The sequence below is a fragment of the Castor canadensis genome, chromosome 15 (assembly GCF_047511655.1).
Source record: "Castor canadensis chromosome 15, mCasCan1.hap1v2, whole genome shotgun sequence".
Classification (NCBI taxonomy): Eukaryota; Metazoa; Chordata; class Mammalia; order Rodentia; family Castoridae; genus Castor; species Castor canadensis.
This window is the reverse complement of record NC_133400.1, coordinates 74,269,538-74,341,626: the sequence shown is the minus strand read 5'-3', so window position 1 is coordinate 74,341,626 and position 72,089 is coordinate 74,269,538. Positions and strand designations below refer to the sequence as shown.

At 40.9% G+C, this 72,089-nt stretch overlaps 1 protein-coding gene across 1 annotated transcript; it reads left to right on the top strand.

Moving 5' to 3' along the window:
* The first annotated feature begins 26,948 nt into the window (after positions 1 to 26,948).
* Msrb2 (methionine sulfoxide reductase B2) lies at positions 26,949 to 51,466 on the top strand. The gene is made up of 7 exons (XM_074055417.1): positions 26,949 to 27,462; positions 36,162 to 36,241; positions 40,373 to 40,449; positions 47,164 to 47,208; positions 49,752 to 49,899; positions 50,747 to 50,888; positions 51,138 to 51,466. The coding sequence occupies exons 1-6, from the start codon at positions 26,949 to 26,951 to the stop codon at positions 50,849 to 50,851; spliced, it is 969 nt and encodes a 322-aa protein (XP_073911518.1). The 3' UTR covers positions 50,852 to 50,888; positions 51,138 to 51,466.
* Positions 51,467 to 72,089: the final 20,623 nt, after the last annotated feature.

Genomic DNA, 72,089 nt, shown 5'->3' with positions numbered 1-72,089 from the left:
CCAGCCTGGGCAAAAAGTTCACAAGACCCCATCTCAACCAATAGCTGGGCACTGTGGCTCTTGCCTATCATTCCAGCTACAGCTGAAAGAGTAAAGTAGGAGGATCATGGTCCAGTCCAGCCTGGGCAAAAAGTGAGATCCTACATCAAAATAATCAGTGCAAAAAGGGGTGGAGGCATGACTGACGAATGGATTAAGAAAATGTGGTATATATACACAAAGGAGTTTTATTCAGCCATAAAGAAGAATGAAATTATGTTGTTTGCAGGTAAATGGATGAAACTGGAGAACTTCATGTTAAGCGAAGTGAGACATGCTCAAAGATCGCATGTCTTCCCTGAGATGTGGAAGTTAGACCTATAAATTAAATGTATATATAATACATATCTGATCATATATATATATATATACATACATATATATACATATATATATACATACATATATATACATATATGTATGTATATATAGTGAGCGAGAGAAAAAGACTGTATTAGCAGGTGTGTGTGAGGGGACCGTGAGTGGCAGAAGAGGGAAAAAAATGTTAGCAAATGAAAGATATTGAAATAATTCATCTATATATGAATATCATATAATGTAATACACCAGAAGCTGTTGAAATTAGGGGCGCATGGTGATAAAGAAAGAGTAAGTAATGGGGGAGTTAATTTGATTGAAGCATGATATACTCGGGTCTGAAGTTCCAAGGTGAGCCCCCTCAGATTATCAATACCCACTTTTTAAAAAAATGAAGGCTAGGAGGGTAAAACAGGTCTTTTCTGGGACTGGGTACCAGTGTGTGTGGGGGGACAGGGGTGGCCATATAAAAGGGTGAATGGTGAATATGGTGGATGTGTTTTGTATCCATATATGAAAATAGAAGAATGAAACCTGTTGAAATTGTTCTAAGAAGGGGGAAAAGAGGGAAAGGGGAAGAATGATGGAGGAGGTAAATCGAATATATATTGTAAGCACAAATGTAAATATCACAATGTATCCCCCTGTACAAATATTATATGCTAATTTAAAAAGTGGGGTAGGTGGAGGCACAGTTCAAATGGTAGAGCACCTGCCTGGCAAGCTTGGAAGCCCTGAGTTCAAACCCAGTATACCAATAAATTCTACTACTCTATTTCATTATTAAACTTTATGTTGTACAAAACAGTTAACTTACATCGTATATTTTGTATATACATTATGATGAGAGTGGGTTTGGATAGAATAATGGCCATGTTTCCCTTAAGTGTTGAGAGAATATCCAACGAGATCATAGAGCATGGAGTCCTGGCTCTGTGGCATGAGGGAGGAGGGGAATCTCAGGATTCCAGGAAGGAAGCCAATGGAGTGCTGAGCTGGCATTCTCATCTAGCCCACCAGACTGGGTAGGAATTAGACAGAATGTGGAATGGCATGAAAATCCAGAGATGAGACAATTCTACAATTGAAGCATGTCTTCCTCTGAAGTGTGGTTATTTGGAAAATACACACATCTACCTTTTCCAAAGACCATGCTTCCTATCAGACACCTGAGACCCTGTGCCCATCGCTCAGTGCCCACAGTGGCACCAGGCTCAGACACTCCATAAAAAAGCAGCTGTTATTGCAATGAAATGTTTGTGAGGCACTGATGCTTAAAATTCCCTGTGGCTGGCTACTCATCCAAGCACAGGCAAAAAGATGCATCTTCACATGTGGTTTTATAGTACTCAGGATGATAGCTGTCTCCAGAAAGCAAAAGCCATCAAATAGCATGTATTTACTTTTTAAATTATGATATGTATATAATTAGAAGAGGCTGATAGCATGCATGTCACTTTAAAATAAGAAAAATGTAAATAAAAAGTCAAGATGATAAGTAATATTCGTAGAACCGGAAAATATGACCAGAAGGATAGATGTGATTTCCTAAATTGGAGACTAAACCAGAAATTAGGCCCTGGGTTTTCAGGAACCAAAGTAAAATAGGAGAAATGCTGAATTCACATTGTCTATTATTTCATCAGAAGAAAAGTTTTTCCAATTCTCAGGTTGATGCGAGTCTCATGGTCATTTATTCCTATGGAAGACGCCCCAGCCATGCTGGGTTAACCCCATCCTTCCAACTGAGCCTGTCAGGAAATGGATGCTGGAGTGGGCATCAAAAGACCTGGGTTTGAGTGTTAGCTCCAGTTGTGTCATCTTGGTTCAGTCAACCCACTTCATATAAAGTAGCAAAACAGTACTACAAGTGGCACAAGAATTAAGATGAGAAAAACAAAGGTTGCAAGGTATTATTCAAAGGTAAGTCTTTACAAAATCGTGCTTCCTTTGTGATTGCTCTGGTTTTTCTTGACATAAGGCTCATGCCCGCTCGGTTTTCATCGTCCATCAGTACAGTCTAAATACATGGGTTCAAAATCAAGCTACAGCCTGGACAGCTACTGTGCTTTGGGGATCTTGCTCTCAGCCCTCAGTAATTGTGAACAGCCTCTGATTTATTACTGCCCTTCTCAAGTTCAATCTCTTGATCAGCAAGTCAGAGATTAATCTGAAAACCCCCCTCACATTTTCATTTGTCATGATTTCTACTTTTTGCCCAGCCCCTTCCATCCATCCTTTCTTCATCACATAGCCTAACTCAACAACTGCACGAAGGCTTTATGCACACAGCCTGGTCTAAGGCAGAAACTGTCACTGAAGGATCTCATATAATCTTATTTTGTATACTAAGGCCTTAAAAGATCATCACTCTTTGCTATTAAAGCCACATTAATTAATTAATTAATGACTTATTTTATTTTTTACTTATTTATTTGCTTTATTTATTTATTTATAAGTAAAAAATAAATGTAGGTAAGTTTGAAACAAGGTCTTTCTATGTAGTCCAGGCTTGCCTCAAACTCTTGATTCTCCTGCCTCAGCCACCTGAGTGCTTAGATTAATGTCAAGCAAGTGTCATCATACCAAGCTAATGGCTTACTTTTAAAGATCCAGTATATTGTAAGATTGTTTCTGATCCCATATCCTCAAATACTAAAGATAAAAGCCAAGTTATGAAAAAAAAGTATTTCAAAAAATTTTGCCAAATGAACATAAAAGCAGGAGTTCAGACTTGTAAATAATATGCTAACACCCTTAGAATTTGCCTGGTTTTACTTTGGTCATGGTGGTGGTAATGGGATTAAGAAGGTGATAAAATCTTCATGCTAAAACAAAGGAGCATATACAAGACAGAAGAGAAGTGGGTTACCCATTTTGGGTTCTGTAAATTTTCATTGACTCTGCATTTCCTTTTCTCAGACTAATGGGTTTGGATCCTCCAGATGAGAGGGGCTCAATGGCTCAAGTTTGTAGGACTCATGAGTGCATTTCATGTGTGAGGTCACCATTTGTGAAGTTACTGTCACTAGTCACTAACCATTGATGAATGAAAGTGGTGTATTCTTCATGCTTAAAGAGATAAGATGCCTTCTATAAAAGGAATTTCTGTGTACACAATTTCCATCCCAAGTTCTGAAAAATTCCCCATAATAGAAAGTATAATTATACTTTATTTTAAAAAATAAAAAAATTTTATAATTTTTAAAAAATTATAGTTCAGAAATGAATTTTTAGATTAGTTTTGCTCTATGTGTGTGTGCCTGCATGTGTGTGTGTGTGTGTGTGTGTGTGTGTGTGTGTGGTGTGGTGTTGGGCATTGAACCCAGCACCTCACACATGCTAGGCAAGTGTAGTTGTGTCTCTACCACTGAGATACATCTACAGTCCTAATTTTGCTTCTTAAAATACTAAGCTTAGGAAAAAATCAGCCTCCTTGGATGGTTTCTAAAATGAATTATATATGGAACTGATTTATGAAGGAATTTAAAGTCTTTGAGAGTATAAAGACATTATTCTTCCCTTAACACAGCTTTCAGTGGTGCTAGGCCAAATGAGGTCCCCTACCCAGGACATCTTTGTCAGAATCCATAATTTCTGACTAAAAACTATCAGTTATTGAAATAGTGTGCTCAGGTCAAAGCTCCTTCTGTAACGTGGGCCGTGGTTTGCATTTTCATTCTTTCTCTCATGTAGCATGTTGGCTTTGGTGAGCAGGTGGAAGGGATACTAGCCACTCCTGGGTCCGGCTGCTCTACAGGGCGGAGGTGGAAGAAGGACAGGAAAATCCACTACCCCAGCACGGGGCTCAGAGAGCCCGATGAGTAGGGTGGTTTATGATAGTAAAGGGTTTTGCAATAATGTCACTCCAATGGTCCATGTGTTAAGCCTGGTCCCCAAGACGGTGGTGTTAAGGGGAGGAGGACTTTTCAAAGATGTGGTCACATGGGAGGTCATTAGGTCACTAGGAGCACTGCCCTTGGAGAAATTAAGGTTGTTCTCATGGAACCCTGATTAGTTCTCATGAGAGGGTTATTACAGGAAAGCGAGACTGGCCTTTCCAACACTTTGTCTTCCTACCTCACTGTGTGATTTCTCTTTCTCACAATACAACCATGCTGCCTTCCTTCATGATGTGACAGCTACAGGGACCCTCACCAGAGTCAGCACCATACTGTTGGACTTCCAGCCTCCACCACTTTTCAGTATTGGGGTTGAACCCAGGGTTTCATTATTGCTAGGCAAGTACTCTACCACTTGAACTATACCCTAGCCCTTTTGTTTTTATTTTGTTTTTGAGACAGGGTCTCACTAAATTTTCCTGGGCTGACCTCAAACTCTCTAACCATCTGCTTCCACCTCCTGAGTGCTTGGATTATAGGCATGTATCACCATACCCAGCTTAAAACTCTTCTTTATAAGGTTCTTACTTCAGATATTTGGTTATAGCTATAGAAAATGAACTCATATAACTATAGAGAGCTGGACATTCATCCAAGTGCAAGTGAATAGATGGGTTTGATATGTTGCTTTATTGAATTCATAATGAAAGCTGTCTAGTTTGTTTTTGATTTGCTCTAACTCTGGTGATCTAGTTTGATGGGGTAGATTCGACACAGAAAATTTATCCTCTTTCCTTGAGTGGTGTTTGATTTCATTCTAGCCCCTCTACCACTGAAGAGCACTCAGAGAGCAGTAGTCTCTTCTCCCTTTAGCCTCACCAGCAGTCTACACTGCCAACTATTTCTCACAATGGTGCATCCATCATTTGGCTTGGTGGCCTTTGGGGAACCCCTCAAAACTCACCTTTCTCTGAGCTCCACACTCCTTCATGTGGAGCCATGGAAATGACTAGAACACTTTTCCCTTCCCTCCAAAGAACACAGAGAAGTTGTGGGGGACAAGGCTCTATCCCACTTCTTTTAGGCCACTACCATAGTTCAAGACTTGCTGAGGACTCCACTAACCTTCTTTCTTCAGAACATGCTGGACCAAAAGGAGGCAACAACCCCCAAGTGCTGTGTGCCATAAATGCCAAAGAATTTACATCCGGTGTTCTGAAGAATTCTCTCACCACTCATTAGTCTGGCTCTTTAAGCCTCCACTGGGGATCAGAAACTCAACTTCATGAAGGGACACTAATTTCCATACATGATTTTCTTGGAGAAAAGAAGAGAAATAAGTTCAAAGAGCATGCAGCAATGAAATCCATTATTTTGTACAATTCATATATGCTGATAAACAAAACAAAACAAAAAATAAACAAATACAGTGAGATAAGGAAGACAGGGTATGCTTGAGTCACATTCTGGAACACATTTTACCTCATCAGGAAGTTGAGTTGAATAAAAGCCCTCAGGAAATGACCTAGAATATTGTTTCATTTCTCTCAAAGAAGTATGTGCCTCAAAATTCTTAGAATATGAACTTAAACAAGGATTAGATCCTGATTCCCTTCTTAGTGGAGCTTTCAGAAAGATTAGTTCCTAAAAAGTTTACATGAAGAAAAAGAAACACTGGTACCATCCATACTACCCTACTTTATCATGGGAGTGCTGGAATTTTGGTCTTTCATTGTTTGGGAGCCATCTTGTATATATCTCTTAAGAAACCCCCATATGCATTATGTCTTAGAACATAGAAAAATATCACCTCACTGACCAAAGAGAAACGTTGGCTGTCTTGACTTGTCAGGCATCCATGTATTAGGTTTGATGGAGCATCCTCAGGGGAAGTTAATGAATTTCCATGTGTATGAAGCATTTCATTAATGACTTATGTGAGAAGGGGTTACACTTTTTTTACCTATTTAATTCAGTCAATGTCACAAGTCTAATTAGAAAACTAAACTACAGAACTTTCTTCTGAAGAGATGAGTGAGACCTTACTCCCATCTTAGCACAAGTGTAGTTCTCAGTAAATGTTGCACATTATTAATTGACATTGATACCCATGCTCTCTAACAGGTAAGGTCTTCTTACTGGTGAATACAGCAAGTAGAAGAAATTTCAGTTTCATGAATGAATAGCTAAAGTTTTGGTACACTAAAGTATTACTCAATCTGTTGCCTTTCTGAAAGTAATTAAATACTGGGTACTGTGGTAATTTTTTTTGTCAGAAATCTTGTTATCTTCAGATATCTTATCTTAAGGTTGAATATTCTTTGTTAATATTTAATGTGACATGCCTGCAGAAGATAGAAATTCAGATGTGATCATGTCTCAAGTTGTTTTGCTTTGTTGACTTTGTTATAGTGGTGCTGCGGATAGAAGTTAGATCCTCATGCATGCTAGGCAAGTGTTCTACCACTGAGCTGCATCTCCAGCCATGGTTTTGCTTATTTATTTATGACAACACAGGGGTTTGAACTCAAGGCCTACACCCTGAGCCACTCCATCAGCCCTTTCTCTGTGACCATTTTTTTTGTTTTCGGTATAGAGTCTCACAAACTATTTCCCCAGGCTGGCTTCAAGCTTACTGATTGCTGCCTCCCAAGTAGCTAGGATTGCATGCATGAGCCACCTGTGCCTGGCTCTGGTTTTATTCTTTATCAGAGCAGAATAAAGCAGAATAAACTTTTCACGGAGTTCCATGAAAGCCACATCAACAGAAACAATTTTCAGCACATTTCTCACACAGATGCAAACTTGTGCAAAAACCTGGAAATATTTAACAATGAGATATTAACCTACATACCAGCAAAGATTTTTTTTTCAAGCCTCTGGGACTTGCTGAGGTTTTTCTTCCTGTCAAATTGCCCTTCTCTGCTTTCAACTTGACTTTTTCAAGTCTCACCTCCCTTTCAAATGGAAGTTCAGTATTATAAGTTATAATGTCATAATTATGCTGAAATTTTTATTCATGACTAAATGGCAACCTCAAAATAATATGTGTCAGAGACTGCACCCGAGGCTAGGACCTGGAGTGGGCTGTGTTTAAGGAACTCCACTCTGAGCAATACTGGGATACACCACTAAGTCAAATAAGTCTTAACAGCTTTCTAGTTTATAAGGCAGGTGAAAGCATGCAAGGTTAGTTCTGTCTGAAAAATCCTGAATCAGGAGCAACCCCATACATCCACACAGTTGATCAGAAAAAATACAAACATTTTGCCAGGCACCATTGGCTCACAGCTGTAATCCTAGCTACTTGGGAGGCAGCGATCAGAGAGATCACAGTTTGAGGCCAGCTGAGGCGAATAGTTTGAGAGATCCTACCTCAAAAATACCCAACACAAAAACAGAACTGGTGGAGTGGCTCAAATGGGAGAGTTCCTGCCTAACAAGTGTGAAACTCTGTATTTAAAACCCAGCACCACCACCAAAAAAAAAAAAAAGACACCAACACTTGGCTCCTGTCATATCTGACTCCCCTTATAGAAGCATCTTTAGAGCACACTAACACAGGAGTGGAGCCAATTGGACTCTCAAATTCTGAATCAACTATTGACTGAAATTAAGACAAGTCACTTGCTTTTCTGCATTTCAGTTTCTCCACCTGTAAAACAAGGACAGTATGTTAGTCAGTGTCCATCACTGTAACACTTGAGATAACCAACTTAGAAAGAGACAAAGGTTGCTTGGCTCATGGTTCAGAGGTTGCTGTTCATGCTCAATTGTCCCTGTTGCTTTCGGCCTGTGGGGAGGCAGCACGTCATGGCAGAAGAGCCTGGCATAGCACAGCCATTTACCTCATGGCCAGGTTTCAAAGAGCAACAGAGGAAGAGACTGGAGGAAGCTCTTTCAAGGGCAATGACTGGAAGACCTCCCACTAAGCCCCACCAATAATATCAAGCTGGGTACCAAGCCTTTAACTTATCAGACTTTGGGGGACATCCCACCTCCAAGCTCTAGCAGACAGTAATAATGTGTATTTTCTATTGAAGTTGATGACAACCCCTGACTCATCCTTGGGAGTGTAAATAAGACGGAGGTTGTGTGGGGGATAAGTAGAGAGCCTGGAATTCCAGAAATGTTAGAAACTGGTTCTTATCATCTAGCAAAGCTACTACAGATGGCCTACTTTCTCTTCTTATGTCTGTTTGGTTTGCTACTCTTTCTTTGACTGTTTTCCTTCCAGCTTCACAGATTGTCTGGCTCTATTTGTCCTTCCTCAAATTCACTTCTTCTATGAAATTGTCCTTGGTATCTCCAATATATTCACACTTGAGTTCCCTCCATGAATCTACATCTGGACTGCCTAACTTGGTTAGAGACATCATGAGGACAGAAATAATACCAAATGTTTATTTTATGACCTTTCACAAGCACTTAATAAATACTTGTGGTCTTCAGTCCTTAAATGACATAAGCAGTTAATGTGGAGAATTTATAGAGGAGGCCTTTTTAATTCATAATTTGAAAGCATAAAGTTCTATAAAATTATAAATAATAAGGAATCAAGAAGCAAATGACTTTTATTCAAGTGAAGATTCTTTATTTACAAAGGCATGGAAATAGATGGTACCCTGCTTAGATAATTGCTACATCCATGTGAACTTGGCTTGCAGAGAAGTGGTGTGTGATGTTCTGCTTTTCAGTTTGTAAGTCAGTCATCCAAAAGCCCAGGCAGATCTAGGTAAGTAAAGAGGAGCAAGGGAAAATGTAATCAAAACATACTGCCATGGCTTGCTTATTCAGCTGTTAAGCAACACGGATGCTTTTACATAAAATGTGTGCATTCATTATAACATTAAATAAATATTTTAAATTAAAACATAGGCTTTTGGAGCAGTAAGCTGAGCATTAGGAAATAGGATGCATAGATATAATTAAGACGAAATGGGTATGATTCCTTTAGCCATCGCTAGTTTTCTATAGCCCTCCTACAGAGATCTATGCTTCACAGAACTTACTGAATAAACAGATCTGGCTCCAATAAAACAGGGGAAGTAGAGGAGGTGGATCTTTCTTTTGTATAATGAAGCATAAAGAATATGCACTAGGGGGCTGACGGTGTACTTAGTGGTAGAACACCTGCCTGCATGTTCAAATCCCTGGGTTTGAGTTTCATTGAAAGAAAGAGGGAAAGAGAGAGGGAGAGTGAGAGGGAGAGAGGGAAGAAAGAATGGAGAAAGGGCGGGAAGGAGAGAATAAACAATAAATAATTGTAGATCAGAAAACACAAGCCATCAGTCTTCTTCTGATCCTGTAGGGAAATTTGTGAAAAGCATCAGCCTTTATGAGCCTCATTTGATTAAATTATAGATTGAAAGGTTGAATTTTTGGCCTAGCAATTTTTGCATGGCTTTGGAAGGGTAAACTCCTACTATATTGTGTGTTCACTTCTTGATGATGAATGTTAAAATTACTGAATCTTTAAAACATTGCCACTTCACATACCTCTAGCTGGTGGTGGTGTAGATTGGGCTGAAGATGAAGTTTCCCTGTATTCATGACTAAAGTCACAGTATAGACGATGAAAGTCCCACTATGCATTTGGAAACAGCAATTTGCTAGATTACAAAATGAATCAGAAGCTTCAGGGAAGTTAGCAAGCTTGAATAGAAGTTCCTTGGTCTTGTCTGAGAAGGAGACAGGTTTCTAACTCTTGAGTGCAGTGAGAAGACTGTGCTATGGGAGCATAAGGATGGAGCTGGAAAAAAAAAATAAGGCAAGCCGCTTGTATGTAGGCTGTATTTACCTGGGCTTTCTAAACCTAGTCACTTATATGCTTCATATACGTAACTCTCTCTTGCTTCCTGAAAGGTAAGATTTTAATATATGCCGATTTACTGCTGTATAAAACTTTTCTGTGGCTTCTAGAATTCCAGTTTGCAGACAAGCAAGTATACAGTCATTCCTATTAAGGATAATTAGGAAAAGAAGGAGCTGAATACAGAGAAGAGGAAAAGGGAGAAAATTAGAAGAACAGTAGAAATGCTCTCAGTACCACCTTAAAAAAATAAAAACACAATATTCTCCCCACAAAACAGGAAGGCTCATATTACTAAAGAGACCTAAGCTGACTTTTGGTTCTGGTCATGATAAAGCAATAAGTAACAGACTAACCCTCCCAACACAAAAACTACAAAACTGGGCAAAATGTGTGAGCAACTCTCTTCAGACCATAGAAAGCAGACATCACAGGGCTGTGATCTTAGAAAGGAAGGGATTAGAACATGAATCCTGTCATTCTACTTGGAAGCACTTTCTAAGCAGTAGCACAGGACAGTGAAGTCCAAATAGATAGCAGTGATCTCAGTGGGCTGAGGAAAAAGAGATTGTGCTCAAGGCTATTAAAGTAGCCAAATTTGGGAACATTATAGATAAGGGAACTTCTCAGAGAAGAAGCTACTGAAATCTTGGATACTCGGAGTCCCTTAAATCTTTGAGTCTTTGGCTGAAGACTAATCTGTGCATGTGCAAGGTGAGATTGTGAGGCAGAGAACAGCTACTGGCACCTCTGAGCAGAGCAGAGTTTCAGAGGCTATGAGTGCCAAAAAGATGGAGTTCCAGCCTGCCGGAGCAGAAAGAACTTGCTAAAGACCTTAGCTATTCAGCTGAGAGCCACAAGAAAGCCATGACTAGAATAAGGACTATTCAAGCCCTGACCTAAGAAAGCCTAAAATAAATCTGAGAAGAATCAAAGTGATTGACTGGTAAATTAAGTAAGTGCCAGAAGCAAACTCAACACACTTTAGAGAAAAAGATCAAAATTTAGTGCTAGGCAGCATCCTCAAATCTAGCATACAATAAATATTATTACATGTGACAAACAGCAAAAAACTGTGACTCATAACCAGGAGTAAAAACATTTAATAGAAACACACTCATTATGACACATTTGCATTATTAGAACTTTAAAAACAGCTATAATATTTGTTCAAGGATTTAAAGGAAAAGATGAACACAAGGAGTTAACAGATCTCAACCAAGAAATGAAAAAGTATAAAGAACCAAATAGAAATTCTAGAACAAAAAATTAAATATGCAAAATAAGATTCACTCTATTGGTTAACAGCAGATTAAACATTAAACAAGAAAAGCCAGTGAACTTAAATACAGATAATAGAAAGTATCAAAACTGAAGCATACAGAATAAAAGATTTAAAAACATATAGCCTCATTGCCCTGTGGAACAGTTTTAAGTAATCTAATAGACATACAATTAGAACCACCAAAGAGGAGGAAAGGAAAGAGACAGGAAAAAATACTTAAATGATGCCTAAAAATATCCAAACTATTGGAAAAATGTAAGCCTACATCAAGTAGAATAAGCATAGTGATAACCACATTGAGTCACATCATAGTCAAAATGCCGAAAACCAAACATTAAAATCAGGGAGGATCACATCACATGTGGGAGAATAAAAATTATTGCTGACTTCTCTTAAGATACACTGCCAGCCAGAAGCCAATAGAATGACATGTTTAAAGTGCTGAAGGAACAGAGGGTAGAAAAAGGGAACTGTCAACTTAGAACTCTATAAGTAGTAAAAATAGTTGTCATAAATGAAGGTGGAAAGGAACATTTACAAAACACAAAAGCAGAGATACTTCGTTGCCAAAAAATAAAAATAAATGTTAAAGGATGTTCCTTGGAAATAATACCATTTGACAATTCAAATCGACACAATGGAACAAACACCAGATAATGTAAATGTCTTTTAAGATGTTTTTTTTCATGCTGGAGCTTGAACCCAGGGCCTCATTCATGCTAGCATGCCCTCTACCACTGAGCTATACCCCAAACCCAAAAGACCTTCTTGCAAAAGCTCTTTTTTTACTGGAGTTTGAACTCAGGGCCTCATACTTGCTAGGCAGGCACTCATACCACTTGAGCCACTTCACCAGCCCTGTTTTTTTGGATTTTTTTTTTTCTTAGATAGAATCTCTCTGACTATTTGCCCTGGGCTGGCTTCTCACAGTGATCTTCCTTGATCTCTGCCTTCTAAGTAGCTAGGATTACAGGCCACCAGCACCTTGCATTTTCTAAATTTCTTTTCTCTAAATTGGCTGTTTAAAGCAGAAAATAAAACAATATGTTTTGGTGTTTATAGTATATGTTGAAGTCAGGTATTTAACAGTAACACAAAGATGCAGTGTGCTAAGTAAATGTGTGTGGTTTAAAATTTTATGTGCAAGTGGTACAATAGACTGATTTTAAAAAGAGGTCTAACTCAAAAAGTCAACAGAAGGGAAAAAAACAGAATACTAAAATTTAAAAAGCTTAATCCAAAAATATCAGGGAAGGAGATAAACAAAAAACCAGATGGGACAAGTAGAAAACAAATAACAAATAAATCTGAGCTAGGTGTAATGGTTCCTGAGGGGACTGAGCCCTGACATACTGTTATCTTTACTGAATCATATAATCTTGGCAGGACACCAACTCAGTAAGAACATATATGATAATTTATACATATTAAATTAGTTTGAATGGATTACTAATAATTTCCATTTACTATCTTGTCCTCAAGAGAAAATTTTAGGACTTTCTTGCCCAACAAGAGGCTTGGAAATTCTGCCTTATCACAGACAAAAATACAACTTAATACTAAGAATTACTTCCCTAGTGATGGAGGTGTTTCTGATTCAATGGCTGGGATTTTTTTTGTGATTATTGAGTCAAACTCTCTAGGTGTCACCTTCCTATTTATGCTCCTAGCCCAGGGCTTCTGAGTATCAGATGCCCTGGCCTGCAGATAGGCCAGGGAAAGAACTTAGACTTGGAGCCAAACACCTCTTCAGTTAGTGTTGAACAGTCCTCTGCATGAACTCTGAGGGCTCCTGGATAGAAAGACAATGAGCCAGGTGCAAGTGTCCTCACTGGGTGTGGAACAGTGACCTGAAGGTTGACAGATGGCAGGCCTGGGAAGCAGGTCATGGGTATTACGGATGTTAGTAAGAGGATCCTCAAAGCAGGAGATTGTTTGTGGTAGAATGGAAGTTCCAGAGGGGACACTGAGGAAGGGTGAGTCCAGGGTCCTATGGGACAAGGCCAATGAACGGAGGAGGCTTGATTCTCTGTTTATTTCCTTCTTCATTTACTCACATTCTTTAGGAATTGTCAGTCCTCTTGGGTTGTGCTAAGTGAAAAACTGTGAAGGCTTTCATTATTCTTAACAACAGAGTAGGACACTGGTCACCTCACCCCATGGGGATGAATGGAGACCTTCTCCAGTTTCAGAGATGTCCTTCTGGAGCTTGTCTGTCACATATGCACTTGGAGGGCTCCGGGAATCCCATGTGGAGGGAGTCCTCCCTTAGAAACAATGTCCAGATTGAATTCCCTCACTGCTGCTGTAATGTGAGCACCAGCAACCTACCCTCAACATGGTTGGTTTTCTCCATCAAGAAACTGTGGAATAGGATATTTACAATATACCCAGTGGATGGGGAGTCTCATAAAACAAAGTAATTACAAAGACTTTTATGTTGTATGTGTGATAAAATAAAATTGACTCCATTTCTGCAGCTTTAAAACAATGTGTAATGAAGTCAGTGCGCCATTTTACAGTGACTCATGAAATCTCATTTAAATCCTAACTTCAGTAATTTATAAAATTGAAAAGAAAAATACCAAGGACTTACCAAGTTTTCTTTTACTTTAGTCAAAATAAATGAACACTATTTTCTTGTTTTCTAATGACCTGCTGATAGTCATAAAAGCCAAGATATTACCTACATCAAAAATTTGTAAGTCTATTGTAGTTTCTAGAGGTGATTATTTTTACTCCATTATCCTGGTAGTATTTCCAGAAAAGGCATTAAACACAAGGGCCGGGCCGTTTTCTCCCTCATCATCTTGCATGATTTTCAGTGGAATTTACAAAGCTTCACTTTTTAACTTTGCCATTGACATCAGATTAAAGAAAACTATTTGTATGGATTTTTTTTTCCAAGGTAGAACTTCCTTTTCAGTCCTGAGTAGAAGTTGCACTTTCATGACTTGCTGAAGATAGTGTCAAAGGCAGTGGCGGGAAGACAGGGGTGTCACAATTCCCACTGTAAAGTTGTTCCTTTATAAAAATCTCGCTTCATTATTGCCTCAGACCAGATACCAATCAAATAGGGTATGGCAAGTGCAGTTATATGATTATTCCCTAAACCCAGTGTTTTGATGCTTTGTTTTGCTTTTAAGTGTGGCCAACTCCACACGCCTAAGCTATGAGCAGCATTAAATCAAAGACACTCACCGATGCAGAGCAGCAACCTCCCTCACACTCAGCCACATCACAACTCAATCAGCCCTCTGCTGCCTAAATGACAAAGGTCCTAAGACAAAGACTTTGCACAAAGCTTTTGAGGTCAAGAAACAAACCCAAGGCAATGTAATAATTTGCTCTTTCTTCCCTCTCACCATTATTCTGATTTTTAAGTGCAGGGGATTACCCATTGCCTGTAGCTCATTAATCACGGTAGCTTTTGATTATGAAAAGCACAATCTCAAAGGACTTGGCAGGGAGGTTCTATGCCCATCCCTCGAACATGCCAGAACGCCCCAACTCTGCCAACTGTGATTGCACTTGGCATTAATTGAAGATGCTGAGAACTATAAGCCTTCTTGAGTTTAGCCACCTGGAGCAGATTAAAATCTGGGCCCTGCTGGTAAAGAGGTCTGAGGGACTGGGAATACAAGGCTGTTTTAATCTTTTCCAAGTCGGGCTGTTTAGAAATATCCATACATCAAATGTTCATGGAGCTCATACAGTTTCCTTCTCAGGGGAGAATTCAATTACCAGTAACATGAAGCGGGATTAACCAGTGTGGCGAGCCATCTGGAGAGAGAAGAACCACCATCCCCTGTAAATATGCTCACAGATTTGCCACGATGATTTTGAAAAAGTTGCTGAAGCTGCTTAAAGCCACAAATGATGTTTCCTCTGAAAGCCTTGTTCATTTGACCTGGTGAAATTAAAATGTCACTTAGGGAAAATCCAGACCTCTCATTGTGCTAGAATTTTTCTGTGCACAGAAGGGTGATAGTTGGGCTGCAGTGACCAGTTTGAGTTCTTGTAAAGATACAACAAAGAGCCATTGGTCACTGGGTTCTGCCACTGTCTTGCATAAGTAAACAGAAAGGGTAGTGAAAAGGCAAGTAGATGATGGGGACTAACAGGGAAATGACTGATGGAATTCAACTTTCTAGATATAGTCTAGATCTATTCTAAAGCTGGTAGAGTGGTTCCAGTGGCCTACTTAGATCTATTGGAGAGTGCTTGCTTCCTTGAGGAATAAAGAAACAAATTTAGAAAGTAGAGGAGCCAGAGAAGCACTAGAGACAGAGAGAGACTTCACATTTTATTGGAAGAAATCCAGTTGGCAGAGTCTGGAGACAGACATGAAATGGCCCAGTCAGGAGCCTAGGAGACCAATGGCCAGAGCCAGAGTTCTCTGGACAACCCAGGTCACCCTGAAATGAAGCCAGAGTTTAGAGTGGTCATGATGCCAGTCCTCAGGGGAGAGAACCAAGCTCTATTAAAAAGGAAGTGCCAGCCTTATAACAATTTGGCTAGGAAACCTCTGAGATGGGGCAGAAGCAGATAGATCAGAAAAATGACAGTTGATTTAAAAACTGGTTTCATTAAACATTTACCATCTTTATAATTAAAATTATCAACAAACCACACACAAGATATCTTCCTAATTTTTAAATAAATTATGATACAGCCAAACATTATTGATGCCATTAAAATTATGCTGTCCAGCTACATTGACTGATTTTGAGCAATGCATAGAAGGCTTGTAGGCCTGTTTGGTGAAGCTACTATAAGCTTGATATTAAAACCAGTCAATGGCACTACAAGAAAAGAAAATTACAAAGTAAACTCAGTTTTCATCATAAATTCAAGAAACCTAAATAAGATATTGACAAACCCAATGTAAAAATGTGTAAAGATCATCAAGTAGGGCTCTCAAGACTCAATTATGGTTTACCATTAGTAGAAAATCAATTAATATAATGTACTACAATGTAGTAAAAGAGAAAATTCATATGGCCATTACTTTAGGTACAGGAAAGGCAACAAATAAAATTCAATACTCATTCATGACAAAATCTCTTAGCAAACTAGGAATAAAAGGAAGCTTTTATATGCTAATAAAAATTAACTAGCAGAAATCCACAGCAAACATCATACGTATTGGGGAAATGCTAAGCACATTCTCCTTAGTCAGGGCTGAAAACAAGGGACACTGTTACCACTACTTCTATTCAAAGTTTATTTGGGGTCCAAGCCCTCACAATAAGAAATTAAAGGTGTTGGACAGGAAAGGAAGAAAGAAAATGTGACAGTAAGATTGTTTTCATAGAAAATTCAAGACACTCACCAAGATAAACTGTAGAATATGAGAAGAGTCAGGCACTGGTGGCTCATGCCTGAAATTCTAGCTGCTCAGAAGGCAGAGATCAGAAGGATCATGGTTCGAAGAAAGCCCAGGCAAATAGTTCATAAGACCCTACCTTGAAAATACCCATCACAAAAAAGGTCTGGTGGAGTGGTATATATAAACAAGAAACAATTAGAAATCAGAATGTGTAATCAAATAATACACAATAGCAACAAAACTTACAAAGTTCCAACCAACAAATTTAATAAAAGATGTGTAAGTCATTAATAGATGATAGCATAAAACATGGATAATAGCATAAAACTACAGCAAAATAGAAAAGAAAACCTATAAAAATGGAGAATTACAGTATTCCTTTATTAATTTGTTATTTTGATAATAAAAATTATTTTAAAAGACTACCTCTTAATATATAAACTTAATGCAATTTCAGTTAACAACCCAGTACAGTTATTTTTATGGCATTTATTACATTTTATATGAAAGGTGATTCTGTAATTAATGTGGTGGATGAAGAGCCAAGAATAACCAATACATTTTTGGAAATAAGAGAATCGTATTTGTCAAATACTAAGGCAGTGTGGTATGAAGACAGAATAGACATTTTAATAAATGGTTTAATAAATGGGCATTTAGTAGATGGTTCTGGAAACTGGCTCTCCAGATAGAAGTAGACAAAATTAGATCATGACCTCACACTATCCACAACAATCACTTTTGAGTGGATAAATAACTTTAACGTGAAAAGCAAAACTTAAAACTTCGGAGTACAATGTAGGAGAAAACCATACAACGTTAAGATCCATTAAAATAAATAAAATAGATTTAAAAATTTATGATGTGAATTTTTAAAATAAAATACTGAGTTAGAAAAGCAATGTTGGAAAAGGGTACATTCAGCATGATGACAACTGTATACACTTTGTGGGAAATTACATATACCACATGGGAATAAATACAAGAAAAGTATATAAACAAATTATAAAAGGAAAGATAGACAAATGTGACTCCCTAAACATTAAAGCATCTGTACAAAAGGTGGAATGAGCAAAGTAAAAACCCAATCCACATAGTGGAAGAAAATAATTGAAACTCAGACAAACAACAAATATTTGGTGTACATAATGATAAAGAACTCCAACAAGGTGTAATAAAAAAGAAATAATCTAAAAGAAAAGCAGACAGTATGCCTGTCATTCACAGCTTCATGCCCATTTTCTATAGGGGGGCCATGAGGAGAGACAGAAAACTGAGAGCAAATATGAAAATAGTTTAACATCTGTATGTTAACATACTGTCCTGGTTACATAAGTGTCTGTTATGTTGTAGTCCTCGTCTTCTGGATATTGTTAATGGCTCATAATTGCACAACAATTTTATAAAGATACCCCTGGTTCATTAAGTGAAAAGTATACATACAATATTTCATCTAGACATACAGATTTTAAAGATGAAAGACCCATTTTATAAGAGGGCTAAAGGTTTATTACTAAGTTAATGAAAACTCAGGATGTAACATTCAGGTGAGTTCCAGCAGATCAAACACCATCCATGGCCCAGATTCTTCACAGCTCTCTATTCTGTTTTCTAAGCAATTTGTTTCATCACGAATTCTAACCAATGCCCCCCTACCAAAATGACACACTCTCCCTCATTATGGTCCCCAGATCTTAATTCTCAATCTTAGGCTTTGCTGTCCAGGAAAGGAAAGACAGAGCTTGTTCTCCCTGTGGACTTAGCAATCAACTCATTGCTCCTCATTGGTTCCATCTGGCTTCTGTGCTCATCCCTGATCAGATCCTTGGGACTAACAGTTTAGCATCAGCTAAGTTACTTCAGTCCTTCGAAGTCTATGTCTAGATCAGTGGTTCTCAACCCATGGCACATTCGGCATTGTCTGGAGACATTTTCGGTTGTCATTTTGAAGTGGGAGGCTACTGGTATCTAGTGGGCAGAGGCAAGGAATGTGGCTAAGCCACCCCATGGTGCACAGGGTAACTGAACCCCCACACCTATGCACACACTCCAATGAAGAGCCTCGCCCCAAAGGTCTATGGTACTGAGCTTGGGAAACCCAACTACACATCCATCCCATCCAAATCATGTGACTAAACATGGCAGCTGAGAGGAGCAGTGTATTTCTCAAAGAAAAATCATAGTATAGGTCAAGAAGAAGAGGAGTTCAAACATTAATTATAGTACATGTGAAAAAGATTGAAAGAATATGTGCCAAAATATTATCAGTAATGATTTCTGATAGGGTGTTCAAAAATTTCTTTACGTACTTCTATTTTCTAATTTATCAAAAATGAAGATGAAATATTTGTTAAATTAAAAAACATTTGAATGAAAAGTACAAAAGTATCTTTTTTGCCTCAGAACAGATCATTGCATAATTTGTGCGTTATTGTGAAGTATTAATGTTTTGTGTTGTACATATTTTCTCTTGATGTTGCTTCATGCAGACAATTTCATAAATCCAGCTGCTCTTCCTATTTGACATTTAGTGGCTATAAAAATGTGTCATTGCACTACCATGTCAAGATTTACTTAACATTAACAGACAGCTAATGATTTTGGATTTATCCGCCATTATGGAAAACATAATGTATTTGCAAAAATAATGTCTCTCTCAGCATTGAGTTCTTTCTTTGGGATTTGCTCCCCAAAACAGATTTGCCAAACTGAGGAACATAATGAGTTCTATGGTCTACATACTGTTGTCACATTTCTTTCCAGGAAAATTATACTGCTATTTTTTATAAGCAATATATGAATATATATCAGTCCCCAAAGCTCTGTTACCTTTGGTTTCTAAAGAATCTATTATTAATAATTTAATATGTATGAGGTAGTACACTGAACTTTTTAAATTTGCAATTCTTTCATTATTATGGAAGCTAAACATTTTCCCAGAATTTGTTCGCTATTTGTATTTTCCCTTTGCAAACCATCTGCTCATATCTGTTAACCATCTGTCCAGTCAGACCTGACTATTGCCTATATAGGTAATATTAACTTTCCTATATACATCGCATTAAACGTTTGTCTGTGTGTTTATTACAAAGCTTCCCTTTGCTATCCTTTTGGTTTTTCCAGTTTGGGACCAATCATGTTAGTTCCTTATTTTATGGTATGTATGCATTTAAATTTCCATGCACCTGAACTTGTTAACCTTATCATCTGTTTATTAGCAGCTCCTTTTGTTGCTTGCATTATCAGAAAATCTTTTTTATTCAAAAATGGGTATGTGTAGCATTGTATTATTTCATGTGTATATTTGCAAATGTACATATACACATGCCACATTTAACTGAAATTAGTTCTTTTGGTCCAAGTGAGTTACCAATCTAAGCCTTACACTCTAACGGTGGTTACTTTTTATCAGTAGTCACTTTTCCCAAAAAATGTATGCTAGGGAATTTTATACCCCTTTGTTTATAACACATTAAATAGGTATTAAAAATCTCTATTTTACCCGCTTGGCCTATATTTCTGTTACTATTCCCACCAGTGGACTACTTTAAGAACTAGTTCTTGATAAGGCATTTTATTTATTTTTTTGGTGGTACTGGAGCTTGAACTAGGGCCCTATGTTTGCTAGGCAGGCACTCTACCACTTGAGCCACACTTTGCTTTAGCCAGTTTTCTGATAGGGTCTCTCATTTTTGCCCAAGACTAGCCTCAGGTCATGTCCTCCTACCTGTACCTCCCACATAGTTGGGATTACAGGTTTGTGCCAACACACCCAGCTTGTTCCTTGCAATAGGTCTCACTGACTAACTTTTTGCCAGGGTTGGCCTTGAACCTTGATCCTCCTATCTCCACCTTACAAGTATTGATAAGGCACTTTAATCCCTGGTGAGGCCACTTCTCCAATACTACCTTATACAAATATACTTTTTAATCCACATTTATTTTAGTTGCTATTTTGTCAATTTCCATAAGGTAATCCATTGGGACTGTACATGGCCCTGCTGAAGTATATGAAATAACTTGAACATTACTTCAAACTTTGCCACTTCAGCTTCCATACCAAGATAACATATCTTTCCATTTTTTACCAAAAGTTGTATAATAACTGACTTAAATAACTTTAGACATCATTTGAGTTCTAGTTCTAGACCACCCATTCCTGAACTCCTATCATTTATTTATTAACCAAAAAAAGGCTATTTTATTAACCAAACTGATATCTGCTTAGGGTAAGAGTTGAAAACAGAATCCAGAACTAAACTAATGCTCTACTTTTAAAAGTAAACCATTTATTCAAGCTTCCACTCACTGCCTTTAAAGCTTTAAAATTCTTTTGCAGATACGAATTGGATATGTTCTGGAAGGTTGGTTTCTGGGAATTTTCTAGATTGTGGTAGAACAAAAAAGAGCATTGATGTTGAATTCTGGGCAGATGGAAGCAGATTTACATTTCTTCAGGGAGGAGAAATTGCTTCATGCTATCCACTCCATCATTCTTTTCCAAATAGGTGGAGAAAAATGAATTGGCTTCTGAACTGATTTCTCATTGTGGGGGGGTGGAATCTATTTTACTGTTTTAAGGATTTTGTTGTCATTTTTTCTTGTGCTTATAGTTTACAGAGAGGTATGCTACATGTACAAAGAGTCAAAGCTGTAGAGTTTTGTCTTTCTTGACTCTCACAATCAAATTCAGGGCATCAGATATATACTGTATCATCTTCATGGAACAGAAACCCCAAATAATAGCAGTTTAAACAAAATATGGATTTATTTGTCTCTTAGGTAACTGGAAAATCTGAATTAGGTAACCCAGGGCTAATAGATAGGTTCTGTTAGGAAAACGTTACACACCGCACATAAAGGAGGCTCACGAGAGGTATTTCATGTCCAAAGTTTAATAAGCAGGTGGGCTGGCTGAGAGAAAATGGTGCAGCAGTTTCTCTCTGCAGGTCTGGCCTTAAGTAGCATGTTGGAGAAAGCAAGGGCTAGGGACGGACAAAGAGAGGTGGCAGGAGTTAAGGGACAGTGGGGCTTTGTCCTGCAAGGGATGAGACCAGGTGCTGAAGTAAGGTCTAGGGGCTGGCAAAGGAAGGTGGTGGGAGATAAGGAACAGTGGGCTTTGTTCTGTAAGGAGTGAAACCAGCTGTGGCTTAGGCTGCAGAAGGGGCAGTTCTTACTTATTAGGTTCCACAGTGTCATCAGAAACCCAGGCTCCTTCATGTCTTCTACTGATTTAACATCAGGGTATGTGCTTCATCTTCATGTGTATCAGAAGACTGCTAGTGCTCCAACCATCATGACTAACTTCTGAACAGGAAAAAAAAGAAAAGCAAAAGGCTGGTGCTGTGTCAGTTGCTCTTTAGTCTTCCTGGCAGCCTTCCAGTGCTCTCTGCTTCTATCATTGCCCCAAAACATGTCATATGACCACTGTGAACTACAAAGAAGCTGGTGGTTGTAATGTGTTAGCTAGGCTTGTTGTTACTGTCAGTAAAACCAAAGGTGTGTTTGTAAATAAGAAGAGAAGACTGTGGCTACTGAGACAGAAGGAAGGGTCCCTGGAAACCTCTATTATTAAAAAGTGGAAAAAGGAAAGGCAGGACAGATGGTGTGAGGATGAAGACCAACCAATTAGAACACTTCAGGAACAGCCAACCAAAATGCTGCTTTCTGCACACTTAATTAGCATAGAGAATGAGCAATCCTGGAGAGAATGGGTATAAACCTCAGATCACGTCATTTCTCAGGCACCCACCCTCTCTTGGGACTCACCCCTCCCCCAACTCTGGCAGGGGATTCTCCTACTTTACACTTTTCTATCTCAATAAACTCCTGTTTTACACTTTTCTCGTCTGTGAAGTTTGTTCTTTGGTTTTGTGGGACAAGAATCTGGTCTAGGCCCTACACAAATCTCCCATTTCACTACTGACCAGGCAACTAGTAGTGTGTGTGTCCCTCGCAGTGTATGAAATAAAGAGTAAAAAAGAAAGTGTTTCATTCAGGCTAAGACCTTTTGGCCATGAATTTGAGATTAGCACATGGTCTTTCCTGATGGGAAAGTTGGATTTAGACAAATGATAGGTCATTTCAAAACCAGAAAGGGCCTGAGCAAAGACAATGCAAGAGTTCTCCTTGCAGAGTTAAAGGGCAATGGTGGGAGGGAGGGAGGTGCTGGGAGTATGAGGATATGCAGAAATACAGGGGTGGACAGACCAACCCTGTTTACCAATCACTGTTTTCCCACTAGGTCTTCTTAACAATAAGTGACATTTATTAAAGCCAACTGTGTGCCTGATGGTTTGCTGGTGTTTTGATACCCATTGATCTAAACCTTGCAACTATCCCATCACAGGGACGCTGACACACTGGATACTTGACCAAGGTCATGTATCTTTCAGACCTAAGGTATTCTGATCAGGTCTGTGTTAGATCACAAGGTCACAATACTGAATTTATTTCTTAACTTTACTTGGGATTGAGAGTGAAAATGGATAGGCTAAGCCTCTGCTATTTAATATTTCCTTACATCTAAACTTTAGGGAGACTTTGCAAAATCTTCAAGTAATTAGCAGCACAATCTCTGACAAGATATTTAACCTCCCTGGATCTGAATCTGTTTCCTTATTACTCAGATATGAAACCAGACAGATATCATAGGAAAAAAAATTACTACAGGCTTATACTCCTCATAAACTTAGATGAAAAATTCCTAAAAAATTTAATTCATGAAATCCAACCATATAAAAAACAAATAATAAAATGTTAGGTAAAGTGGGCATTGTTGCAGAATACTGAACAAATAAATTAGTTTAACATTTAAAGCAAATTGGTTTAATACTTAAAAATCAATAAGCTAGCCAGGTGCAATGGCTCACACCTGTAATCCTAGCTACTCGGGAGGCAGAGATCAGGAGGATCACGGTTCAAAGCCATCCCAGGGACCCTATTTCAAAAAAACCCTTCACAAAAAAGGGGTGGTGGAGTGGTTCAAGGTGTAGACTCTGAGTTCAAGTCCCAGTACCATGAAAAAAAAGTCAACAAGCTTAAAAAAGAAAAAAAGAGTAAACAGAAGTAAGAAAAAAGTATGATTATATCAATAACTGCAGAAAATCATGTGACCAAACTCTAACATTCCCATAGGTGTGGTGCTACATATATGTAATCCCAGCACTCAGGAGGCTGAGTCAAGAGGACCTTGAGTTTAAGGCTAGACTGGGTTATATAGTGAGTTGGAAGCCAGCCAGGGCTATATTTTAGGACCCTGTCTCAAAAACCAACCAGACAAACAAACAAAATCCAACATCCTTCCCCAATGAAAGCTCTCAGCAAGCAGGGTTTGCTGTAATCCCAGCTACTCAGGAGGCCAAGAATGATAGGATGATCACAGCCAGCTCAAGCAAAATCAGCAAGAGAACCTATTTCAAATCAAAATAAAACCAAAAAGGGATAGGGCTGTGGTTCAAGTGGCAGAGGGCTTTCAGAGCATTCACAGACACTGAGTTCAATCCCCAGTACAGAAAAAATTAATAAGTAAAACAAAACCTGTCAGTAAACTACAAATAAATGGGTTTCCTCAATCTGATGAAGAGTATCTATGGAAAACTAGAGCTATTTCATACTTAATTATGAAAGACTGAATGCTTTTTCTCTAAGACCAGATACAAGCCAAGGATGTTCAGTCACAGGCTCTGTCACAAGAATAAGACAAGAAAAAGAAATAGATGGTACCTGTATTAAAAAGGAAAAGAGACATTCACAGATAACATGATAACATGCAGACAATCAGAAAAAATCCATTTCAATGTTTAGTAGATGAGTTTAGCAAAACTGCAGAACACAAGATCAATGTACAAAATGTACATACTAGTACTAAACAAGCAGACATTGAAATTAAAGGATAATATAACAAAAATATGAAATACTTCCAGACAAATCTGTCAAATGTGCAATATCTATACAATGAAAACTCCAAAACACTGCTGACAGACATTAAAGAAGGCTAGGCACAGTGGCTCAAGCCCCATAAGCCTAGCTACTCAAAAGCCAGAGAGTAGGAGGATCAAGGTTGAAGGCTAGCTCAGGCAAAAAGGTTTGTGAGACCCCATCTCAATCTCAGTCAATGGCTGGGTGTGTTGGTGTACCTGTCATCCCCAGCTACTCCAGGAAGCACAAATAGGAGAATCATGATCCAGGCATAAAGCAAGACCCTATCTCAAAAATAAATATTGCAAAAGGGGTTGGTGGAGTGTCTTGAGTGGTAGAGCACCTGGCTAGCAAGTGTGAGGCCCTGACTTCAAAACTCCCTCTCCTCACAAAAAAATACCTCAATAAAGTCAGAGGTATATCTTATTCATCAGTCAGAAGATTCATTATTATTATAACAATTTTCCTCAAATATATGGACAAAGCCAATACAATCCCAATTAAAATTCAAGCAAATTTGTAGAAATTGAGAAACTGAATCTAAAAAAATCTTTTTTTGTTAGTGCTAGGGTTTGAACTCAGGGCCTCACACTTGCTAGGCAAGCACTCTACCACTTGAGCCTCTCTGCCAGCTTTTTTTTTGTGGTGGGTATTTTCAAGAAAGGGTCTCACAAACTGTTTTCCTGGGGCTGGCTTCAAACCTCTGTCCTCCCAGTCTCTGCCTCCTGAGTAGTTAGGATTACAGGTGTGAGCCACTGGCGCCCAGCTTGCATCTAAAATTCTTGCTGAAATGCAAAAGACCTAAAATGGCCAAAACATCTTTGAAAAAGAACAGAATTACAGCATTAATGCTAGCTGATTGAGTCTGGTGATCGGGAACACTGTGATATTGATGTAAAATAGACAAACTGATCAACAGGACAGAATAGGAAGCACAGAAACAGAACCTCGTGTTGTTTCATTGTTGCTTGTTTGTTTGAGGTGCTGGGGTTCAAATCCAGGGCCTGTGCATGCTAAGCAAGTGCTCTACCACTGAGCCACACTGCCAGCCAAAAACTAAATTTCGACAAAGATTTAGAGGCAGCTCAGTGGTGAAAGGGTAGTCTTTGCAACATATGGTACTGAAACTATTAGATATTGATATGTTAAAACAGAAAAATAAACAAATGTTTCCATATGCAATAAATTAACTCAAAATGTAAAACATAAAACTATAAAACTTTCAGGATAAAACACAGAAACTCTTTGTGATCTTGGATTAGGCAAAGATTTCCTAAATATGATACTAAAAAAGCACAATCTGTTAAAAAAATTTTTTTGCTCTTCTTAAAGACACTGTGTTTGATTAAAAAAAACACAAGATAAATAAAATTAAATTAAAAAAAACCACAAGCCACTGACTGGGGGAAAAACTGAATAAACGATTTGTACCCAGAATATATAAAGGAGGTTAAGACTCAGTAATAAATAATCTAATAATAAATGGGCAAAACTACTTGAAGAGACACTTCACATGCACAAAAATATATCCACTGTAGATAAATAAGCACGTGGAAAAATATTCAACACCACTAGCCTTCGAGACTGCGAAAAGGACCACAGGGAAGGCTGGAGATGTGACTGAAGAGGGAGAGTGCCTGCCTAGCAAGTGCGAAGCCATAAATTCAAAGCCCAGTACCGCAAAAAAACCCCAAACAAAACCAGACAAAAAACCCACACAAGACCGCACTCTACGCTATTAGAATGGCAATGGCTACAATTTAAAAGTCTCGACATCCAAGTGTTGGCAAAGATTGGGAGAGCTGGAACTCTCAAATACTGCTGGGGGGGAGGGGTGTAAAGTGAAACAACCATTCACCTTGTGACCTAGCCTAGGCATTTATTTACCTAAGAGAAAAGAACGCCTACATCCCGCCCAAGATTTGTGCAGGAATGTTCCTAGCCGCTTTAGTTTTAATAAGGGAAACAATGGAAACCGTCTAAACCAAGGGATGAGTGGATGCACAGTCTGGTACATCGACAAATGGGACACTACTCAGCGCCCAGGAGCGGTGAGCAATTGTTTCATGCAAAACCCCGCAGGCATGTCCAAATAATTAGCCTGGGTGAAAGAAGCCAGACAAAATGAAGGACAGGTTGCATGGATCCACTTATATACACTCTAGAAACGCAAACCAGCGCGGGTCAGCCTTTGGGTTTGGGATGAGCGGAGTGGGGAGGAGCAGGAGGGGGAGGAGCTGACGGAGGCTGGAGAGGGGAGGGGCTTAGGGAAGGTCACGGTCAAGCGGGTGGGGGAGGCGCTCGGGCACAGGGCACGGGGTGGGAGGGGGTGGGAGGGGGTGGGAGGGGTGGAGACAGCGCTGGCCAGCAAGGAGGCCACCTCTGCGCTGGCCGGGCGTCATGGCGTGCCTCCTCCGAGCGCTCTGGGGTCTGCCCTTCCGTGAGGCGCCGGGACTGGCGGTGCGGGGCCTCGCGGGGTCCGGACGCGGGGACGCAGGTAGGACGCGGGTCTCACCGCCCCGTCACCTTGCGGCTTTCGCCTCTACCTCTCCTATCGTCACCTGGGCCGCGCGCAGGGCCAGGCCTGGAGCCACCTGCTCCCTGCCCGCCACCCCCTGGCCCTTGCGGTCTAGGACACCTGTTTGTGAACCTGGGGTCCCACGGAGGGGGGCGCTGAGCCGGGGGAGAATCCAAGGAAAGGTACAGATCGTGTCCCCACAAATGAACACAATTCTTTCAGCTTTTAAAAGGTATCCATTGCATAAAATGTACTTCTCACGAGCCCCGGGACTCTGGGCGAAGGACTCAGTGACTGTGTCCAACTGCAGGGCCCCACGCGCCCTCCCGCGCCGGCCGCTCGTCTTTTGCACGGTACCCCTCTCTCCGCGGGATCTCGGCTCCCTTCCTGTGGCGGGTGAGAAGGGGACGAGCGGGCCGCAGCTCTGCGCATGCTCCCTGCCCCAGTGTACTTCCACGTGTGTACCTACGACCTCGGGAGACTTGAGGGCTAACCATTTGCTCCCTCTTAAAGTGACAATCGTTATTCCATGACCGAGTGTGTTTTCTGTGAAATGCCCTTTGTCCGCCCTTGGGGCCTGAGGCACGTTTACATTTCACCAGTTAGGAAGGAGTCCAGCAGAGACGTGCTTCAGCTAGGAATGAGTTTCAGAAATATTTCAGGGTAATTTCGTGGATTGCCTTCCTGGCCATCTCCTCACCAAATCTAGTTTTATATGTGTCCATTGAAGACATTGAGGGATAAATAACTCTGCTGAAAATGTAACAAAGTAAAAATGTAACACCTCATTTGGAATTCTCTTTTTAGACCTGAAAGGTTTTATTGTTTTTGTTTTGGCAGAACTGAGGTTTTGAACTCGGGGCCTCACACTTGCTAGGCAGGTGCTCTACCACTGGGACCACACCCCAGCTCTTTGTTACTTTGGTTTTTTTTTCAGACAGGGTCTCACTTTTTGCCAGCATCAGACAGTGATCCTCCCAATTGACCTCTGCTCCTCTGGGATTACAGACTGAGTCACCCGCCCAGCCTGCCCTTTGAGTTTTCAAAATGTACTGTAGTGTTAAGTAAATAAAAGCCCTGGCAATGTGGTGTGGTACCTGATCCAAGGGAACTTCTAGTTGTGTCTCAGGCAGCCAGTCTGATATTTGTTGCAAGACTACTATGTGCCAAGCACTGTAAGCCACAGGTGATGGGGGCATCACAGTTGTGGACTGGAGCCCTCCTCCACCCTCCTCACCCAGTAGTGATGTTAGGGGAAAGTTTGTGTCTGTGCTTGGTGCTGTCAGAGCAACCTAACGAATGGCCCTTGGATCTGAAGTTCTTCAGCCACATTAAAATCTGGCCAGACACCAGAACATACCAGGAGCTGTGTAACTTACCAGACATCCCCTTCTGGGAATTTATTTTAAGGAAATAATTCAAACTGAGAACAAAGCTGGATGTACAAAGACATTTTAACAGCACTACTGAGAAATCGGAAACTGGCCTCCACCCAGATCAGTTAAGGAATACTTAAGTAAATCATGAAAGTTCAATTCAACAAAGAGTTAGACGTCCATTAAGAATGATAAGCAAGTAACTCTGTGGTTAAAGGCTTGGTTGTCAATGGACCTAGATTTGAGTCTTGGCTCCCTGGCCCTTTCTGGCTTTGTGAATAAGCTTGGGCTTCTAAAACCAAATACCCAAAAGTGGGTGGCTTAAACAACAGACATTTATTTCTTTTAGTTCTGGAAGCTAAGAAGTCCAAGATCAAGGTGGTGACAGATTTGGTTTCTGATGAGGACCCACTTTTTGGCCTGACAATGGCCATTGTCTCCACTGTGTGTGACCTTTCCTTTCTGCCATGTGTGTATGGAGAGAAAAAGGTCTCAGGTCTTGCTCTCTCTCTCTCTCTCTCTCTCTCTGTCTGTGTGTGTGTGTGTGTGTTTCTGGGGGTCAAATCCAGGGCCTTGTGCATGCTAGACAAGCACTTGACCACTGAGCCACACTGAGCTCTTTGATGAGTCTTTTTTCATAAGGACACTAATCCTACCATAAGAACCCCACTCTCATGGTCTAACCTACTTTAACTATAATGACACATATAGACTAAAAAAAGTAAAAGGATGGAGAAAGATACACAATGCTAATGCTGATAAAAAGAAAGCAGGAGTAGCTATACTAATTTCAGACAACAGACCAGAGCAAGGAGAGCTATTGGTAATTAAAGATGGACACTACATAATGGTAAAGAAATCATTTCACCAGTACTTGATATATATGCACCTAACAACAGAGCACCAAACTGTGAAGCAAAAACAGAAATGCAGGGAGACAAAAAAGATGAATCCACTGTCCTACTTAGAGATGTCAGCATCTTCTATCAGAAATGGATAGATCCATAGGCAGAATATCAATATTGGCATAATTGGACTCAACAGTGCCATCCATCATCTGAGTACTACTATCTATTGACTACTTCATTCAGAAGAATGAGTAGATGTTAACTAGGAAAAGGAAAGAGGTATTAAGTCAGGGAGAACAGAACATAGAAATGCAGGATAACTGGAACCATGATAGACCCTAGGGAACGCAGAAGACTGTTGACTCAGAATGGCTACAGCTTACCAAGGAGAGGAGTTGAAGGTCATAACCATGGCTATGTCACAAGGGCCTGGGAAGTTACATTAAGGAGTTTGGGGTTGACCTTAAGGGTACTACATCACAGTGAACAGTTTTAGGTAGTGAGAAAATGAAATCACAAGTAGTCAGGAGATAGGCATACACATTAGGAAACTTTTTAAATAGTTCACACTGGAGATCATGGTTGTTAGGTCCCAGTCCATGAGGCCAATGTGCGGGGAATGAAAGATTTCACAGAAAAGCAAATATTAAAGCAGAAGCAAGGTTTTATTCACTTTCTAAAGGAGGAAAGTGGCTGATACTGAAAGGTATTGGCCCAGAATGAGGTCAGAGTGGGGTTTATAAGCATTTGAGATGTAGAAGGAACGTACATACTGTTGACATTTTGTTTTTTGGTTTAACTAGCTGCTCCAGGAATCCGCTGGAGTGGTTTCTCAATGTTTTGTCAAGGTGGTTGTCTGTTAGCTTGTACAATCTTTTCTATGACATCATGAGGTCAAATATGTTGCCAGCAAGATGCAAGTGGGGTTCCACTTGAATTAAAAAAAAACAGTTTCTGAAAAACAAAATAAAACAGCCTTCCTGCCAGACAAGATGGAGTCCTTTACAAATGGAGTGGGTTAGGCTAATTTGAGTTGGGTCCTTACAATGATGACCTGATCTAAGTGGGCAGAGGAGAGGTGAGAATGAGCAGGCCCTGGAGTTATGTAAGATGTTGAACCAACAGAACGTGCTGTAGGAAAAAGAAAAGAGTCATGGACAATGGCCTTGGTTTTGGACTTGAAACATGGTTGATGAGTTGGAGCACATAAGGTAGAGATCCTGGGTAGAGTGAAGTCCTTTGTGCATGGTTGAGACGAGACAGCTGAGTGGCAATGTTTAGGTGGTGATTATGCATGGGATTGAAACAGCAGGGAAAAATAGGTTTGGAAGTCCACAGCAAGGATGGGTGCTTTGAACTACTAAGAGGATAAAAGATAAAACCACCCAGGGGGAAATTTGAGGGATACAGAAGAACATGTAAGACAGAAAGACCCCTTTGAAGAATCTCAGTACTCAAGGGACTGTGAGAGGAAGGAGAGTTGAGAAAGGACACTGTTAGTTTCTTCTTTGCTGTCACAGACTGTGACACAAATATCTTAGTTAATCTGACATAATCCATTTAAGGGAGGAGGAATTATTTTGGCTCACAGTTTTAGAGGTCTTAGTCGGTCATGATGGGGAGGGTGTGGTGGTCAGAGCAGCTCACATCAAGATGGCCAGGGAGGAGAGAAGAGAATGCTTGTGCTCACTGGCTTTCTCTTTTCCCCCTTTTATTCCATCTGGGCCCCCAGCCTAGGGTTTCCTCCCTTAATTATTCCTGTCTGGAAACACCATCGCACAGACATACCCAGAAGCCTCAATCCGATCAAATTTAACCATCACAGGCACTGCAAGGGAGTAACTGGAGAGGCAAGAGAATTTCGTGTCATGGAGTCCAAGGCAATTGGAAATAACACAATATCACAAAAAAGAGAATGTCCACAGTGTTGAATACCTCAGGAGGTCAGTGAGGTAAGGATGAAGTGTTTGTAAGTTTTACTAAGTTATTCCTTAGTGAGCCCTGTGAGATCAGATTCAGTGCAGTGGTGGGGGCAGAAGCTGATGTTTTGAGGAATGACTGAGAGACGTGAGGAAGTACAGACAGCTCTTTTGGGAGCTTTGGTTGTAAAGGACACAGAAAAAAGAAAAGCTGTTGGGAAGGGGCTCTGTGAGGAAAGAGAGACTTGTGTTATCCTTCCCCTCCCCCACCAAGAGACTCAGCATGTCTCGATGTAGAAGGCAAGGAGCCTGTAGTGTGAGATGGTAATTGTGATGAAAGGGGGCCATCAATTGATCTTGGTCATTAGCTGGACATAGGAGAGGTGATTCAGAAAAGGAACAGCAGCACATGGACAGAAGGAGGGGATGTTTGCATCAAAATGGAAGATGGAAGGCTGGGCTTGGGTGTACGCAAATGTAGTAAGGTAGCAAGAATGAAGGATTTTCTGGTGATGGCTTTTGATGCTGTTATGTAAAATGGAACCTTCTGTTGAGAGAAAGGTGGAAGGGTGGAGACCATGTTTTAAGGAGACTAGAAAAGGAGAAGGAAAGAGAGCTGGCTAAGGAAACATAAGACCCATGGTGGCTCATGCAGACCTCGGTGAGTGTGGGAACTGATTTTCTAGTGATGGTCTTTCCAGGTGGGGAGTTTCCCCTCTAATGTGTCATGGTACAGGTGTAGGCATGGAGATCATCTTAAAAACTTTTTTACGTGGGGATAATTCTGGATTTACAGACAAATTGTAAAGATAATACAGAGAGTCTCCCCCACCCCCATCCACTTTCCCTCCTTAACTTATGTTATCATGGTACATTTGTCAAAACTAAAAAAACCTGACATTGCTATGTTATTGTTATCTAGACTCCAAAGTTTATTTGGGTTTTGTCAATTTTCCCATTAATTTCCTTTTTATGTTCCTGGATCCAGTCCTGGGTTCCACATTGCATTTAGTCATCATGTTATTCTTTAAGTTTTTTATTTAAGATTTCAATGTTTTATCCAAGTTTTTTTTCTGTTTTGTTTTGTTTTTCCAGGTACCTAGGGGTTGAACCCAGCGCCTCACCATTGCTGGGGAAGCCCTCTACCATTTCATCCATGCCTCGAGCCCTTTTGTTTGTATTTTGCTTTTGAGATAGGGTCTCACTATCTTTGCTCTGGCCTGGGACTTGGGATCCTCCTGCCTCCACCTCTGAAGTAACTAGGATTACAGGCATGAGCCACCATGGCATGGCTTTAAGCTTTAAGTGGTATTAATTACAGCATTTGAAGGGAAGGATCTAATTCCACACAAAATGAAAGACTCTAAAATGTACCCATTAAACTGCTACAAAGTAGATCGAGTGGCAAGAATACAACAGAAGCCCAATATAGATGCCTAATGTCGCCACCATGTGTTTCCAATGTTCACCAACTCTTCCTGGCTTGCAGCTGGAGCTCTGGGAAAACTCTTTCATCCTCTGATGCAAGGGCAAAAAAAAAAAAAAAAAAACCCAAAAAACAAAAAAAACTACACCACAAGAAAGAACCAACTCCTGAATCATTGGCCTCATCATGCCCACCCTCTCAACTCCAAAATGGCAGGAAAGCAACAGCTGCTACACCCTGCAGACTGCTTTGGGTGTCCAAGAGGTGATGTTGGGCCAGGGAGGAAACGGGTTATGAAGATCTGTCTAAAAGTCCCTTTCACGTGACTGTGTACAGACCACCAAGCAATTGGCTTCTCGTCAATCAGGGTTTGGAAACCAGGGTTCCATTCCCAGGAAGTTACAGTTTCATTTATTTACTTCTCTGGTTTGAAACAATTTATCTTCCCTTGTTTTTCATGACCTTGACAAATTTGAGGAGTACTGGTCACATTATAGAATGTCCCTCAGTCTGGGGTCTTTTGATGTTTCCCGTCAGGACTAAACTGGAATTATGGATTATTGAGAAAGCTTCCACAAAGGTTAAGTTACCTCGTAGGCTCATGTACGCTTCCCTTAGCTCTCTTGATGTCATTGAAACAAACACTCACATTTATTTATCTTACTGAGCCATTTCAGAGGTAGTTGTAGTTGTTGCGACACTTTACCCTTAAATATTTCAGGAAATGTCTTCTGTGACCAAAGATGTTTTTCCCACCAAACTACAAGACAATTTTCATACTCACGAAATCGAATATTGGTTCAATGTCTTTGTCTAATATAAAGGCCATGCTCAAATTTCCACAATTCTCCAGTTAATGTTTGTAAATTTTATTTTTCCTTTGATACAGAATTCAACAAAGGGTCATACCTTGTACTTACTTGTGCAGGGTAGTTGTTTTTTGCAGAATTCCCCTCAGTTTTCATTTGTGGTTATTTCTTCATGATTATTCTCAGATTAAACATTTGGGGCAGGAAAATGCTACTGGGGCAACTGTGCCCTTCCCAGTGGGCCACAGCGGGAAGCCCACAATGCCTCTTGGGTCTCTGTGGGTGATGCTAACTTTGCTCACTTGGTCAAGGGGGTGACCGCCAGGTCCCTCCACTGTAAAGGTACATTTTCTTCTTTCTAATTTATAACCTTTGGGGTCATTTCCCAAAAGTTTTCGACTCAAGGGTTTTAGAATCTGTTGATGATTGTTACTTTAGTCCATTTTTTTTTTTTTTTGGCATTTGCAAAAGTGGTGATTTAAAAACCTGTCCCTTTGTTTGTTACTTTGCTTTCTGCATGACTACTGAAGGTCACAGTGCAGTGGTCACAGTGACGCACAAATACATTTTGCTTTGCTTCCAAAGAGCAAACATTTTGCTTTGCTTCCAAAGAGCAAATTCCAAAAACTCATGTAATTGAGGTATATTTTCATAGGAAGATTTCAAAAGTATGTTTTTATATTAAGAAAAAAATCCCTATAGTCTTATGAAATGACAACATAATCTTTTTAATTTTTTTTACTTTATTTATTTTTTTGCAGTACTGGGAATTGAACTCAGGGCCTCATGCTTGCTAAGCAAGCACTCTGCCACTTGAGCCTAGCCTCTAGCACTTTTGCTTTTAGTCTGTGTTTTTCAGATAGGGTCTCTTGCTTTTGCCCAGGCCAGCATCCAACCAAGATCCTCCTCCCTCTACCTCCTGAGTAACTGGGACCACGAATGTGTACTACCCAGCTTGTTTTTGAGATAGGGTCTCCCTAACTTTTGCACAGGCTGGCTTCAAACTTTTGAGCCTCCTGTCTCTGCCTCCTGAGTAGCTGGGATGTGCCACCATGCTTGGCCCCAAGAAAAGACAACTTTTAATATATCTAACACTTTTAAAATGTTTTAACTACCAGTTGCGGTGGCATACCTGTAATCCCAGCATTTAGGAGGCCAAGGCTAGAGGATAGTGAGTTCAGGGCCAGGCAGGGATACATAGGGAGAGTGTCTTAAACAAACAAACTTTTAATAAAATGTAAACAAATGTAGATAATCATAAATAATCAGCAATACTGAAAAATACGTTTTTATGCAGTTTTATAAACTGGTGAGAAAGGTAAGTCTTTTCTAGCTAAAGGATGATTTAGGACTATTTTGTGTGTGTATCCAAAAATGAATTTCAGACATAATTTTATCACGTTTGATATGTGAGTGTGGAGATCACGGGTGTTTACGATCTCATTTTTAATTTGTGGGTGGGTTGCTAACCCTTTGGGCCGCTTCTTTTTTCATTGTCAATTAAAGAGTTGAACAGATGATAAAATCCTTTCAAATTATTAATGTTGAATGATTAAAACATTTATCAAGAGCTGGGCTACCTTCCTACTTTAGCTAAAGAAAGGATTGCCCAAGTTGCTCTGGTTACACTCACCCATATAAAAATAAGAAGGGCTGACGTCTGTACTCCCAGCTACTCAGGAGGTGCAGGTAGGAGGACTGAAGTCAGAGGCTGGCCTGGGCAAAACAACCTAAATCAAAAACAAACTAAGGCAAAAAGGCCTAGGGCCATGGCTCAAGTGGTACAGGCACAAGCACTGAGTTCAAACCCCAGTACCACTAAAAAAATCCCCAAAAACCAAAAAACAATTGGGAGAAAAAACAAACTGTGAGCTGTGATAACAGATTATGGTCTGTCTCACCTCCAGAGGAACATGCAGGAACACTCTTTTGACATGCAAGATTTTTTTTTTTTAGAATAAAGACTTTCCTTGACAAACAAAACCAGAGATATTTTTATAAACCATCAAGAGAGGAGTTAATGCCTCATCAGCTCCGGTTTCTTTTCTTCCCAGTCTGTGTGTTGACTGGGCCGGGGCAGGAATGGAAGGGCCGGCCAGTTTCCACTGTGAGGAGAATTTACTGTGCATCATTTCCTATTTCAACTGCTACTTAGCTTCAGTGCCCCAGGAGGAGTAGAAAATCCACTGTGTACTTATTACTGATTTCTTGCTAAATTATAAATTAGTCAAGGCCTTCTGTACCTGAGCCTTCCTGTCCCCTGTCCTGGTAAAGAATGAAGAAGCAGAGCAGAGTAAGGTGGCTCGCACCTGCAGTCCCAGCTATACTGGAGGTGGAGAGTGGGAGGATTATGGTTTGAGGCTAGACCAGGCAAAAAGTTAGTGAGACCCCCATCTCAACAAATAAACTATCCCAGCTATGGGAGAGGTGTAGGGTAGAAGGATCACAGTCCAGGCCCACTGAGGCAAAATATAGGAGACCCTACAGGATAAAGAGTAAAGCAAAAAAGGCTGGGGGTGGCTCAGTGGTAATTGCCTGCTTAGCAATTACAAGGCTCTGAGTTCAAGCCCCAGTGCTATTGGAAAAAAAAAAGAAGAAGTGGCAAGAAAGAGGAAGGGACAGGATTATTCCACTGGGTGACAGTACACTTTGGAAGAAGGGTCAAGGAAAAAGTTCATTTTATTTTCATAAAACAAATTCTCTATTTAACAACACAGGGTCTCTTACCAAGGCTGAGTGGCAGAAGAAACTGACCCCTGAGCAGTTCTATGTCACCAGAGAAAAAGGAACTGAGCTGGTAAGTGGACCGATTCACAGTGTCTGATTAGATGTGCAGGGGTGGGTGTGATGTGGACTAGATCCATCTACAGAATCTGACTCATCCTCCTCCAGTGCACAAATCGGGTCCTCCAATCGCCCCTTCTCAGGGTGTCAGGAGGCATCCAGTTGTAGAAACTCAAGTCCTCTCCCTGTCATTGCCCTCTGCCCTCCATTGCCTGGTGGATCTATTCTGCATCCAAAATAGTCTTCCAACCTCCTCCCACTTCCCTTGCCCACCCCGCCTCCCCACATGGGCCACGCTGTCCATCTCTCACCCTGACTGCACAGCTGCCAGCTCTTCTGTGCAGAGCTGTCTCCGCCCTGCAGGCAAAGACATCTTTTGAAAGCACTTCCCAGCTCAGAACTCCTTAGTGACTTCCCACTGAGTAGCTAGTTAGGTCCTAAAGTCAATGACCCCTACATCCTAGCCCATCCTCAAAGCCATCCTTACTTCCTCTGGAGCCTGCAAAGTGTCCACACTATCCTTCTCTCAGGTCTCAAACACTCTGGGCTCCCTTTCCTATAAGGACTTGGTGCCCCATGTTCCTTTCCCTGGCTCCCCGACACAGATTCAGGCCCACCTATTAATTCTCAGCCTATATCTCCCCTTCTCAGGAATCCCTTTTCTCAGCCCCAAGCTAGGTTTGCTTCTATCAGCACTTGCCCATCATAGCATCTGTCTCCTAGCACCTACTGTGGTCTTGTGAACTATTTGCGGGGCTGGCTTCAAACCTTGATCCTCGCAAACTCTGCCTCCTGGGTAAATAGGATTACAGATGTGCATTTGATATATTTTCATCTATGAGGCTGTTCCTACAGACCTGACCACAGCACAGTGGCTTTGCGGTATTGTAGGATGTTTACATTTTTACTTTGTCAGTACCTGCAAAGCTCAGGCATCTGACCCTGTGCACATGGCCTTATCAAAAGATCGTCCTGTTTCCCTGATGCTAAAGTCATCAGATAGGCTGGCGGATCCCAACAGATTTTAGTGAAATGCTAGTGGTTTTTGTTTGTTTGTTTGTTTGTTTTTTACAATTGATCATGGGTGGAATTTTAATAAACGCTTCCTTGGGAAAGAGACTACATTTGCCATTTTTGTTGATAGCACAAGGGAGACACACATGATGCTCTGTGAGCAGCTGTGTGTGTGCCCAGAATGGTCTACACCAGCCCTAATTCTCAGGTACAGAGCCATATAGAGTTTGGTGAGTCTGAAGATTCACTGCCAGATTGAGAATAAATCTGTAGCTTTCAAAACAGATGGTCCAATATACTCTGTGCATTTGGCCCTTTTACAAAATGAGTATCATCCATTATTTTAACTAATGTTATAAATCCCTTTTGGTTGCTCTGTTCCCATATTTAACTTTTTGGAATACTGCAGAACTGTAAGTCTTCATAAGCTTCATTAGGCTCGGGGAAGAGAAATGACACCAAAGCCTTCTCTTTGATGACTCCAGATTGAAACTCAGTTACACGTGTTTTTTTATTGGGAAGCAGTAGCATGTTAGCACTCTGCTGGCATCCGGTGAAAGAATTTGCAGCCGGGCTGTGGAATAATTGAAAGTCAGTGTCAACAGAAGGGAAGGTGCAGGTCCTTCTCTGCCTGACCTCCTCACCTGGTCTCCACCAACTTCCTGCTCCAAGCTCTCGGAGGAGGGACCAGCTTCCTTGCCTCCTGGCTCCTGTTTTACTTCAGGCAGCAGGATGGAGAAATCAGTGGGGACCCTGGGTGCCTCTGCCAGGTGACAGGTGGCTGTCACTGTATTCCTATATTACAGGTGACAGCTCCTACAGGCAGACCAGGGTGTTTTCCCCCTTTGTTGTTCTCCATTTACCCTGTCCCCACCTCTGAAAATAGCCCCGAATGAAATTACGTGCAGTCATCTCTTGTGAAGGCAACCACTGTCTCCAACAGGTGGGAACTCTGGCATTGGTCCAAGCAGACTTGACTGTGTCATGTCTCTGCTCCTGGCCCCTCCCCTACACAGCCCTCACTTCAAGTCCCTCTTCTAAATCATTCTCAAATCTCTTTTCTTTTTACAATTTCCAGCCAGAGTAGGAGCAGCATCCAGGCTAGCATTAGTAACAGGCCTTCTTACTGTCCTTTGCCTCTAGTGTCTTTTTGTCCCTGCTCCAGTCCACTTGTTTTTTGCTGTGTTTTTTTCCCTATAGCTGTGGTTGGAACCCAGGGCCTTGCACATGCTACACAAGCAATGTACCACTGGGCTACATCCCTTGCCCTCCATCCATTCTTTTTTTCTTTTCTTTTCTTTTTTTTGCAGTAATGGGGGATGAATACAGCCATTTTTGCTTTACTTGTTTTTAGAATAGGGTCTCCCATTTTTACGCAGACTGGCCTGGACCACAGTTCTTCTGTTTATGCTTCCTACGTAGCTGGGATGACAGGTGCATGCCACCACACCTAACTTATTGGTTGAGATGGGACCTCCCAATCTCTGCCTCCCAGGTAGCTAGGATTATGAGCGACTGTGTCTGGTTTCCAATCCATTTTTGATCTGGATGTCAAGTGATCTTTCTAAAAGCCAGCTATGATCACGCACACAGCCAGTGTATATATTTCTAATGGCTCTCTGTGATCAGTTGAACAAGGTTTCAGCTTCTTAGCTTGGTCTACCCACAGCCCAGCATGATTTGGCCTCTCCTTCTTTCCCAGTGTCTTCTTTCTTTGTTCTCTAACCTGTTTGGGTAGACTGTGGGTTTTAATCCCCCACCCCTATCTTTGAAGCATGAGCACTCAGCCCAGCACTAAGTACAAACTAGATTATCAACAAAATGAATAAATGAGCTAGAAGGATGGTTTGATCCTAAAGAAATGACAGGACTTGAAGAGTGGGGAAGGAGACATCAGAAAGTAAGGCAAGGAGGTAGTGGAGGGAGGCTGTAATTTCATAAAGCATGCTGGCTAAGAATTCCTTTTCATTTGCATTTTTAAATTTTTTTTTTACTTTTACTTAGCTGTGATAGTAGTTCCCTGTCATTTCTTCTGTCCAACTGTCTCCTGCAATGATGGCAGCCCTTTGGCACCATGTACCATGGGCCAGGGTGAGGGATGTGAAACAGCTTCAACCCACAGTGCGGGTGCTGGACCAGCAGTCTCCAGGTCTGTGATGGTCCAGCTCGCTGCATTTGGATTTCTGCAGCTAATGTGGGGTTTCAAAAGAGGAAAAATGTCCAGGTGTGCCCATCTGGTAGGCTCTGAAGGTTGATTTGAAAGTGCCTATCACACAGCTCTTTGAAAACATATGGTTGGTACTGCCACAGGGAGTTTGAAGGTTTGGCCTGTGAGTTTTTTAAGTTGTGAAATCTGGAGAGTATTGGAAGAGTCTGACTTATTTCCGCAGTCAGTTCTGTCACTCGGCCAACAGTTGTATGCTTCATTCACCTTCTCCAGCCTGTGCATTGGACAGTGTTTACCACCAGGTGCTGTGGTGCTCTTCCTGTCCTTCTCCGTCTCCCTTGAAGGCCCTTAATTGTCCCCTGTCTCCTGTGTTAGGGGATCCAATTCAGGGCCTTGTGCGTGCTAAGCAAGTACTGTACCACTGTGCTGCACCCCCACCTTTTATATTCTGTCTATAATTGGAGAAAGTGTTTTAGGCAACTGTTTAGATTCCTTTAACTCTCTTAAAAAGGGAAAGTGAAATCTTACACAGTCACAGAGGGTGAGAGTCGTTTCTCTTGCTTTCTCATGGACTTTGATGTTCTCAGATGAAAGGTGCTATGTACATACAAAGCATTATTAATGTCTCAGTTTGAATATTTGGCACAATGAGGCCAGTTTGTCATTAAGCCCTGCAGGTTACTTCTTGGGCAATTCTAATTTTCTCTCTGGTGGAATCTGTGTTTTGTCAAATTAGTATGCTTCTTTGATTTGGAGACTTATCTTGGTGTGGGTTTTGCTTGTTTGTTTGCTTTTACTTTTGTTTTTTAGTGGTATCCAGGATTAACCTAGGGCCTCACACATGCTAGGCAAGCGCTCTACCACCAGCCTACACCCTCAGTCCCTATCTCGGATTTAAATTTGCTGTATCGCCTCCTGCTGGTGATATTGGAAAAGTGCACATGATATCTCATTTACTTTCAGCCTTTCAGTGGGAGCTACCTGAACAACAAGGAGTCAGGAATGTACCACTGTGTGTGCTGTGATACTCCTCTCTTCAGGTAAGATGAAGAATCCAGAGCTGAAGAACAAAACCCCTATTCAAAGAGCTTTAGCTCATTTGAGATCTTGGATAAATACATACCCTTTAAATGTTTTATTTATTTACTTATTTTTGGTGCTGAGGATTGAATTCAGGGCCACATTCATGCCGAGCACCAGCTTTGCCACTGAGCCATACCCCCAGCATTTAATTGTCCTTTTTTGGCATTACTGCTACAAGGGAAGCTATTCATAAGAGATATCTGTCCATCTTGATGGTTTTTTTTTTGCTAGCATTTAGGGCAGTTAACAATATTCTGAGCTTATATCCTTCCTTTCTGAATCCCTGAAAAATAGCAAACAAGAAAACCTTGGTGGATATCTTACGATAAAGCTGTTAGAATTTTTTAGAGAGAAAATATTTAAAGAAAGCTAAACCCTAATAGTATTTGCTTGGCCATGTGATTAAAACTATACCTCTCTCAGGGAAAATGGGTTTATAATTTAATTTAGGAAATGTAGAATTTTATGAGGATAGATTTCCCCACAGAACTTGACAGTAGTGAATGCCATGCCCTCTTCTATGTAGTTAAAAGTAAATTTAATTGTCCATTGGTTTCAAAGCCTCTTTTAAGTCAATCAGGATCTAAAATCTCTCAACAAAGGCTTTTTTGTTTAGATATACAGGAAACAGTCTTTAAAAAAAATAGATTCGATGAAGAAGAAAGGAAAACATCTTTGAAGTCCTGTTTTTCAGAACTTCAAAGATGTTTTCCTTTCTTTTGCATCAACACTAAATTGGTTCAGAATAAAATATAAATCAAGCCAGCTCTGTGAATCTTCCATTAGGCAGAGCTTCCTTCTGTCCTTTGGGCTTTGAGCACACAGGCTTTCCTGGCCTGCTTGATTAGGCTGCTAGCCGGCAGGATTAGGGAAGCCAGACCCCGCCTGCAAGGACTAGGAGTAATTCGGATTGATTTTCCTTCATGTTCACGCAAGGTCAGGCTTATTCATGTTGTTGGTGGCTGGTGAGATATTTGGGAGAGCAGTCAGCCCACGAGGACATAGAGAAACTATTAGAAAGTTAGTGTTTACATGGTGGTGGTGGAAAAATGAACCGTTTCCTTCCTGCTCTCACAAAGCAACAATCAACACAGAAAACTTCTCCCTATCAGCAAGCAGTCAGTTCTGCGGGGGATACCAGCTGAGCATTCTCCAGTCCAATTCGGTGCTGACTCTGCCTACCTGGAGAGAGCATCAGATCCCACAGGTTGAGAGCTCAGGCCCCAAGCCCTGTCCCCTACTTCAGATACCAGTCACAAGCCCCAGGTTATAACCTGTGCTTCTGCCCAACCAGGTACAAATCAGGGTTCCCACACTCCCTTTTTGAGTGCAATTAATTTGCTTGAGCAGCTCGCAGAACTCAGGGAAACACTGTTTACCGTTTATTATAAAGAATATTCTAGTGAAGAGGTGAATAGAATGAGGTAGGAGGAAGGGACACGAGGCTTCCATTCCCTCTCCAGGAGCTACCATGTGTTCAATTGTTCGGAAGCTCTCTGAACCCTGTCCTTTGGGTTTTATGGAGACTTCATTCCATACACATGCTGATTAAATCATTGACCATTGGTAATTAACTTAACCTTCAGCCCTTCTTCCTTTCTGGGAAAGTCCCAGCTCTCTAGTCATTCTTTAGTGACCAGTCCCCATCCTGAAGCTACCTAGGGGCTACCAGTCATCAGCCAGGTCATTAACATACACAAAGACACTCTGAAGATCCCAAGAATTTTAGAAGTTGTATGCCAGGAAATGGGACGAAGATCAAATATGCACTTCACAATATCACAGCAATAAAATGCAAGACTCATGTTTCAGAGGCATTAGTCATTCCTTGATCTTTGGTTCTGTGGAAGAGAAGTAGGACCTTAAGTTGGCTAACTTACTTTCAGCAGAAAGACCATGTTGTCAAAGTGTAGATTTCCTTTTTACTATCTGGTCATCAAACAGATGTCGTCTTTCTACTTTTGAACTGTGATGACAAAAGACAAGAAGTCATCCTTGCAAGAACACCCACCTCCATTTCAGTCTTCCTTCTTCCTCATCTCTGTTCCAATTCCCACATCTGTGAAGAAGAGGCCTTCTCACTCTCCCCTCCCCACCCCGGCTTAGTCACAGGCTCACAGAATGTGGGAGCAGAAGGAGACCTGAGAGACCAGAGCAGATGGCTTTGACCAATAGGACTTGCTCCAATGATAGAAGTGTTCTACTTCTGTGCTGGGTGCTGGTGAGCATCCAAAATGTGGCTAGTGTGATGGAGAAGTTGAATTTTCAAATTTTATTTCATTTTTTAAAATTTATTTTCTTATTTTCTATTATTGTTGTGCTGGGTGGTGGTACACTGGAGTATTTACATGTTCCTTACCATGTATCAGATATATCATACTTGAATTCACTACCTCCGCTTCTCTCATTTTAATGAAGTAATTTAAACTTAAAGGGTTACACATGGCCAGTAGCTACTCTATGAGCACAATGCACATTCAAATTAAGGAAGTTAAGTGACCAACCCTGAGTCACTAAGGTAGCAAAAGAGCCAAAGCTAATAGAAAAACCAGCTGATTCTTCAAAAGCCTGTTTTCCAAGCAGTTAATCTTAATTATTTCTTTTTAATCATTTAGTTTTAGGTGCAAAGTTTCTATTTATTTTTTAAAGAGAGCTTTTGAGTCTGTTTCTGTTCCATTTTCTTGTTTCTGCAGCTAAGAATGAAGAAACTAAAAATATATTTATGTATTAGCTTCACAAATACCTGAGATACTCAGCTTACAGAGAAGAGGTTTACTTTGGATCGCAGTATGGAGTTTTAGTCCATGGTGGTACTTCATGGTGAGAGTGTGTGGTGGGGCAAAACCACCCACCTCACAGCCAGGAAGTGAAACGGAAGTAGGCGGGGCCTGGGATCCTGCCACCGGCACACCCCCAATGGTCTAAAAGCCACCCACTAAGCCCTGCCTTCTAAAGCTTCCACCAGGGGCCCGGCTAGCTCAGTCGGTAGAGCATGAGACTCTTAAAGCTTCCACCACCTCCCAGTAGCACCAGGCTTTGAGTCATTTATGTTCTAGAATAAACTCTTATTAAAGATAAATTCATTTATAGGAGAATGGTGAGGGCTGTCTAGGAATATATATCTTAGCCCCATTGCCATATACCCTTGGGAAAGTTTCTTAACCTCTCTGTGCCTCAATTTCCTCACCTTTAAAATGAGGATAAAGCAGTACCTAATTCATAGGGTTATTGGAGGATTATCTGAGTTCTCAGGACATGCTAGAGTAATGTCTGACATGTACTAAGCCCCCATGCATGTTAACAATGATTTATTCTTAGAGATGTATCCTTCTGAGGGCTATATACATGAGTGTATGTTTGTTAATGAGGAATTCTGGAAAATGTAGTCTAATTAATGAGAGCATTTAAATGAAGAATGGATTCTTGAGTATTCATTCGTCCATTCAAGAGGATGGTCTTAGGAATGTATTCTTGTTCTGTCTCTCATTTTCCCTCTCTCTCTGTTTCCATTCTCAAGCCTCAAATTGTAGGAAATAGGAACAGAAAAAATAGTTCTTAAAAATGTTCACATAGAGTCAAAGTGAAGCTAAAAGTCGGTCAGCCAGAACTAAATGCTAGTTAAATTAACAAGCAAAGGCAGGGACCATGGGCTCCTGGCTTCCTGCACCTGCCAGGCTGCTTCGCACCTGTAGACTCCGTCATGCTGTGTGGACCCCTGGAGTTTGCTCACCCCTACTGTGCACTAATTCAAGTTCCATTCACTCTAGGGTCCTGGATTTCTCTATGAAGCCCTCTCAGTGCTAACACACTGTTTTTGGATTTGTTTTCTACTCCAAATTCCTATTACTTTGTCAGTAACACACAAGTTAGTGCTTATTTTCATGTTGGCTCAAATATTTTATATAATTGAGGAGATAAAACAGGCTCCTTGACTTCCTTGGCTACTTTACTTCTTGTACAGACACACCTCATGAGTTGAATTTTCTCCACCAGATGTGTGAAAGTCCTAATCCCCAGAACCTGTGAGTGTGACCTTAGGTAGAAAATAGGGTCAATTGCAGATATAATTAGTAAAGATAAGGTCATATTTGAGTCGGGTTGGCCTTGATCCAGTGAGACTGCTATCCCCGTGAGAAGAGATGAGGAAACATAGACACGATGAATGTCTTACGGCAACACTTACCAGCTACTTCCAGAATCTAGGAAAAGTTGCAGAGGGATTCCCTGAGGTCTTCAGAAGGACCATGGCCTACTGACACCCCAGTTTTAGACTTCTACTTTCCAGAACTATGAGAGTGTGGTAATTTGCAACAACCAACCTGGAAAACTAACATGGAGGTGCTCAATAAATGCTTCTGCACTGATAAATGAATAACCCCTTCCCTACTGCTTAGTGGCTCTAGTGATATTGACTGTCTGCAGACATCGGGTATGAGAGAAGGCACCATCACGTATGAGTGAGGTGAGAGGAAAAGCCAGGCTTCATGAGCACTTAGCGTAAGCACTGCGCTCCGTACTTTGCATGCTCCTGCAATGCCCCAATTAACAGATGTGAAAACTGACATTTTGGTGACTCCACCAAGATCTTTAAGGAACATGCTCAAGGGCCCTGCCTTAGTCTGTTTTATGTTGTTATAACAGAATACCTGGCACTGGGTAATTTCTAGAATGGAAGCCCATTTCAGCTCATGGCTCAGGAGGCTGGGAAGTGCAAGAGCAACATTGGCTTTGTGCTGCTGTGTCAAAACCTAGTAGAAAAGCCAGAGGGCAAGCAAGCACATTAGAAAAATACAAACAGGAGGGGTTGCCTTGTCTTAGTGGAGTGACTAATCCCGTCCAGTGTCAACGACATTATTCCCTGGTAAAGACTGAATCACCTTTTTTTTTGGTAGCCCTGGGGTTTGAACTCAGGGCCTCATGCCTATTAGGCAGGTGCTCTACCTCTTGAGCCACACTACCAGCCCTTTTTTGTGTTGGTATTTTTGAGATAGGGTCTTGCAAACTGTTTGCTCAAACTGGCCGCAAACTTAGATCCTACTGATCTTTGCCCCTGAATAGCTAGGCTTTCAGGTGTGAGCCACCAGCCTGAATCACCTCTTAAAGGCTCCTCCTCCCACCACCACCACAATGGTGATCAAATTTCACCCTGAATTGAAACCATATCCACATCAAGCAGCGTGGGCCATGTGGTGTGCCCATCCTCAGGGAGGGAGAACCCCATGTGGGCTCCAGGTTCTTGAAGTCCGTGGCTCCATCAGACCTCTCAGCTGCTCTCAGTGTGTTCTCATTTCACATGTGGAAACTGAGACTCAAGAAGCTAAAATAACTCATCAAGAGTGCTGCAGCTGCCAGCCAAAACGTGAGCCCACAGCTCTTAGACTCCAAAGCCCACACCTTTATTATCTGGGTCTCCCAAAACCACTTGGCTAGTGCTGTGTGATGAAGTGACATCACCTTCTGGTGCCAGCTTCCTGAATTACAGCCATCGGTCCCTGAGCTGACATAAACAGCCTTGAGGGGATAGTCCCAGCCAGCTGATCCACAGTCTCCCTTTCCAGAGTCCTATCTCCTGACACAGCTGGCAGACTTGCCATAGTCCTTGTTAGGGTCCAGTGGTATTGGAACAAATGGTGTCCATTCTTGGAGAGCAACTGCCCATACTAATCAGAGACCTGGAGTCAAGGGTGTCTGGTCAAGAGCATTTTCTACGGATTGCAGATCTTGGTGAACTTGGTAACACTGAAATCAAGTAACATTGTCTTCTTCCCCTGCCCCCATTATCTCCCTTCTCCCCCATAAAGCTGCTTCTGGAAGGTTTTATTAAAATGTACTATGGCTGGGCATAGTGGTTCATGTCTGTAATTCTAGCACAGGGGAGGCTGAAGCAGGAAGATTGCGGGTTTAAGGCCAGCCTGGGCTACATAGCTTGACCCTGTTAAAACAAAACAAAATACTGTATTATAAGATCACATATATGTCATGGTCATAAAAGTCTTCTTAAAACAGGAGGAATCTTAGAACCCAAAACTAGTCCATATTTTACTCAGTTTCCTGGTGCCCTACACATCCTAAGTAATATTGTTTAAAAACTTCTTGGCCCCCAGGCCTTCAAGTGAATAGAAATTCTTTAAGGTTAGGGTTAGGATTGTCATTTTTCACTAGGTTCCTGTACTGTTCCCTTGGAGGCTGTGAATATTTAGAACTGATGTGAAAAAACAAACCAAATAAACAGAAAGTGAAACCAAAAAAATAAATAAATAAAAACACTGTAGAATATATGATCCGGAATGGTTCGTGTTTTTCAGGATTGAGCTTTATAATGTGCTAATCACTTAAATATGTATCTTGGAATTTCTGTATATTTAGGTGCTTAGTCTTAAGTGATCTATGTTGGGTTTCTCATATTACTCAGTAAAACCTGCAGATTCTGCTAATTGCAGCAATAAAGGTTTATTGTTTCCAGTAAAACATTTCAATGACTTTTTATTAGCTTTAGATTCATTCATTTAAAAAAAAAAGCTTTATTATATTCATAATTCTCTGTCAAAATTCTTTCATGATAGAATGTTGAGGGTGGAAAGGTTGTGGTTGAAAGATGCTTATGTTTTGCCCTGGGACAAAGTGACCAGGTAAATTTTTTCTTCTTTTTTTTTTTTTTTTTTGATTTGCAGTGCTGGGTATCAAACTCAGGGCCTTGTACATGTTCTGCCACTGAGGTACAGTACTTTTGAACCCTTGGAAAGGTAGAAAAGAACCCAAGCTGAATGTGTAGGCAGTTCTAATTAGATCCAGAGTTGCCCAAATTTCATGAATATTTGTTATGAGTAAAGATAATAATGTTAAAAAAGAGTAGCTACTGACTTTTTTTGGATGGATCTGGGATTTGAACTCAGGGCTTCACGCTTAGGGGCAAGCACTCTACTGCTTGAGCTACATGTGCAGTCCATTTTGCTCTGGTTATTTTGGAGATAGGGTCTTGAGAACTATTTGCTTGGGGTTGGCATCAATCTCGAGCCTTCCCATCTCAGCCTCCCAAGTAGCTAGGATTACAGGTGTGAGCTACTGCACTTGGCTGGCACTGACTTATTTATGTGCCACGTGTCAAGCACTGTTCTGAACACACCATATATGCAGAAATACTTCAGTGAGCCTTCTCAGCTATCATGTGAGGTAATAACACCACTGTTATTCTGTAGACCATGTTACTGTGGTGCCAAAAGATTCAGTAATTTACAAGGGCACACAGATGTAACAGTGTGGATGCAAAGCCCAGGTTTTTGGTTTTTAAATAAAAATCCCCTGGAGGTTCTTTCTAGGTGCTCCCTTTCCCAAGTGTATATCCCTCCCAGCAAGGTGGTATCTTTTATCTTACCTTTTTTTTTTTTTGGTGTTTGGGATTGAACCCAGGACCTTTCAAATGCTAAGTGCGCACCCTACCACCGACTACATCTCCATCCTGTCCTCTTCCTGTTGTTGACTCAAAATAATGTGGCAGGAGAGTGAATGCTGAGGCACGTGTAAGGATTTGATTGTCTTTTTTTTCAAACCAGTGAAGAGATTTGTAAACTTGTAAAAAAAAAGGCAACCCTTCTCATTTTGCAAAATGTAATTGTCATAAAAGTGTTCTGTTAGCATGTAATGAATTTATTATTTTTATAAAGTAACATAAGCCAGGCATCAACAGTAATTCCCACACTCAGGAGGCTGGGGCAGGAGGATCTCAAGTTCAAGGTCAGTCTGGGTGTGGTGGATCAGATCTGTAATCTCAGCCACTCAGGATGCATAGGTAGGATGATTGCAGTCCTAGGCTGGCCCTGAGCAAAAAACTTGACATCCTATCTGAAAAATAAAGAAGAAAAAGGGCCTTTGAGATATGGCTCAAAGTGGTAGAGGGCCTGCCTAGCAAATATGAGGGCCTGAGTTCAAAACCCAATACTGAAAAAAGAAAAAAGAAAAAAATGAAAGAGAAAAAGGTAATGCATACATATTTTTAACATTCTCAGTTATAATTTATAACTTGTGAAACATTGACTCAAGTAACCCATGCAAACAGAAGCTCTCAGAACTTTGGGTGTATAGAGGAGTCCTGAGACCAAAATGTTTGTGACTCAGTGTCATGCTGTCCACTTTTGGCTGGAGTTTTTGTTCTCCACTGAGCTTCTTTCTGCATTGAGTCTAGGGATTTGATTATTCAACACTCTTGTTTGTTCGGTTTAGGGCTAGATTTAACATTAAATTATTTTTTCTTAGGTAGAGAGAGCCATTTCCCTAGCATTTAAAAAATTTTAAAAATATGTTTTCCTAGGGTGATTTATGGGAGCCTACTTGTCCGAGCTCTTAGAGAATGGGGTATTTATTTTAAATCTTTTTTTTTTTTTTTGCAGTGCTGGGGGTGGGACCCAGGCAAGTGCTCTTACCGCCAAGCTCCACCCCCAGCCCTGAGGATGGGGTCTTTTCAGACAGGTTTGCATGCCCCCTCCTCCTCTGGCCTGCTCCAGCCTGCAGCACCATCAGTGCCTGGGATACCTCCTGTAGAGTCAGGCTTCACTGCAGTGAGTGACACAGAGTGCCCAGGATTATTTATTAATAAAAATAATCATAGCATTTGCTCATGAGCACTTAGCATTGGCCAGCATTGTGCTAACTTTACATGGAGCTTCACAGAGCATCTCCTTAAATCTTCAAAATCTCCCTGAAGGGTAGGTGTTCCAGTTCCCATTTTACAGGTGAGAAAACCAAGTCTTCAGGAGGTTGAGTAGCTTGCCTTACTTTATTCCATAAAGTGACAGGGACAGCTGTGAGTACCCAAGGCAATCAGGCACCTGTGTTTAGATAACTGCAAATTCCCCTTGCTGAAAATTGCTATTTCACCAGACCAGATGTGTCACTGATGTGCCAGGATTTGCTGACGTCCTTGGGCTACTGTTACTTCTTCTTGCTTTCTCCCTTTTGGCATGTGGAACAAATGGACTTGATCTGCCATTCTTAGTAGGGGCACAGTTCACAAAGCCCTAGTGTTTTTAGGTCCTGTAGATTGGACATAGAGGAAGAAGCCATTAGCATCAAAGGAACAAAGCATCCTTTTAGGGTTGCTCTGCAGCATCTTAAACCGGAGGGTAGTGAGAACAATTCTTTGGAGCATGGCTGAGTTGGAATCTGGCTCAGGGAGGCAGGAGCCAAGTCTTGCTCCCTGGAACAATGAGTTGGGACAGTAATACTCCTGTATGTTAACCCCAGTGTGTTTAACTGTCTTCTGTAGCTCTGAGACGAAGTTCTGCTCTGGCACTGGATGGCCTTCGTTTTTTGAGGCTCATGGTTCTTTGGGCTCAGATGAAAGCCACACAGGGATCCTTAGACGTCCCGACACCTCCTCGGGATCCATGCGCACAGAAGTGGTCTGCAAGCAGGTGACCTGGTTTGCTTTGTTTTGTCTGCTGTGCTGCTGCTCAAAGTGCCACAAGAAGCTTTCCTATCTTTGGCACATCTGCTGTTCTTCCATGGGGCACTTTGTCATCAAATGCATCAAACTTCTCTTCATGTCTATGATGGTCTCTCCCTCCCATCACTCTGGGCGCTGCAGTAAGAATGAAAGGCCTCCTACCAAGATGGGAACATGGCAGGGTCTGAAGGAACAAAGGAGTTGATCCTTCATGTTCTTATGAACAGGGTCAGGTGGCAGGAAGGCCCTCATGGCTGGCATCTCTCTACCTCCTCCCTCCCTGCAGCATGTCACTGACAGGCAATGGGATCCTGCAGGTGACATCAGCACCTTGTTCCTTCAGTGAACTGGTAGGAGGGAGTGGCTTAAGTCCAGGCAGCAAACTTGATATACTTGGATGCTCACATTTTCTGATCCTGGAGTTTATAAGAAGTAGAGGCAACCAGATGAAAATAGCAGTTTTGCCTTTGGCAAAGAAAAGCAGCAGTCCGTGGTTCACAACACCATTAGAGCGCTCACCTAGGAACTGTGTTAATGCCTGACGTGCACTGCATCATCACAACAGCTGTGTCCATTGGACCCATTTTATAGACGAGGAAATCAAGGTCTACCTTTAGTAAGTTGCTCACATTCTTACTGGTAAAGCAGGACTATTCACCACAACTGTGCTGTGTGTTCTTCCATTTCGTAATTGAATTCTGATATGAAAGACTTTTGTCCCCATGCAGATTCAGACCCTGCAGTGGGGTGGGCTGTGTGGTTTTACTGAAAGGGCTGTGAGTCTGTTGAGTAACAGAGACTTCTCTCCACTGCAGTGCGAAGCTCATCTTGGCCACGTGTTTCCTGATGGACCCCCGCCTACCGGTCAGAGGTTTTGCATCAACAGCGTGGCCCTGAATTTCAAACCAAGCAAACACTGACCATTTCCAAGAGGCCCCTCCCTTGCCACTCCTTCATGTAGGTCCTCGATTTTCATAACTCAGATGGATGACTCGTTTCATTTACCATAGAACCATTGCTGCTGGTGAATCCATTCAACCCTGACTCAGCCTAGACTGTGGAGTTTCTCAGAATGATGAGAGGCAGCCTGTTCCTTCAAGTGGCTTTGGGCGGGGCCGCAGGGTGGGACTCTTGGGGGAACATGAGGAAGCTATGGACTAGTAGTCAAGAAGTTCCTACAAAGTGACCCTGAATTTGCCATTCCAGGTAAGTCCTTCGTGGACCTATGCTGGTGAAGGACCAAGTAAGGAGAGAAGGAAAGCCTGGCGTGGAGGACGGGTTACTCTGGCGCTGGAGAGGAGAGCGTGGAGGAGCTGTGCTCTGGGAGGCACATATGATGGTGGACAGATATGTGATTTAGTTTCCAAATTTTAAATGTCTCAAGCTTTCTACTTCCAGCCTCACTACCCGCAAGTCAGCTCTGATGAGTTTGTTAGATTTCAGTGATTCCAAATACTTGTTCATCCTTACACCCTCTGGCTACAAAACTCAATTTCAAAATGATCAAATAAAATATTTCCTGAAATTGATGTTCACTTTTTGTCTAAGCTTGTGAATTTGCTCTTTTGTAAACATGCCTCTAAATCAGAATGACAAGACAGAAGCAGATCACATAGTAGAAGGCATTTAGTTGTACCAAGACTGAGAGCAACTCAAGAAATTTATACTTTCAGGGTCTGACATGATTTGTCAGTGAAAGTGTATAAGTCATTCTCTTTGTGACAATTATTCTATTTTTCTTCTTATTAGCTTGTGATACGTTGTTTGACATTTCGTTTAGTGGCTACCCTGAAAATTACAGCATGCATCGTTACCTTGTTACTATTATATGCAAATTATCTTTTTTTTCTGGACTTCTCCAAGAATGCCAGCCTTAGAAAATGAATTCTATTCACACTCATCCATATTTTGTGTTTCTGTTGCCATGTATTTAATATTGCAAGTATTTTAACCCCAAATAATTAATATTAATGCGTAGAGCTGATACTTATTCCTATTTATCTACATTTTGGCCCATTTTGTTGCTTTTTCTTCCTGAAATTCCATGTTTTCCTGTGGGATTCTTTTTCTTCTGCCTGAAGAACTTCTTTTATTTTTCCTTTTAGTACCTGATTCCTAGTGATGAATTTCTTCAGTTTTGTGAGGAGCTCAGGGCCTTGCGCTTGCTAGGTAAGAGCTCTATGACTTGAGCCACCTCCAGTCTTTTTGTTTTTGGTTTGTAGATGGGTTCTCATGCTTTTGCCAGGGCTAGCCTCTGACCACAATCCTTCTGCCTCTTCCACCTGAGTGGCTGGGATTATGGGTGTATGCCACCATGTTTAGCCTTCTTTCACTTTTTAATAAGACTTTAAACTCCTTATAAATGAGGATCTGTTTTTATTCTGTTCTGGGTTTTTTTTTACCTGGTACTGGGGTTTGAACTTCAACTTTAGCTACTCCACCAGCCCTGAATTTTCTTAATGGTATTATAAATTGAGTTGTTACTGAAATTTTGTTTTCTAATTGTTGATTGCTATTATATACAAATACAATTAATTTTCATTTTGAATTTTTAACTTTCGATCTTGCTAAATTGACTTCTATTAGTCCTAGTAGCTTGTTCTCTGTCTTCCTTAGTTCCTGTACACAGTTTTGCCTCTTCATTCCCAACTGCCTTTTCCTTTTCCCTGCCTCACTTCTTACCTTAGCCTTACAGAACTGAGTTAAATCAACATAGTGAGAGTGGACATCTTTGTAATTTTAGGTAGAAACAGTAAATCTCTCACCTTACGTAGGATGTTAGCTGTAGATTTTTCATAGATGACCTTAATTAGTCAAGGAGGACTTCTTCTATTCCTAGTTGCTGAGATATTTTATCATAAAGGAATGTTGACATCTAGCAAATGGTTTTCTGTCTTTTGAAAGATAATGATATGATTCTTCTATATTCTGTTAAGATGCTAAATTACATTGACTGATTTTCTAATGTTCAGCCAATCTTGCCCTCTGACAAACTCTCCTGGGTATGACACATAGTATCGTTTTGTATAATATTAGTTATTTGCTAGTATTTTGTTAAGAATGTTTGCTTTTGTGTTCCTGAGTGATATTTCTCTGCAGTTCTTTTTTTTCTGGTGACATCTTTATTTTTGTAATTCAAATAATGATGAATTATTTTGTGAAAAATATTTGTGTAAGATTGGTGTTATTATTTTTTATTTTGTCAACTTACAGAATTTACCAGGGAAGCCACCTAGATCTGGAATTTTCTCTGTGGGAAAGCTTTTTTTCTTGTGTCAACTTCTTTGTTTTTGTTTTGTTTTGGTACTGGGGACTAAACCCAGGACCTCATACCTGCTAGGCAAGTACTCTACCACTTGAGCTCCTCCCCAGCCCTTTTTCACTTTTGAGACAAGGTCTTATTACCTTTTTTGCCCAACTAACCTTGAACTTGCAATCCTCCATCTCCCGTGTAGCTGGGATAACAAGTGTATGTTGGAAAGTTTTCAATTACGACTTAAATCTCTTTAATTTACATAGGCTGGTCAAGTTTTCTTCAATGAGTTTTGAAAAATTTGTCTTTTTAAGAAATGTATTTCATCTAGATTATCAAACTTACTGGTGTAAAATTATTCCCTTCAAAATAATTTTACATATTTTGATATTTGTGGAAATATTATTTCCCACAAAATATTCCCTTCTTGTGCTTTTAACATCTGAAAGAGGAGTAATGAGGCCCTTCATTCCGTCCTCATATCAGGAATTCATGTCTTCTGTTTTCTTGATTCATCTGGCTAGAAGTTTTATCAGTGCTATTGAACTTATTTCAATGAAGCACTTTTTGGTTTTAATGTTTTCTATTCTTCTGTTTGCTTTACTATATAACACATACCTTTTTATAATTGTTTAAGGTAGAAGCTTAGACTTTTCTTCTGTTCCCAGATAGCATTAAAGATAGTGCACTGTGCTTTACTTGCTTCCCATCAATTTGGTATTTGTATTTTCATTGGCACATTTGTGATATATTAACAGATTTTCTAGTATTCCCTGTAACTGCTCTTTGGCCCAGTAATTACTTAGAAATGTGTTAAATTCCAAATATTTGAGATCTCATGGTTTTCTGTTGTAATGTGTTTCTGATTTAACCCCATCGTGGTCAGAGAACATAACCTGCAGAATTTCAAACTTTCAAAATTGTTGAGTTTTTTATAACCTGAAATGTGGCCCATCCTAACAAGCATACCACAGGTACTTAAAATGATGTGTATTCTGCCTTTCTTGGTGTCACACTTCTATAAATATCACATTGGGTAGGTTGATAATGTACAGGACTTCCAGTGATTGCAGAGTGGAGATGTTAAAACTTTCAGGGATATTTGCAGAATTATCTTTTTTCCATTCATTCTGTCAGCTTTTTGATTCATGTATTGTGTGCAAACAATTTTTTTTTCAGTTTTTTGAGATTCTGTCTTGCTATGTAGTTCAAGTTGGTCTTACACTCACTATGTAGCCCAGACTAGCCTTGAACTCAAGATCCTCCTGCTTTAGCTTCCTGAATGTTGAGATTACAGGCGTGACCACTGTGCCCAAATCCATACAGACACTGATGGTTGTATCTTCCTTGACATAAAGCCTTTTATTATTATAAAGTAATCAACTTACTCAGCGCTGCATTTTTATTGAGATATAATTCACATAACACAAAATTCATCAGTTAAAAGTTAGAGCACATCACTTTGAATTTGTCTTCATCAGTGTGGTCACCTCAGCCTTCTTCCACCTATATTTGCATTGTATGAGGTTTTACTTCCACCCTAGCCATTTTGTCACGTTTACAGTTCCTCTCTGGTAGACATTATATGGTTGGATCCCACTTTGTCTCTTACTCCACTGTGATCATCTCCACCTTGTAACTAAATAGTTTATTAACATTCACTGCAGACATTGCATTAGTTACTGGAGACCAGTGTTTGCTCTGGGATTAATGTATCTATATCCATACATATCCTAAACTGTTCACTGAGCGTTTACAAGGAGTAATGCCCTAATTCACATAAAATAGAGAAATCCCTCAGTCCTGTGACTTCATAGCCCTCTTTACAGCTTTGTGCAATCATCTACATACATTATGAACATAACATACATAACAGACTATGTTATGATTTTGTTAATAAGTTATGTGGTTTATAAAAATTATTAAAAGATAAAAGGCAAAAAGAAAAGAAACTTCTTTTGTGTTTACTCAGATACTTATCATCCCTAATGCTTTTCACTGTCCTCTGTGAATCTGAGATTCTGGCATCATTTCAGACTGAAGGTATTTCTTTAGCATTTCTTATAGTGCAGGTTTGCTAGTGAGTATTTCTCCAAATTTTCTTTTAAATGAAACTGTCTCTACTTTACCTTTTCTTTCTTTTTTGGTGCTGGGAGGTTGAGCCCAGCACTCACTCTGCCACCAAGCTACACCCCAATCCTAGCCTTTATTTTACAATGATATCTTCTCTGGATAGAGTCCTGAGTTGACAGAGTTTTTGTTTTTTTTCTTCCTTTGAAGACTTTTTGCACCACTCTCTTCAGGCTTCTTGATTTTTGAAGAAAAGTCATCTGATGCTAGGATTGCTGATCCTTTGTATATAATATGTCATTTTCCTCTTGCTACTTTCAGGTATTTCTCACTGTCTGATTTTTCTTAGTCTGTACGTGCTGCTACAATAAAACACCCAGGGAAATTTATAAACAACATAAACTTAGTTTTTCACAGTTCTGGGAGCTGAGGGCTCTAAGATCAAAGTGATGGCAGACTTAGTTTCTGGTTACAGTCTGTTCCCTGCTTCCAGGATGGAACCCTGTTGTGTGTCCTGGGTGGAAGGCAGAAGAGCAAAAGTGATGAACACTGGATTGTCACTTGGAAGAGATTGATGAGGACCAACCTACTCAAGCTCTTTTAAAAGGGCACTAATCTTATCCGTGAGGATATCCTCTTGGGTTAATCACCTCCTACTATAATCACATTGGCAGTTACATTGCAACATATGAATTTGGGGGCAAGAATACCAATGATAGTAGTTTTCAACAGATGTGCCTTAATGTGGGTGCCTTTGTTTTTCTCCTATTTTTTGCATCTTATATCTTTTATCCAATGCAGGAAACTTTCAGTTTTTGTAAGTATTCCTTTTTGCTCTTTCTCCCTTCTCATTCTGGTGTTCCAATTACACATGCATTTTGCTCTGTTTCTTTTCTCTTTTTCCTCTCTTCTTCACTTAGGGTAATTTTCATTGCTCTGTTTTCAAGTTCTCTTAGTCTTTTTCAGTTTTTAGCATACTAAGTGATTTTATTTTCAGAAGTTTAAATTTCTTAGCTCTAAATTTCTGTTTGATTTTTTTGTGCTTTTTCTATCTTTGTTGAGGCTTCCTATTTCTCTGCTTATATTTTGATTCACTGAAAGCATGTTTATGTTATTTCATTGAAAGGATTTAGAATAGCCAGTTCAAAATCCTTGTCTCTTATGTCTAAAATCTGGTTCATTTGTTATTGAATTGGATTGATTTTCTTTTCTGTTGAGACTGTCCCTCTTTTTTTTTCCCCTTTACATATCATGTAATTTTTGGGTTGTATCCTGAGTATTATGAAGGTTAATTTGTAGAGATTCTTGATTTTTATTTTGTCTATTTTATTTTTATTTTGTTGTTCCTTTAGGAGTAATATTCTTAGTTGGATTTGCACAGCAAATTCCTTTTCTTGGATAGAAGTTTCAGTCTTAGCTCAGATTTTTGTGATTGTTGTTCTTTTTAGCTAAGCCACTTTGAGTCTGTTCAGGGTCAATCAGAGATGTGGATAGACTAAGTTAGGGGATCCTCTCTTTTTCCCTCGTAAGAGTCCCCTTCTCTTCTCTTTTCAGTGTTAAAATTACTGTGAGAAGGGCTGGAACGTAGCCCAGTGGTAGGACATATGCTAAGGAAGGCATGTGCAAGGCCTTTGCTTCAGTCCCCAGCATCACCAAAAACACTCTTATTCTAAGAATAGTTAATAATACCTCAGTATACAAAGAGGAAACTTTAGAAATTATTCATTTACAGCCCCAAAATGATTCTGTGTCTGGAGAGTCTTATGAATGTGTTCTTTCAAGCCTCCAATAAGTCCTGGCCCATATATGTAGTTCCTGAGGCAGAGAGTGGAGGAGGAAGAAAGTGGAGGGAAAGGGTCTTTTTTTTTTAGTGTTTTTTGAGACGGGGTCTGGCTCTGTAGCCCAGGCTGGTCTGAAACTCTTGATCTACCTGCCGCTGCCTCCTGAGTGCTGGAACTACAGGTGTGTCCCACCATGCCTGGCTAAGAAAGCAATTTTAATAATTGGAAAAATAATGCAGCAATGACATCAAATCCTGTCAATGGCAGAAGGTAATGCTAAAGAAGGAAATCTACAAACAAGCTTTACCTAAAGCAATAAATATGAAAGCATCCAGCAAATAAGCAACAAAATTAATTCAACTCTGTATTAAAATGTAATTCAGTTCTCACTTTAATCTGTATAATGACGTAGATTCTTTGAGGGTCCCTCCAGTTTGAAACAGAACAAAAACAGAACTTGCCTAAAATATATTATCTTTTCTAATTGCATTTCTGGGCTTAATTGGAAATAAAGATCTGGGTAAGTTGGAGCTGGTGGGAGACAGACTTGGAAGGGATAAACATAAGAAAGGGCTGATTCTGGAGAGAAGGGGGTGAAGACAACATTACTTACTCAACAAATACATTTGGGGTTCCTGCCATATTCTGGCCTTTTTCTAATGGAAACACAGCCGTGCACGCACATGAAAATTTTTGCACTCTTGCCCTTAATGGGAGCTTATTCTCCTAAGATGGAGGCAATGAAATAAATTAGTAAATATAATAAAATTTTACATGGTTCTAAGTGCTATGGAGGAAAATTAAGCATGGATGGGGGAGACATGTTGAGCAGGTTATAGTCTTAGATCTGGTCATTGGGGAACCCCTCGATCTATCATGAAAAGACTTAGAGATGGTAAAGCAAGCCATGCATACAGTACAGGGAGCCATGCATCAGATTTCCTGGAGAGGGTGTATGTGAAATGTTTGAGGAACAAGAGAGACCAGTAGGGTCTAAGAGGAGTGAGGAAGGGAATGACACTAAGTCAGAATAAGTATATGCAATAACCTATCGGCTATTTCCAATATGGTAAGCTAAACAGAGATACATAGGTGACATTTCCCCCACATTCTGTAAGTCTTTTGCAGTGGTACTAATTCCCCAATCTTTCCTCCAAAAGATGCCTTCTTCATCCATCTACTAGAGTAACCATACATTGAGGAGAGGTGAAAAATCTAGGTGTTTCAAGGTAAGTTTTAAGGGATCTGATCATCACTGATTCTAGGAAATGTGCAAGGCATCATTGCCTCCCTATTCCAGTGGGTGTGCACTGTACAGAGGCAAATGGGCCTGGCCCAAATTCGTCTCACAGCAGAGCCACTGAGCCCATGGACCACCTTGTGGTGCTTTTTCCAGTTGCTTAGGACATCAGTACTTCCTAGAGGGCAGACCACACATGATGTCTGTGACCTGTAGAGTAAGAGCACTTGTGCTAAGAAGGCCCAACTGGAAATCCCAAAAACTGAGCTTCCCTCGGCCAAGAGAATGAAGCAGAAACAGTGGACACCCCAAGGAGAATGGCAGAGATTAGTTAAATCTGCAAAAAGTTCGTTAGGATGGAAAAATGAACCAGCGAAGCCAGAATGTCCTCAGTCCTCAATCTCTTAGTTCAGCTTGGCTTAAGACTGAGTTTAGATATGAACTAGGCTAGGCTCACACTCACATTTAAGAAGGTGGAGACATCAGTCTGCAGGCTGGATGGCAGCTCCCTCAGGTCTTCCGGAATCACAGGCATATGGGAAGCTACCCTTGGTCTAAGGGATTCTAAGGAAGCCTGTCTTAAGGAGATTCCATGTATGGCCTTCATGGTTGATTGTGGCATGACACAGGCCTTAAACATTGTTACCCATTCCAAAATGCAAGAGGACTCGTGTACTCGAGATTCTTGGCTAGCCCAAGTTTGTTAGATCCCAACTTGACATCACTTATGCCATCTTAAACTCTGCTTGACCCTAGAGTTTGGCTCCAGTAAAGATGGGCCCTCCTAGGGAAATGTCATGTTTCCTACCACCTGAGCCAGAACACAAGGCCTAGCTCCTTGATGATACCCAGTAGCATCCTATTCTTGCCACTGTTCTGTGACTGAAATGTCCTGTTTTCCCTAGTACCTGTACCAGAACACAAGGCCCAGTTCCTTCATTTCTCCTAGCACCAGACAATGGACAAGTCACAATGGAAAAATTCCCCTACCCTATACTTCCTTTCCTATTAAATCCCCAGTCTGTAAGCAGCAGTGGGCTTTAGGTCTCTCTCTGGAGACTCCCTCCACAGGTTTCATCTCTTGAATAAACTTGTGCTGCTTGTCAACCAACTCTTTGTCTCTCTGTGCTCTTTAATCTAACAAAGGTGACATCACACGGTGTCCCATGACATCCCAGTGGGGCTTCAAGACTCCAGAATAAGGCCATGTTTATAGAATTCTACAAAAAATGGGTAGTCCACAAACTTCCTTTTTTCTACCACTGTCTTCCTTTCTCTACTATCTGGATATTCACCCATCTGAAAACGCACTCTCTGAGACCCCAGGCTCCATTTCAGAGGATCAGGAAGGAAGACCAGACTGGCTGAGAGCTTTTGATCTAGGAAGCCTCCCTGCTTCCTGACCTGTACTCGTACATGGCGACATCCCCTCATAGCCACCCTCCTGCTGCTATGTTGTGGTAGATTTGTGTCTGTGAAGTTATCTAAGCCGTGGTCCTGTAGTCTCAGAGCACAGGGTGCCCTTACGTCTGACCCTCCATCCCCTTCCATCAGAGTCAGGAACAAAAGAATAATTCCCGATGCATTTAGATGCTGATTATGGTGAGAGGGGCTGGTAAGAAATAAGGGTGGAGAGAGTATTCCTATAATGGAACTATTTGGCTGATTGGTAACTGTTTACAGACTTACTTCTTTCTAGCACATAGCCCTTGAAATCATTTTCTTTGTAAATGTTAAAAGCCATATGAAAAAACCCAACAACCTTGATTACTCCTCTTTGTGCTTCAATCAGCAGCTTGTCAGCCACTGAATAAACTGTAATTCCCTCACTGCGCCTGTGGAGGAGAACATTTAGGCCACATTTTTAAAAATATCTTGGTAGGGGTCTCAAGAACAATTAGCAATTAAAATAATCTATTTTCTACGTTTCACTGTGCAAACACGGCTGCGTGGCTGATTTCACAGTGCCAGGCACTGCTTCGGCATTCACTAATTCCCCAGCTCTCTCACTCATTGGAGGCATCTGAAGTGTTCGAGGCCCTCTCAGTGTTCATTAGCACATCAATAACTTTAGAAGGTGCTTCTGACAGTCAACCAGTACACCAGCAGGTGCTATTGCTCAGGACTGTTGTCCTAGTAAGAAGCTACCTGGCCAGGGTGAATGCCAGCAGAGGACCTGGTATACCTGTGTGTGTTAGCCAGGTTTTCATCACTGTGACAAATATACCTGAGGGAAGCAATTAGAAGGAGGAAAGTTTTATTTTGGCTCATGGTTTTAGAGGTTACAGTCCATGGTCAGCTGACTCCATTGTTTCTGGGCTGTGGTGAGGCAGGACATCACAGCAGAAAGTTGTGGTAGACCAAAGCTGCTAACCTCACGGCAGCTGAGAAGCAAAGAGACAAATGGGAAGGGACTAGGGCAAGAATCACAATCAAGGAAACCCCCTCCCAGGGCTGGAGGTATGTCTCAAGTGGTAGAGCACCTCAGCAAGCATGGAAACCTTGAGTTCAAACCTCAGTACCACCAAAACAACAAAAAAAGACAGCCCTCCCCCACCCCACCCACACACACAGTGGCCAACTTCCTCCAACCAGGCTCCAACTCTTAATCATTCATTCATTATGAACTCATCAGCAGATTAACCTGTAATAAGTGCTTCAAGGATGCTTTTGCTGAGGAGCCCTGATGCCTTCTTAACAATTAAAGGCAGATAGCAATTAGATGATTGTGACACCCCTTTTCCATTAGAAATTGAAGAAGCAGATTGACAGTGGGAAAAATGCAACCAGAAGCACAAAGGGAAATAACTTTTGGTTGTAGCCAGCTTGGGTACTGACCAGTTTGCTTTGCTTATATATTCAAACTGACAGTTTTTCCCTTCTCCTCTCTCTCCTTGGTAGAGATCCCAAGGTTAACACACTTTATTCTTCCACTAAACCAAGCAATCTCTTCCCCTTATTTCTCTCTAACTACTGAGGAGGAATAAACTCTTTATTCTTCCACTAAACCAAGCAATCTCTCTCCCTTATCTTTCTCTTGAGTACGAAGGAGGAATAAACCTATGAACCAAGACATACAGCTGTGGAGATGTGGCACCAATAAACCAGAAGTCCAAAACACCAGTTCTGGGACATGTTCCCCATCACGTACTCTGAACTGAGCCCCTACACTTCCCCTTAACTATGAGATATTTCCTCAGAAGTGAGAGGGGGGAGCTTTTAGAGGTTGACTCTCCTTATCTTCCTCTTCATCTGACAAATAATAAGCCTTATTTCCTTTTCCTCAAAACCCTGCTCTCATTATTTTAAACTGGAGCTGAGGCCAGGGGGACTGACTTTATGGTAATAAACCTATTGAAGTGAGCACCCTAATGATCCAATTACTTCTCAATGATTGGATCCATAAGCTGGGGACAAACCCTTGACACATAAGCCTTTGAGGAACATGTCATACATAAACAACACTTCTGTGTCCTCTCTTGAGTCCCCAACAACAGCCCATGATGTGATTTGCCTAAAGATACTAGCTCATTAATGTTATTCCCAGACTTAGAACCATAAAATGATAGAGAGAGAAGGGAATGAAGAGTCACCTCTATGGATTTTACAGATAAGGGAACTGAATCCCAAAGAACCTTAACTATCTAGCGACAGCCACACATCCCAGGTTCTTAAATCATCATGACATCCTCGATGGTTTTATGGGAGTCATGGGGGTAAGTAGTTTCTCTCTTGGAAAAGCAAGATGTTACAGCTGCAGAGCAGTTCCAGTATGGCCCCGTTTTCAGGCAGAGGAGTGGACTTGATGACTTCACAAAGCCATGGTCAACTCCAAGATTCTCTGAGAGCCTCAGAAATTGAAATGAAGCTCCACATGGGTGGGTGACTGCCCTCCATCTGCCTTCTCAAAGCCTGAATCTTGAGTGTTGGGGCTGGGGTCAGTCCCACAGCAGAGCTGAGACTAGGAGATGCCTATATTTGGCATGCTAGGAACCTCTCTTGCTTTACTCTTGTCCCTGCAGACAAAGGACATAAGGACAAGGCAATGAAAATGGCGAGGGGCATTGAAAGAGTCACCAAAATGAAGCACAAAGGAGAAAAAACAACCCAAGCAGTATCTGAGCCTACTACACCTGGACCCTGGGTCTGAGTTACAAATAGGAGGGAGCATCACATTTTAGGACTCTACAGTGACCATTTCCACATGTACCCAAGACATTTGCCTTCCCTGGATCCTGAGCTAAACTGTCACCCTGGGATCAGGACAATAGAGCCTCTGCTGAAGTCCATAAATAGGTGGAAATGGGGGGGGGGTCCTTTATTACCAAGACAAATTAGGGATATGGTTAATATACACTGCAGATATCATGTAAGTATCTTCAGTGGTAAAGTTCAGATTGAAACTAAATTCAACAACACAGAGCGTCTGAGGTCCATGTCACATAATTTTGCCATGGGCAGTAAACTGCAAGGAGCCCAGGGACCTCCCACCCACCACACACACAGTATTCACTTAACAAAAGTGACTCTGGTTCATTCAAGGACAAATCAGGTGATAGCTTGTGAGAGAATAACCAACTAATGAGAAAGATAGTAAAAAATAAAATTTCATATCAATCTTTATGGCCTTTGAGCAACTTTTTAACTTACCATGATTTTTTGAAGTCTAGGGGAGAATGTAGTATCTATGAGTCCAAAGGCTATTTTCTAAATTTTTTATATTTCTTAGATTTTTTTTTCTGGATTAGGGTATATTTTTCAAGTTTCTTTAAATCATTACTCTCCTTGCTTAATAATATTTTCCATCAATTTTTTCAATTTTCCTTTTGTCTCTAAGTAACTGAAAGAATAATCACCAAGAATGAATCTTTCAAATCCTTAGCATTTGGATTGCTCACATTTGCACTCCAAGGTGATTTTATATTTAAATGTATTTGAAGTAGTTAACCCACTTTCTCAGTTATTTTGCCTGCTTAAATCAGCTTAAACTGGTTTCAGTTCCTTTTCAGTTAGTAATTTCTACTTGACTACTATAATTTGAGGTCAGCTAGCTCTGTGCTCACGGCTGTGTACTAGTTTGAGGAGAAGCCTGCTGCTGTTAGAGTAAAACTCTCTAGCCTGAGTCATCACATTGCTGTATCTGTTTGCTTCATGGACACCCATGGGGACCTGTGTAAAGTACAGGATGGCTCCAGTTCTCCTGGAGCCATTCTCCCCTTGAATGGAACTTCAGCCATCCAAAGAAGGAATTCTTTCCATGATAATTTCTATAAGATAGTGGGTATTGATCAGAAACCAAAAGCAGACAGGCTGAGCTCTTCTGGAGACACTTCACGGGTACAAGTCTGGAGGAGGAGTGAAGCAATGGGACAGCACAAGGCGGGAGGACAGCCATTCTCCCAGCCTCTGCAGATATCCTAGCTCTGTCCTGTTATCTCCAAGGCTGGGATGATCAGCTTTGATGTCCTCTTCATAGAAGCCACCATTGATGTGGCAGTAGTGAGCCTCACTGATGTAGGGCAGAGCAACAGATTCTGCATTGGGGTTGGGGTGGGGGAACTGCATACCAGAGAAGAGAAAATGAGCAGCTGCATGATAATGAACCGGTGGGTTGCTGCCTCTGAGGTCCTTCTCTCATAGGTTTGTCTTCAAAATCGTGGAAATATTTCACAGAACTATTTACAAAATTAAAATTTAAAAAGCAATTTCCAAACAAGAGGAAAGTGAAACAATGAACCTAAGTCTATATCACTTTGGTAGCATAATCACACAGAGAGAAATAATTTTAAGTAGTGTTTACAGTACTAAGAATCAAACCAGGGCCTCACATATGCCAGGCCAGCACTCTACCACTTGAGCCATACTCCCTTAAGAAGTGTTAAAACTTGGTGATACTGGGGTTTGAACTCAGGGTTTAGTACTTGCTAGGCAGGCACTCTAACACTTGAACCACTCCTCCAGCATCTTTTGCTCTGATTATTTTGGAGATAGGATCTCCCTTTATGAGCCAAGCCAGCCTGGACCACAATCCTCCTATTTTAAGCTTCTTGCCATCACTGTGATGAGAGGCATGGGTCACCACGTTCAGATTTTTTTCCATTGAGATAAACCTTTTGCTTAGGCTGGGCTGGCACCACAATCCTCCCAATCTCAGCCTCCAAATAGCTAGGATTAGAGGCTTGAGCCACCAGCACCCAACTTAAAACATAATTTGACTGTGTATCCATAATGGGCTATGACCTATGACAAAAGAACCACCAAAGAAAAAAGTTAAACTATTTTTGGTATCATAATTTTGGCAAATGAGTGATTTTATTGAGTGTCATTGGGAATTGGAATCATCAGAATGAGTGAAAGAAAGGAAAATCCAATGAAAGAGAGAGAAAGTAAAACCCTGTGGTTCTTTAAGTGAATTGGAAATAGCAATCTATAATGAGATAGAACTCCACATATGTATGATCGTAATTTTTTTCCCTGACATTGTTCATGAAAATGCAAAAAAATAAGTAGCAATGCAATGTTAGTGAGTAATGTGGTCTCTAAACACTTCTCACTGCAAGGAACCAGGGCTTCTGAAGAGATGGGTGACTCAAGGTCTGGGAAAGGAAGTATACAAAATTAGCCTGAAGTGTCTTGTCATTACAAAAAACAAGGGGATTGTCAAATACTTAATTAGGATCATGTCAAAAGCACTCAGAATCCCAGTGGAAAGAGCTCACCTGTGACTAAAGATGGAATGATTTGAGAATCAATATGAATGGTATCTATAGTAGTGAGACAATTCAAATATGATTAAGCCAATGAATTGCTAACACTAAAAATAAAATGTGCATCGGCTCACTTTTGAGGGTATTAGGAAATCAAATACTTGCTTTCAAGACTGGGAAATAAAGGAAAAACCTCAAACACTGCTCCTGTCTTTCCTCTAGGGACAGACTGTACTTCAGGATAGAGAAAGCATTGATTTTGAGAAGTTTGTTTTTATAGTTGTAATCTTGGTAATAAATGGAATGATACATTATTCTGTATCACCATTTTACAGTTGTAATGAAGCAATGTATTTAGGAAATGAACATCACAAAAAGGAATGAACATGGACACATAGAAATTTGAAGTAGTCTTACCAAGAAACTCCAACATGAATCTGATTGAATTCTAGATACAACTAATGACGCACAAGAAGAAACACAGGGTGCAGAGGAACATGTTAAATGCTACAACCAGGTTGCAATTAGAAAGATCTAGACTGGGGAAAATGACCTGAGTCAAACTGATTTCTTCGATAAATAATTTGTAAGTAGGAGAGACAGAGGACCTATAGATTAAAAAAAAACAAGAGGCCAGGCACCAGTGGCTCACACCTATAATCCTAGTAACTCAGGAGGCAGAGATCAAGAGGATCGTGGTTCAAAGCCAGCCAGAGCAAATAGCTCACAAGACTCTATCTTGAAAAGATTTATCCTCCAGCCCCAAAAAAGGGCTGGTGGAGTGGGTCAAGGTGTAGGCCCTGAGTTCAAACCCCAGTACAACAACAACAAAAAAGACAAGAACACAGCAGCCATTTGTAATGATGGACCTTACTTGCACCTGGATTTGAACAAACTATAATTTATGAAAGAATTGGAGAAATTTGAACACTACTGTATATATGTATATGTATGTGTATATGCATATATAATGATGTGAAGGACTTATCATCACTACTTTGGGTAGAAGTGGTTTTATGGGATTTTGTTAAAGACTTCTTATTGTTTAGAGACAGATGCATGTTGACATATTTATTGATGGAATGATATGACTGAGATTTGCTTTAAGTAATGTGCACATTGAGAACAAGTGGTAGAGATCTAGATGAGAGAAGATTGGCCATACAGTGACCACTTTTAAGCTTGTGATGGGTTTATAAGACTCCATTATATAGCAGTGAGAGAAGGGAAGTTCACAAGTAAACACTGCAGTCATCCAGCTCTCAGCCTGGGAGAATTTTCTACCCATCATATACCACAATATAGTCAGAGTCCAAGCACACCACGGTGGTCTTGCGCAGCTGAGGGGGCAAAGATCATAATTTAAGACTGGGATGATGAGAAATGTTTGCAGCCTATAGAGAGGAGCAGCAGAAGGGTGGTAGCTGTGCTGAGTGGTGCCCATTGGGAGTGTGTGGTAAGGGCTAGGTGGTACATACACAAGACACTGTAACCCTGTGGTAGAAGCTATTGTCTACTCTGTCACCAGAGAGCTGCTTCTGTAGGGATGGCGGAGGATGCTGGGAGATACTGGAATTTCAGACCCATCACAGAGGAGAGATTTAACCACCTTTTGTTAATGCCTGTGGCATCCAGCTGAGATTCTAGAAAGGCCTTGCTCTAGGGATAAGAACACTCCCTGTCAAAGCCTAAAATCAAGTCCTCAACAACATCCACTGCAAATTTAGCTAAATCAGGTAAGGGAAAATGATTTTAGCTAAAAGGGAGGAGAGAGAGAGAGAGAGAGAGAGAGAGAGAGAGAGAGAGAGAGAGAGAGAGGGAGTTATGAAGGAGGAGATAGAACTTAAGAAGGAGGAAGAGGAAGTACGTGAAAAGGCCCAGATAGGATGGAGACTGGTTCCATGGAATGGAAGAACAGTGTTTCATTGATGTGAAATCCACATTCTCCCCGCCCCCCCAATTTTAACATTTCTGAAATCTGATATCCCTTACAATACAAGGTGTTTTATAGTTTTAATAGGCAGAATTTTTTTCTTAATGTCACATAAAAGAATTATGCATCTTACAATGTTTCAGATTGAATGAAATATGGTAGTGCGATTACATTTAAGTAAAAAGTACAAGGTAAGAAGCAAGAAGAAATTCTGCCAAGGTGAGCAAGTTGTGAATGCTATATTAAGGACTTTGGGTTTTATTTTGAGATCAACTGGAAACCAAGAAAAATCTTTAACAGGGGACTTGCTTGGCCTGATTTGTATATTTTGGGAAATACTGCTTCATGGAATGGGGAGGGTAGAATAGAAGGAACCTGGGAAATTTAGGAGGATGTGGAGTGATCCAGAGGAGGACAATTGTCATCTGGACTGAGGGTGCAGGTGAGGGATGGAGAAAGAAGAATTGGGACAGTTCAGGAGCTTAAATCTTCAGTTCCTGTTGGTTTTCTGAATGTGTGATAGGCGTCAAAGGAGGAGTCAAGATTGATGAATTGGGCAACTGAATGGGTGGTGGTGCCATTTAAGGAGAGACTTGTTACAAGGAGGAAAGTGATGATTTTTTTCAAGTTCTTGGGAGACACCCAAGGGCAGACATCCAGTAGACACTTGGACACGTGGGTCTGATGCTCAGGAAGGAGATAATTGGCTCACTGAAATCCGGGAGAGGTGGGAATCACTGGCGGAGCCCTGCATGGGAAGAGCCATGACAAAAAGCCTGGAGTTGTAGTACTTAAGTGAGGGGTAGAAGAGGGAGGCATCACACATGAGAGGGGGCAAGAAAGACTGGCCCAAGAAGGAAGAGAAGACACAGAACATTATGACGTCGTGAAAGCCAAGGGAAAGAGTACAAGACAAGCCGAAGTCAATCCTGTGAAACACCATGGAAAGGTCAAGGAGATAGACAAGGAGCATCTACTGGAAGTGGTAACTTCTGTTTTTAGTCAACATTAAAAGGCAAAAGTCAAAATGGGGTAAGAAGCTCTTATAATTTAGTACTAAAAAGGCAAACATCCAATGGGTAAATGGGTAACACCCTCTAACACATCCTCGCACTGGGTAGAGCCCAATGCCGGTGGGTGGGTACTCAGTATGGCTGTGCAGTGGTACCCAGAGTGTGGGTGTCAATGCCCTGACCCTAGGATGCAGGAAAGTGTGGTGCTCTACTCTGCACTCTGATAGGCCCTCTGCCCCATCCAGTATCATGAACCAAACATCTCCAATGGAACTTCCTGGGTTACAATATGCATAGTCAGGGACAAACTGAAGGAAACTACTATCTGAGGAAAAATGGCAGAACCAGCCATACAGAGACAAGAAACCTGTTTGCCAGGCTGGTCTCGAACTCATGATCCTCCTGCCTCAGTATCCCAAGTGCTGAGATTACAGGAGAACGCAAGTATGCCCAGCTAAGAAGCCTGTTTTTGTGCTGACAAAAAGTTAACACCAGAACCACTCCTGACCTGGCAATCAGCCTTTCTCCCTTGGGCAGGGTCTCTCACACTGCTGGACACAGAGAGGTCCTACAGAGCACAGCTACCATCCCAGGGCTGAAGGGATCTAGCAGCTGTGTGTGGCATCTCAACAGCTGGAGCAGACATTGTTCCTCTCCCTTGTCACCAGAATGGCAAAGGGTTTCCGTTAGGACTGCATACTCTTAGTTCAGCATGGCTTTCAAGAATATTATAAGATTTTTCTTTTTTGAAAATAATCTAGGACAAAAGAAAAATAAACAAAGCACATGGGCTTCTTGTCTTTATTCTTCACCCACACTCTTCAGTCCATGTGCCTTTTGCTTGCTAGCTCGCTGGATCTCTGTGTAACCCCCTTCCCTCCTCTTTCAGGCTAACTCCTCCTATTCTTCAGGTCTCCATTTGGTTTGTGGAAAAACCTACAAGTTCCCAAACCTGGTCAGATCCTCCTGCTGTATGGTCTGGACTCAAATCACTTGTTACACTTGCAGTTCCTAAATTATGTAATCACTTGTTTAACAGCATTCATGCTCTTGTTTTTTTTTTTTTTTTTTTGGTACCTGGGGGGTTTGAACTCAGGGCTTCGAGCTTGCTGAGGTGCTGGTGCTACACTGCTGAAGCCCTTGATGATGGACTGCAAGCATCCTAAAGACACCTCCTCCCACCCCACTGCCCATGGAGGAATTGAATGCAGGTGTAAATGCCATGTCTTGTGTGGCTTAAAAAGCCACAGTTAAATGTAGCTCTGCTCAGAGCAGATGGGGTCTGGAGTCTCTGAATTCAGGGCTGATTGTCTCAATGGGGGTGGCAGGCTTAGTGAGGGCCACCCACATAGGTCACAGCTACTGCTGTTTTCCCAGGACATGTACAGCACTTGGCTATCAGCAGGTGCTCACTAACTACCCTGATTATTGAGTGAATGTTGGATGCACAGCAACCTGGACTACGCATGTATAAAGTGCTTTGAAAGGTCATTGTTAGGAAGACCTTGTGTCCCATGGCTAGGATAACCTGCTCTACTGATCTACATCCCTGCTCTTTCTCTCTCAAGAAAGAGAGATTGGATGCAATTAGATGGCAGTTTATTTGGATGTGTTCCTGGAAGTGTCTCGCAATCCAAACTCTTCTTCCTGCTAAATAAAATCTTAACAAAAAAATCAAAATCATGTCCAGATACTCATAATTTTGAACCAACTTTTACACAGTTCATCTAGCAGGTGTTTTGCTTCTGTACTCTGAGCTAGAAATGAAGATAGGTTTTTTCCCCCGCTCTGGTCATCAGAAAATGGTCTCCTCCTGGCCTGCCTTTTCCCTATGAGTTTTATAAAGGTCAATACTGACCCCAAACTTTTCTTTCTGTGGGAGGGGAGAGTCAGTCATAGTTCTATTTTTCCCCCAATGGTCAACACTGAATTCCTGAGTAGAAACCTTGACCACCATGAAAGGTAGTAATGAAAAACATCTCACTTGGTCTCTAAATTCCTTTCTCATGCTGATCCTAGATTAGACAAGAATTTGCACATAAGTCACCTTTTTTCTTATTATAAAGGTAAGAGATGTTTAATTTGCAAAATTTAGAAAATACAGATATTCAAAGAGAAAGATCTAAACTACCTGTGATCCTAAACCCCAAAGGTAGGTACCACATTTGGAGACCATTTTCCCCATGGAAATATAAACTTTTTATTTTATAAAAATGAAAGCAGACTTGGGGGAGGAGTTGAAAAATTAATACAGAAAGTATAGCCTACTCTAGCCTGTGCAACTCCCAAGCAGAATGGAAAAAATGGGAATGTAAATGTAATAATGTGTGTGTCTCTGGGTGTGTGTATGAATGACAGATTGCAGATAGACATCTCCTTGGTTCCTCTCTGAAGTTAAGCCCCCTTCCTTTTTGCCCAGAAGCAATCAATTACACGAATATCTCCCAGGCCATGTGCTGTATGTGTGTATCTGGTGTACATATCTGCATTATTTACATAAATGGTAATTACTGTGCATTTTATCTGCAACCTATTACTTCCACTTTGTACAATTTCTGAGCTCTGCATGTTGATACATGTGGTATTAACAGATTTGTTTAAACAGCTGTATGGTATTCTATTTAATCAATTTATCATATTTGATTTATTTCTCTCTTGTCAAATTTTAATCTGTGTCTAATATTTTACTATTTACCTGATGCTGCAGGGGACGTCCCGACACAAGTTTCCTTAAGTGCTTTTTATTTTCGATGCTGGGGATTGAACCCAGGCCTTGGCTTTGCACGTGTTAAATGAATGCTGTACTGCTGACCTTCAGCCCCACCTTGTGCATTTCTTGAGGGTTTTTCAAGATGTGCATTTAGAAGTAGAATTATTAAGTTGAAGGGTACACACATGTCAAAGTTGCCAAGTTGATTTTGGCAATATGCACTCCCTCCAGCAGTGGATAAGACTCTGGCTCTCAGATTGCCATCAGCATTGGTATTGTTGGATCATTTACATTTTTTGCTGATCTAACAGGCCAGAAATTTCATTTTCTTCTTCTCTTTCGTTGTATATTCTCTTCCATGTAAATTTAAGCTGCACACTGTTTTGTAACATGTTCTCACACTCAGTGTATCTTGAATACCTCCCACATAAATAAATATTCTTCCATATAACTTTAAGATACATTGTTTTGTGTGGTTATACCACTACTTATTAACAAATCCCCCACCATTGGGCATATCCATTTATGCCTCCAAGAGCTTGCCATTATAAACAGTGCATGGGCAATAAGACAGCAGGGTGGTGAAGAGAATGGGTTCCACACTCACACAAACCCTAGCTTTCAACTGGGGAGCCTTCTCTGGCCATGCATGCAGCCTAGGCAAGTCCCTCAGCTAGAAAGAAGATTAATATTGCCCTTCCAGAGTTTAGTGGTATAGCCATGAAGGTAAAAGTTAAGCCTCTGAAGTCAGCTCCCCTGTGAATCCTGGATTAGCTATGTGATGTCAGGAAACTTAATTAGTGTCTCTAAACCTCAGTTTCCTTGTTTGTAAAGTGAGGCATAATGACACCATGATGGATTTATCTCAGAAGATTGTTGGAAAGTCCATACAATATGATAAATGATTGTAGCTCAGTGCTGGACACAAAATAATGTCTAGAATTCATTATCTGTATACTATTCAAGTCTAGTTGAAATAAAATACAGTTTGGGCACCAATAGAATCATTCTAGTTAATTCCATTTGGCCCAAGTGAGGAAAGTGAAGCCCCTGGGAACTGGAGATTGGCCTGAGGTCCCACAGATAGCTGCTGTCAGTTCAAGGAGAAGAAGGGAAATGAAGGCAACCACCAGAATGCCTTCTCTGATGACTGGGCCCTGTCGGGATGAATGAAAACTGAAGTGGTGGAATGAAGTGTGCACCAGAAGTCCTGTCCCTCAGCACCTTCACTCCAGACTCCCACTATGGTTGAACCAGATGCTCTTGTGACATTTGCAGCTTCACCAGGTACTGAGTTGGATGCAGATTTGTTCCAGGGCATGATAAGTTAGGGGTTAACCCAGGTTCCAGGACTCTGCCCGTGCCTGGGCACCATGGCCTTGAAGTACACAGCCCTGTGTGTTCTGGGTAGGAGCTTGTCCTCATTTCCTTTGAGAGACCTAATCTGTGAC

What these genes read in the sequence shown, in the direction of transcription:
- Msrb2 (XM_074055417.1), top strand. Translation starts at nt 26,949, where the DNA reads ATGGCGTGCCTCCTCCGAGCGCTCTGGGGTCTGCCCTTCCGTGAGGCG. An exon ending in GTACATGTTCTGCCACTGAG is followed by an intron (nt 47,209 to 49,751) that starts GTACAGTACTTT and finishes TGTCTTCTGTAG; the next exon opens with CTCTGAGACGAAGTTCTGCT. An exon ending in CAGAAGTGGTCTGCAAGCAG is followed by an intron (nt 49,900 to 50,746) that starts GTGACCTGGTTT and finishes TCTCCACTGCAG; the next exon opens with TGCGAAGCTCATCTTGGCCA.